Below are 64,860 nucleotides of genomic sequence, written 5' to 3'. Positions count from 1 at the left end.
CTTGATTAGACGTAACTGTCAGAACCAAAAGGCTACGAAAAGTCACGTCGGTTTCAGACCATCACGTCGGTCCTCCTACAAGTCGGCTACGACCCCGAGTAGAGTACTCGAACCCAAATCTTAAAAAGAAAATTAGGCTCAAGTAGGGGCACTGTTCATACCCTGGCCCAACAGTAAAGGCCCAGGTCCAAATAAAAGGCCTAATCCCACGGATTAAGTCTCACCCAATACCAACCTTCGTCCTATGAAGTCGGTTCTCACCACGACTTGCTCTAAAGAAGTCGGGTACGAGGGTTAACTGGCAGATAAACACTCATTCAAATGAGTAACTGCCCCTGGAATCTCTATAAACCACTTCCAAGAGCCATATCTTAACCTCCCTAAGATAATGGGACGGTTAACACCCTAAAAAGGTGGCACTACTCCAACAGTGGTTATTGGTTCACCACTATAAATACGCTGACACCCCTCAGGTATCTCTAAGTTCCAATACATTAAAAAACCTGCTTAATCCTTTACTGACTTAGGCATCGGAGTGTCTTTGCAGGTACCACGCCCCATTCTTTCACACACACAAGTCGGACGGAGGTTCCCGAGTTGCAGATCCACTTGAAGCCTCCTCCTTCATACGTTTGGGCCAACCAACGCCATCCAACCCATTAATCTCCGGTTACCCACCGTAACAAAAGGCTAGTTTAGTTTCTCGCTGTGGCAATTATATACTTGCCACATTGCGTAGATTGCGGATGATGAAGCTTATTTAACAAGGGATTGTCTGAATTTGCATGAATTCTAAATGTTCGAACATATGATATTGTTTCAATTGGTTGCCGTTACGAGAATGACTCTAATCTATACATGTCTAAAAACTAGAATAGATTAAGTATTATTTAAGTAATTTAGTTCTAATATTGGTATTTGATTAAATTAGTTTTAAATTAATTTAAATTTAAATTGTTGTCTCAATTTATATATTATGACTATTCTTCTTTAATATGTTATTTTTAATTTTTTGCATATGAAGTTTCTTTCTTTTTCCGATTTTTAAGTTATTTTTATTTGCTCTCAGTATAACTAAGAAAAAAATAGTTAAGTTAAAAAATTACAAATAATAAATATTATTTTTGATATGACAATTGTTTTAATTAACCATGTAAAATTATTGTAAACAAATAATAAAATAATTAATAATTGGGTATAAATAAATTAATAATAATATTTATTAAAAATTTTACACGTTCTTACTTGTATTTAAATTTTGATAATAAGTTTAATTTATTTATTTTATATAATATAATGAATACATTGGAGATCATATCATTTTTTATAGAATACGAAATTTTTATTCTTTATTATTTAACAATTATTTATTTATTTAGTATTACGTCTTTTTCTCTTCTATAACTATTAGATAAAATATATATTGAGTAAGTATCTCCATTGAATTAATCATAAAGGTTAGGCATTATTTTCACCTAATTGTAGCAAGTATCTCTATTAAAAATATTGCTTAATTATTATCGTGTACAATGAGTGTGTATATATATATACTGAGTAATAGTGAGGTTTTACAATTATTTATCATTTAGAAGATTCATAATTCTGACATAATTCCTCTTCTATTTTTTTTTATTTTTCATACCTAATGGTTACTAGTTTCGATTCTATCAATAGTATTACCTATGACAGATTATGTGATGAAAAAATTTGGAAAATAAAAGCAAGATCAAAATTTGACAAGAGAAAGACGACTTACATAAAAATGGTTCTAATGGATAATAAGGTTAGTTGATTATTTTTCATGATTCTTTTAACTGATGCTAGGTTCAGTTTATAAATATTTTTAATAGCTTTATAAGTACTAATAATTTTTATTTTTAATTTATTTTACAGTGTGATAAAATTTATTGTTCAATCAAGAGTTATTTGATAAAGATGTTTGAGAATGAACTAATCGAGAGGAGGGTCTATGTCTTCTCAAAATATAAAAAAGATTAGTGAACTTTTGCGAGATTTTTATATTGAGTTTCTTTCTATTCTATCTCCCATCTATCTATTACAATTTTTTCTTTAGTTATTCCCTAGAACAATTATGATTCTGAAGTTAATCTGGGTTAGGGTTATGAACTTAGAATCTAGAATCTAATGATCGAGTCGATTCCAAGATTCTAAGTTTATTTCCGGATAAGCTTTGCGACCTGGTGGTCGTTTTAATAGAAGAAATATTTGGCGATAAACCTGGGCTTGTTTGGAGGGATTGTCATAAATTTTTGTGATTGGGAATCAAGTGGAATTTATTTTCCAACTGCACACATATGTAGAATAACTTTTAAGAAAGAGTTACGTATAGTAAATATGGTTGATGATCGTAAAGTTTCTGACCATCATTTCAATTTTCTTGCTCATGCTAATATATTAAAACAAACAAATAAACAGTCTAACTTATTTGGTATATAATTAATTTGTATTAACCTACACAAAATTAGTTTTTATTTAATTTTTACCAAGAAATTATATAATGACATCATTTTATCGATAACATAAATTTTAATATTTAATTTATGCAAATGTTTGAAATTTTATTGTGACTTTTTTTAAAAGTATATCTTTTTTATTAATATATTGTTTGTTTTATCGTTTAATATAAAATAAATTGATAAAATCTCTTTAATTTATAAGTAATCTATTATATTATTCATTTATTTTTTTTAATTTGAGACTTTTAATTCAATTTTTTTTTTCAATTAGATATTATTGGACTCTTGACGAAAAAAAGAGCTTATATCATGGTCAAAAACAAGGAGAAGTTACAATTACATTGTAGTTGATCTTCATGATTTGCAGTATGTGAAATTTTAATATTTCATAATGAGATTTTGTTTTGTAACAATTATCTATTCATATGCAAAACTTTTTATCTTTTTCATGAAATCTTAATTTCCGCGTTTATTTAGAAATGAGAAAAAAATAAGGTACACACTGTGGGATCAATTTATAACCCAATTATTCAATTATCTACGTGATCACCAAGCAACCAAATACATACTTATTCTCCGATCTACAAAACTTAACAAATGCATTGGTAAGTATATTGGTTTAATCTTTTATTTAATATATTTGTTTATGTTATATCTGTAATCATATTATATCTATTTTTACGTATATATCTTTTTAAAAAATACTCTTAGTATTAGTATATGGTGTATTAAATAAATATTTTAAAATTAACTGTAATATATGATAAAAATAAAAATTAAACTAAATAGATATTACAAACACAAACACATGCACAATCCATTTAACCCAACTCCAAACACAATCACAGCAAAAAACTCCCTAACCCACTCATTTAACTACCTTATCTATTTTCATAAATCTACCTAACAATTCTCCTCTTCTCGTGGCCGGGATCATGAAACTCGTCATAATTGAGATATAACTGCTGCTTGTTACAACCAAACCCACAAACAGCCCTAAACCCAAATAAGTGAACAAACCTAGCGGCCACTCAAACGACATAAAAGACAAGCCCGCCGCGCCGTCATGTGCTTGCCATCTCCGCCTACCTGTTGCGCCGTCACGTGCTCGTCATTAGAGTAAATTAATAAAAACATTAATAACTACATTAGAATTGATACACTTAACACCAAATTAAAAAAAACGAACAACACATGACATGTTACTTTTAATTAACCAAATGATTATAATTCAAATTAATTTTAACAAAATAACTTAAAATTATAATTTTAATTTTATCAAGTGAGTTATTACACTTTAATAATTAAAATATAGTGTGAAATTAGCACTTACTGAGTTGGGCCCACAATCTAAGGCCCAAGATGGCAAGATGAAGCTAACAACAATTCAATTCAATTCAATTCAATTCAATTAACCAAGTTGGGTTGGTCTAGTGGTTAGTTCACTAGTCCGCTTAAGCAAGTGTCGAGAGTTCGAATCCTACCTTGTGCATGCAGCAACCCATTGGCTAGCGGCAAACCCTTAAATGGAGCTCATTGGGATTTTGTAGCATATACAATCAAAGGCTGCAACCTGATTATGCATTCCTAAGGTGTCTTGAGCCAGGATGCAAAGGCTTCTCTTTTTCTCCTTTCTCATTTTCAACTCTTAGTTGCAGTTACATTCTTACTGTCAATGAGTCTTTAACTGTTTAAATTTTCAGAATGGAACAAGAAGAGATGAAAAGGGAAATTCTACAATTGATTGAACCATGGATAATGAGGGAGCTACAAGAGAAGGCGATCTTCATGTTGGACCTCTTAGTCCATTCCTACATGATAAAGCCACCATCTTTTGGCATGAGCTAAGCTACTTGACTCTCTTGATTCTAACCAATTTTCAATTGGTAAGAGGGTTGTCACAACATGGAGTGAGTGGACAACACACATTGGTGATGATGCCTTCCCACAACTATGAATTATGATACCAAATCTCTTGGGAGATCTGAACGGTTGCATCGGTACAAGTTGAAACTTGAAAGCTTATTCGTGTTCCTTGTTGGTATTGGTGCATGTTGCAAACTTTCAGTAGCATCCGAACAAGTGTACAACATTTGTATGATAATAATAATACTTTCAAGAATTTAAAAAGAACATGTGTTGCTGATTCACGTCCAATTCAATCCGTTTCCTATGATGTCAAATGTAATCAGTTCAAGGTGTGTTGGTGTAAAAAGACCAGCCTTGTAAATAATATTTATGCACATCGACCTGTATCATCTCTATTAAATGGTAATTTGTGTAGCCAAGCTGATTGAATTGCTTTTTAATTCGATGTGTTAGACAACTTTAAACAGTGACTCAATATAAATCAATAAAACCACTTATGCATGACATTAGACTTTGTAACAAAAACATAAAGGGGAAAGGAGATCAAAATTGGGGCTGGCTCATGCAAGGAACAACAGCATCACCTCATGTTCAAAAATTACAGACAAATGTAATGGGGACATCGTATTCATCTTCCCCTGAAATTGTGAACTACAATCTACAGTCCTCCCTAATTTACCACAAGCTTCTTAGATATTGTGCAGTTGCAAAAAATGTTAAAAAGATGGCAGCTCAACATGATGTTAGAAGCACACATTTAACCCCAGTTCACTAAAACTAGTCTCTTAAACTGACAGATATTAGTGCCTGATTCATCAAAAAACCAGTTCATGGCAAAATTAGCACAAATTATCAAATGAAACCTCAGAAAAGTAGACTGAAATTCAAAAAGGTATCCACAAAGCTCAAGACATCAATTTACTATCCATTACTGGAAGATTCATTTTCTCCCGATACAGCTTCAATAACTCCGGTGCTTGATCCTTACCACGATTCACATACTTCTTAAAGAACATCTCTTCCGAAACAGTATATGCTAACAAATGCTTACCACTGTTAATGGCACCATTGGCCATAAGAATCTTCAAGACAGCAGCCCTGGGAACAAGCCTTTTCTCCAAATTCAGCGAGAGAAGAACCGGATAATTGGTGACATCAACAGGCTTCCAACCGAGTTCTTTGACAAAGAATTCAATGCAGGCCTCAGTTTTCTGCACAGATATCAGCATACAGCAAGAGTGCTTCACAAACGCCTCAAGAATGTTGTCGTCAGTTAATCCAAACCTCTTGAACAACTCAACCTTCTTATCCCACATGGACTTTGGAAGATACGTAGCATACAATGCAGGAACGAAATTAGCCTTGCTGGGATCAACCCCCATTTTAATGACTTCATCTACTATACTCTTAAGGCGAACTTCAGAATTGCATAAAAGCAACCAAGGCCACTGCCGAATTAGCCTTGCCATGCTTATCTTACGGACCCCTAAATCAACCAACATGTTAATATTTCGAAGCGACCTAGAACAAGTTAAAATTTGGCCAGCACGTAAGATAGAAGCAACGGTCCTTTCTTCAGAACGAATGAAATTGTTCAACAAATCGAAAGCGGGGATCAGGTGTTTCTCTAAGCTTCTTTTCAAGATTAGAGGGTTGAGATCGATGATGCGGGCAAGTTGTAATTTTGAAGCACCTTTGGAGATGAGGAACTGGAGCTTGGGCAAGAGGGTCTCTTTGGTTTTGCAGAGGAGAATCCCGGGCGATTTCCGAATGACATTATGAATCTGCAAATCTGAGAAACCGAAGCTCCTGAAGAGTGCGATGACTGAGTCGGGTTTCTCGGGACTCTTAAAAAGGACGTCTTTCGAAGCATGAAGAGCCGAATCTGGGAGGAACCCACAATTGTTGACGAGGTAATTCACCGTAACGGATTGTTTTTCCAGGATTTCTGTGACTGTGGCGTAATTGGGAGCACGGAATATGGAAGATGGTGAAGGGATCAGAAATGAGGGTGATGAGGTTCTTGTGAAGACGGTGTGGTGGTACAAGAACAGGTTTTTCTTATAAGATCCCCTCATCAGTTTAAATTTTTTTTGACAAATCGACGAGTGAGTAAAATGGGAGAAGGGATAAACCCTAGGTTCCGATTCCGGAGGAGAAGAAGAACGAATTATTACGACGAACTTGATCTAATATTTAAAAAAAATGTTAGATTAATCTTAATTTAATAATTCAATAATATATTTTATTTTATATTTTTAAATAGTAGTAACTAACAAATAGTTAAAAACAATATGTTCTAGGTTTTGATGATTTTCTAAGTCTAACATTCTTTTGGTTAAAAATATGTAATTTATATTTAGGAAAAAAAATTAAATGATTTTGATAATAGAAAGCATAAGGAGTCAATATATATAATGTATATTGAGAAGTCATAAAATATATATATATATATATATATATATATATATATATATATATATATATATATATATATATAATTTATATTGAGAGGGACCATGTAGTGGTGATTATTTTTAAAATTAAGATAAATATGGATAAATTTTATTTTTATCTCATATTAAATTAATTAAACAGTCTATTATATACATTGTATATATACTCTATTGGTTATTTAGTGGGACTAAAAGAACTCCACTAAGGATTAAGGAGACTGTTCTTGCTGAGTTTGGCCGGTGTATAGCTCGTCCATCGATGAATGTTTTCAAATTTCTCGTTGGGATGAGTTATACGTCGGTAAGGAGAGAACAAGGGGTGGATACCTGCAAAAGATACTCCGATGCTCAAGTCAGTAAGTGTTTAAGAGGTATAAGAATAATTCTATGAATATAGAATGTAAGACATGAAATAGAAATTATCATGTGTTGTGTGTAATAATTCTATGAATATAGAATGTAAGACATGATATAGAACTTATCATGTTACTCCTTTAGATTAGATATAGAAGATTCCTTTTATAGGCATAGAATTGATGAATGATATTCATGTTATAACCGTTTGGTAATTAAGATTGAAATAATGCTCATTAAATTGGTAATAAAGGTGTCGGTTACAAACAAAGAATGAATGATAATTAACGCCGAGTTATAACTCATAATGCACAGTAAAGACCGAGTTATAAGGTGATGGATCACAACCCCCAAGCTTTGTCTACCAATCATATGATCCAAGCTAAGCTTAGAAAATAAAATGAGTTATAACTCGGTTAAAGGATAAGTGAATAATGATATGGTAAGCCCCAAGCTTAGTCGGGTTATTATGTCGGCACTTATTCAAAAAATAATTAAGTGATAAGAGTCATTCAATCAATATAGTCGTGTGGGGGATACTTTTCCGCTTAAGAATAATTTGCATTTGATTGTATGTGAACTGAAAAGTTCATAAATAGATATCCATTGACGGAATTGATTGTATGATCCGAGGATATAATGGTTAATTGTCTTGAGAATTTTTTCGGCCCACAATAGCTTATTGATGAATTTCTCGCTCAAAGCAATTAGTTATTAAATATTTACAATTTATAGTGAATGTCATATGTCATGAATAAGATAAATTGAGAAAATGACTATATATAAAGTCTCAACATATATTGAATAATATATATTGTAAAAGTAAAAGAGTTCAAAGTAAAAAAATATATCTTGAAAGTTGATAATTGTAGAGAAGAAGACGACATATATGAATGTTATACATGCCAAATGTGAATATCTGAATTTTGTTTTGTAGGACATGCTTTAATTTGATAATAAATCAATAAGATAACAGTTATCGAATTATACATTTAGTATAATGTTTCTAGCCGTCACAGTAAGACGAGGGATATTCCTCGTGCAATAATAGTAAATTGCCTGTTTAATTTTTTACATTAAACAAATAGTAACATAAAATTTAATAGCATAAAGTGAATAGTGTAACAGCTATATACAATTGATATATAATTAACTTTTAATGGAATCTAATTTTAAGATTTGAACTCATCATTACTGTCAATTAATTGTATAAATGAAATCATTAAGTAATAAGAATATAATACATAATAAAATAAAAATGGAATTGACATGGTTGTTATATGTCATTATTGTATAGAACATATATTGAGGTTTGAATATAACTAATAAATCAGTAAATATTAGTACACAAAATATAAATGCAAAAGTATGTTGAATAAAATATATAATTTTACTTGTGTAAATAGAGATCTTTGAAATACTAAGCAAAATTGATAAGTGAGTTTGTGTTCAAATTGATTGAAAGTCGAATTTATTCTCGGATTAATTGAAAGCCGAGTTTGTTCTCGAATTGGTTTATTGATCAATTATGAGATGTGAAATATTATGATATGTAAAAATGAAGCAATTTGAATGTATAAAGTACATACTTTATAAAAAGTTACGATAGATTAAAATTTGATAAGAGGTATTAAATAAAATCTTAAACAAGATTGTTGAGATTGGTTAAAAAATTTGAATGTCATTCAAGTTTTATGAACCTGAGGGGAGTAGAAATTATTTTACTCGTCCCCACAGACAGCGCCAATTGTTCTTGCTGAGTTTGGCCGGTGTATAGCTCGTCCGTCGATGTATGTTTTCAAGCTTCTCATTGGGATGAGTTATACGTCGGTAAGGAGAGAACAAGGGGGTGGGTACCTACAAAAGATACTCCGACGCTCAAGTCAGTAAGTGTTTAAGAGGTATAAGAATAATTCTATGAATATAGAATGTAAGACATGAAATATAAATTATCATGTGTTGTGTGTAATAATTCTATGAATATAGAATGTAAGACATGATATAGAACTTATCATGTTACTCATTTAGATTAGATATAGAAGGTTCCTTTTATAGGCATAGAACTGATAAATGATATTCATGTTATGACAGTTTGTTAATTAAGATTGAAATAATGGTCATTAAATTGGTAATAAAGGTGTCGGTTACAAGCAAAGAATGAATGATAACTAATGTCGAGTTATAACTCATAATGAACAGAGACAATAAAGAATTTTGATAATGTGTACAATAGACTTTGAATTTGGCTCAATAGAAGAAAAAAAACTAAATAATTATTTCAAAAAATTAAACATTCCAACCATAATTTACCAAAAGAATTTACCTAAATACCCTCATCTTTTCCCCCTTCCCAACCGTCTGCTATCCCACTTTCATCAATCATTTCACCCCTCTGGCGTTAGAAGCTCCTTCGCCGGCGATCAAACAACCATCCACGTAGTTATTAAAATAATCATCCTATCCAGCATTTGTTAATTGTATATACTTAATTTGAATCCAACAAAATAACCATCCAATTAAAAATTAAAATAACTATCTACATACTAGTGAATTGAACATCCAGCATTTAAATTCATCTTTTAATATATATACCTAGACGTAAGAGGAGCGAAATCCAAGAAAGCCAAGTTGGTCAGAAACCTCCCCAACACCATGAAACAAAGCACTCGCCTTCTTGATATCTTCAATCAAATGCATCATATCCACCAAAGATAACCCACCGAACTCCAAATCATTGTACACATGGCACCATCCCCACGCCCTGTATGCCACAGATGAAGACGCTAAGATGGTGAAACCCACCGGCTACGGAAGAGGCTGCACGGCCGGTGTGTTAGGGGCTGCGTGAATCACTCTTTGTGCGGGACGTTGTTGCTCGGACATTCGCCATCCGCAGGATGGCGTTGGTCGGTGCTATGGGCAACAGCAGCGGCTAATGTTGCTGGCGGCGCCGCACCAGTGAGAAGGGAAGAGACTGTGCGAAAAACACGTACCCGAAGAAGTCACATCATATGCGGAGAGAAGGATTATACGGTATGCGTAACTGCCGTTGTTGCAAATCCTTTTATTTGAATTTAAAATTAGAAATTATTAAAAATTAATTAATTTAATTATTATCTTATTTTAATTTTTTTATCTCTATTGTACACATTATACACTAAACTCATTTTCTCCCTATACTTTCTCTAAAAAACCTTTTCAGCTCTTAATATTTATTTTTATGAGATTGATTAATCCCTCTGTCAATATTTTCTATTTGTATTAACGAAATAAGTCTACATGATATGTTAAACGGTTGATTTATCCATTAAGATTATAACAAATTCTTTTTTTTGGGAGTCTCATTATCTTTTAAAGGTAATTATCAGAGTCGTTTAGTTTTTATTTTTATTTTTTATTACCTTTTTTAAATACATTAGCTAAATTTATTGTGTAAAACTAAAAAATATTAGTAATTTTTAAATTATTTTTATTTATAAAAATTAAATAAAAGATAAATTAGTGATTAACTGTCATATAAGTATGTTTTAAAAAGAGATCATTGATAAAGGGACTAATCAGTCACACAAAATTAAATATCAAGAGTCAAAAATTATTTTTGGCATCGTACTCCTACAAAAAAATTATCAAGTTAAAAAACATCTTTTCATAGTGATCTTTATTTAAAAAGTGTGACTTATTTATTTAGTCACACTTTAAATAAAAATAATATTTTTATAACATATAAAAATCAAACTCTATAATGTATAATTTATCATTCAATGACGAAAATAAAATATTTTCATGCGATGATAATCAAGTAGCCACCTTTAATTATTATTTTTAGAAGAGGTAATGACCAAATCAGTACCTGAAAGATTCAAACGCTGACATTTTGGTACCTCATTATTATTATTGACAAAATAGTTCTTAAAAGATTTTAAAATTTGACAAGCGTACCCACGAGTTCACCAGAGCACATTTTTGGCAAGCACAGTGCTGACATGGCCACTGTATTTTGATGACATGGCAAATACCCTCCCCCACCCTAATTCTTCTCCTTCTCCTTCCCCCTCCCCAACGCACTCCCCCCTTCCCCCTCCTGAATGCATTCTCCTCCCTCCCCAACCCTAATCCTTCCTTCCCCCTTCTCTAACCCTAATTCTCCATCTCCAACGCACTCCCCCTTTTCCTTTCCTGAACGCATTCTCCCCCCTTCCCAACCCTAATCCTTCCCTCCCCCTCTCTAATTCTAATCCCCCATCTCCAACGTACTTCCCCCATCCTCAGTCCAAAATCTACATTTTTGAACCCTAATCCCCTTCCCTTGCCTCTTTGAATTCTAATCCCCTTCCCAACACACTGTCTCACACTGTCAACTCACCCTCCCCCAAAACAGCAGTAGAGCTCAACCTTCTCAGTTTTAAGAGCCAGTGTCATTGACACCGCACTACCGCCATCTCGTCGTCGGGTCTTCTGCGTCTGTCAGTGTCTCCTACGTGGTATTGCGTTGTCTATACGCCTTTACTGCTTGTATCTGCTTGCTGCTAGCCTCCAGTCGTTGCCATGCCTCCTCTGTCTGGGTTCCATCTTGACTCCATCGTATCGTGTCCCTCTGTGTCTGGTGTTCTTCTTCTATTCTTGTTTTGGTGGTGTTTGTATTAAGTTTTATTTTATTTCATTTTGATTATTGTATATGAATTTGTTTGTTTTCTCTGAGTTTTATTGTGATTAATCTTTTTGAATGATAATTTAACCTAAAAATTTGGGACAATTCATAATTTGGGACAACTATGTTGATGTTGAGGTTGTTGTTGCTGTGAATAGTGGTGTTGAGAGAGGGAGAGAAAAATGTGCGTTGGAAAAGGGGGAGTGGTGGAGAGAGAGGGTGGTGGAATTGAGGGAGGGAGGGGTAGTGTGCGTTGGAGAGAGAGAGAGTGGTGGAGGTTGTTGTTGCTTTTGATGTTAAAGTTGTTGTTGCTATGAATGGTGGTGTTGAGAGAGAAAGGGAAAGTGTACGTTGGGGAGGGGTTTGTGATGCGGCGGGAACTGCGATGGGGGAGAAGTGTGCGTTGGGAATGGGGCTGCGAACAGGGAGGGAGAGGGAAGGGGAGGGAATGTGCGTTGGAAAGGGAATTTTGGGGGTGGTTTGCCAAGTCACCAAAATACGGTGACCATGTTAGCACTGTGTATGCCGGAAATGTGCTCCAGTGAACTCGTGGGTAGGCTTGTCAAATTTTAAAATCTTTTAAGAATTATTTTGTCAATAACAATAATGAGGTACTAAAATGACAGCGTTTGAATCTTTTGAGTACTGATTTGATCATTACCTCTTTTTAGAATAAAATCAAAATTAAGTTTTTTTTATTAAGATTTTTTTTGTCAAGTGGACTAGACAACTCCCAATCCTAAGTATCATAACACCCACACTACACACTTACTCATATAACATTTAAGGGTTAGCATTTAATACTTAGTAGGGGACCGATTCCATACTCCCCTAATGTTTGGAGTTTTAAAACTCTTTTACATTATTAACATTGTAATCTACGTTGGCGTAATATCCTAGGGAATTCCATTAATAAAACTTTTAATGTATATTGACAAAATTATTAATTAATTAATATTTTTTTTGTAAAACTACTAATACATTAATTATAACTTTTAAAATATATTTTTAATAAAATAACAATTATGATTATTACAGAATTTTTTTATTTTGATGACTTACTATTGAAAATTTAATATATTATATTGGTATATAAATTATTAAAATTATTAAATTTGTTTATAAATTCTAATTAATTAATAATTTTTATTTTTATTTATTTTAATTATTTGTTTGATATTATAACTTATCTCATAAAATTTGAATTTTTTTAAATAAATAATTTAATTATTTTAATTACCAAAATAATAATTTGTAACGTACTTACCAATTTACACTATATTTATTTATTTCGTTTACATATGTGTATTTTTTCAATTTTCATATATCTTGTTTACACATAAAAAATTATCTCGTTTATAGTATAAAACGAGATATATGTATTTATAAATAATTAAATATAATTTTTAAAAATAATAAAAAATATTAATAATTTAAATTAGGCCAAATTTTGTAAAAATGGAATGTTTCAAATAATAGAAAAAATAAACCATCCATTTTAAATAATAGAAAATATGGACACGTTAACACGTATAAAAGTACATAAGTACAACGTTAACTGCCCATTGCACAGTTTTTTTTTTTTTCTAATTACCCACTAGTAAAACTATTCTTTGTTCCATTCACCCACTTCCATCTACTTATGTTTTTTTATTAGAATTTACACTAAAATAATTCAAATAATATTTCAAATTTTTAATTGACAAAATTTATAAATTTTGTATGTACTCTTTTGAATATTAATTTTTTAATTTAAATTATATATATTTTAAATTCCGTTCGTCACATGAGATGAGAGTGTATAAAAGTTTGAAATATAATTTAAATATAGGTAATTTATTTGATGACACAGTTAATGAAGATCACGACTCTATTGGCATAGAATATAAAATTTTTTCTATTTAAGTTGGTTGTACAAAATTTGTTACAAAGTTTAGTCCAATTTAAATTATTAATATTTTTTATTATTTTTAAAATTATATTTAATTATTTATAAATACATATATCTCGTTTATACTATAAATGAGATAATTTTTTATGTATAAACAAGTGATATAAAAAATTGACAAAAATATACATATGTAAACGAAATAAATAAACATAGTGTAAATTGGTAAGTACGCTACAAATTATTTATTTTGGTAATTAAAATAATTAAATTATTTATTTAAAAAATTTCAAATTTTATGAAATAAAAATATCAAATAAATAATTAAAATAAATAAAAACAAAAATTATTAATTAATTAAAATTTATAAATGAATTTAATAATTTTAATAACTTATATACCAATAGAATATATTAAATTTTCAATAGTAAATCATCAAAATAAAAAATTATGTAATAATCATAATTGCTATTTTATTAAAAATATATTTTAAAAATTATAATTAATGTATTAGTAGTTTTACAAAAAAAAATATTAATTAATTAATAATTTTATCAATATACATTAAAAGCTTCGTTAATGAAATTTCCTAGAATATTGCGCCAACGTACATTACAATGTTAATAATTTAAAGGAGTTTCAAAACTCCAAACCTTATGGGAGTATTGTAATCTATGAAGTACGGACACTTCGTTAAGTTATCGTGTCCGCGTGTCGAACACATTTCGGACACGACACTCACCGACACTCGTCCGACACGCGTCAACCGTGTCTTAATAGAAAATAAAAAATTTTTCTCTGGACACGCTTGGACACACCTAAATACCATTACATTTTCGCGTTTACAGTCTTATTCTTAACATATATTCTTAAAATAAATTTAGATATAATATATATTATTATTTATTAAAACAAAAAATATTTTAAATACTTAATATAATTAAAATAAGACATTAAAAATAATTAAAATTTTTAATTTATATTTTAATATCAATAAAATATCAAAATATTATTACAATTTATCTAAAAAAACTTTATATTTTATATATATACGTGTCTCCATATCATGTAAAATTTTAAAATTCGCGTGTCGATGTATTCCGTGTCGTATCGTGTTCCGTGTCAGTGTCAGTGTCCCTGCATCATAGATTGTAACATCCACCTAGTTAGTATATTCACAAAAATTTAAACTCAGATACTACATATTAAGAGACATATGATTTAACCAGTTGAACTAGGTCTCAGCTGAAGGTGTGGGCTAAAGCCCAAGACGAGGCCTGTATATCTTCTTCTGTGAGCTGTGCAAGCAACGTGTACGGTGATGGAACGGAATCGTTCCCTCCGGCGAAAGACACACAAAGAGAAGGAGGTGGTGGTCAATAAGGTAATTTGGGCAGCTATCGAGGGGCATTCTTGTCCAATATGTTTGACCGATCTGGAATCTCGGTTCAGAGAAGCTGCGGTTCTGTCCCCCTGCTACCACGCTTACTGCACCGACTGCATCCGCCGTTGGAGTCACGTGCGCAGAGCGTGCCCTCTCTGTAATTCCGGTTTCGCCTTCTGGTTCTCCATCCTCAGCCTCTCTTCCAGAACCTTCCGGAAGCACTTCTTACCCTTCCACTCTCATTCTGATGCAAACCAACCGCCACGACTTCCCTCTACCAGGTCAATTGCTCTCTTCAATCTTACCATTGGAGAATTTTGAGAATAAGGATTTAGGGTTTCTTATTTGTTTGGTAGGGCGAGGGTAGCGGTGACTAATGGACAAAGGAGGGCATTGCCCCGGAGAAGATCGTTTGGACGTGCTGGACTTGTGAGTGCAGATGTTATTGCTCAGAGGAAGCTTCAATGGCGTGCTAGGTATGTAAACAACAATTCAATTGAGTATATTTGAAGATTGGTTGATATGATTTGGGAATTTGGGTTTTGTAGCATATACAATCAAAGGTTGCAACCTGATTATGCAACCCTAAGGTGTCTTGAGCGAGGATGCAAAGGCTGCGGTCCATGCAACTTGTTCCTTTCCATGGGGGTATACTTGTCTTTTTCTCCTTTCTCATTTTCAATTCTTAGTTGCAACAATGTTCTGTCTTTCACTCTGTAAATTCTCAGAATGGAACAAGAAATGCTATTAAAAGGGACATTCTACAACGGATTGAGCCATGGATAATGAGGGAGCTACAAGCTCTCTTAGGGGACCCAGATCCAACTGTCATTGTTCATGTTGCCACCTCACAGTTCATCACTTGGCTAGAAGAGAAGGCGAAATCGCCATCTCGCCACCTTCATGTGGGAGATACCTTCATTTCACCTCTTCGTCCATTCCTGCATGATAAAGCGACCATCTTTTGGCATGAGCTAAGGTACTTGAGTCTCTTAATTCTCTTGGGAAGAATGAGAAATATTTTTCCTTTGTTGCCCCTTTTCGTGACCAATTTTCAATTGTATTGCCCACTAGTTGTTTCGCTGAGGGTTGTCACAACATGGATACCTACGATGAAGTCGTCGAATATAAACAACAGGAGTGGGTGGACGACACACATTAGATGTTACTGTTGCCTCTTATCATCCCTTAAATCTGGTGATGATGCCTTCCCCACAACTATGAATTATGATACCAAATCTCTTGGGAGATCTTAACGGTTGCTTGGGTACAAGTTGAAAGCTGATCCCTGTTCCTTGTTGGTGTTGGTGCATCCAGACAAGAACCATGTGTTGCTGATTCGCGTCCATTTCAGTCCGTTTCCAACGTTGTCAAACGTAATTAGTTTAAGGTGTAAAAAGACCAGCCTGTAAATAATATTTATCCACATCTATCATCTCTATTAAATGGTAATTTGGGTAGCCAAGTTGATTGAATTGCTTTTAAATTCGATGTCTAACACAACTTTAAACCGTGACTAATATCAATCAACAAAAACACTTATTCAAGAATAAAATTACACTAGACTTTGTACCAAAAAACATAAAGGGGAAAGAAGATCAACATTGGGGCTCATTGCTGATGCAAGGATCAACGGCATCACATCATGTTCCAAAATTACAGACAAATGTGGAGAGGATTATATTCATCTTCCCCTGAAAAATAACGAAAGATAAAATTGTGAACTACAATCTACAGTCCTCCCTAATCAGTAATCACCACAAGGTTCTTAGACATTGTGCAGTTGCAAAAAATATTAAAAAGATGGCAGCTCAGCACGCTGGATTAGAAGCATTCCCACTGAAAGCATCACATGTCACACACATTGAACCCCAGATCACTAAAACTAACTACTAAGCCTCTTATGCTGACAGATATTACTGCCTAATTCATGGCAAAATTAATGCAAATTATCAAATGAAACCTCAGAAAACTAGACTGAAATTCAAAAAGGTATCCACAAAGCTCAAGACATCAATTTACTATCCATTACTGGAAGATTCATTTTCTCCCGATACAGCTTCAATAACTCCGGTGCTTGATCCTTATCACGATTCACATAATTCTTAAAGAACATCTCTTCCGAAACAGTATATGCTAACAAATGCCTACAACTCTTAATGACACCATTGGCCATAAGAATCTTCAAGACAGCAGCCCTGGGAACAAGCCTTTTCTCCAAATTCAGCGAGAGAAGAACCGGATAATTGGTGACATCAACAGGCTTCCAACCGAGTTCTTTGACAAAGAATTCAATGCAGGCCTCAATTTTCTGCACAGATTTGAGCATACAGAAAGGGTGCTTCACAAAAGCCTCACGAATGTTGTCATCAGTTAATCCAAACCTCTTGTACAACTCAACTTTCCTATCCCACATGGACTTTGGAAGCAGCTTAGCATACAATGCAGGAACAAAATTAGCCTTGCTGGGATCAACCCCCATTTTAATGACTTCATCTACCATACTCTTAAGGTCTTTAGAATTGAACAGAAGCAACCAAGGCCAGTGGCAAAGTAGCCTTGCCAAGCTTCTCTCACGGACACCTAAATCAACCAGCAAGTTAATATTCCGATGCGACGTTGCAGAAGTTAAAATTTGGACAGAGTGTAAAATAGAAGCAATGGTCCTTTCTTCAGAACGAATGAAATTGTTCAACAAATCGAAAGTGGGGATTAGGTGTTTCTCTAAGCTTCTTTGCAAGATTTGAGGGTTGAGATCGATGAGGCGGGCAAGTTGTGATTTTGAAACACCTTTGGAGGTGAGGAACTCGAGCTTGGGCAAGATGGTCTCTTTGGGTTTGCTGACGAGAATCCGGGGCTTTTTCCGAATGACATTGTGAATTTGCAAATCTGAGAAACCGAAGCTCCTGAAGAGTGCGATGACTGAGTCGGGTTTCTCTGGAGTCTTAAAAAGTACGTATTTTGAAGCATGAAGAGCCGAATCTGGGAGGAATCCACAATTGTTGACGAGGTAATTCACCGTAAAGGATTGATTTTCCAGGGTTTCTGTGACTGTGGCGTAATTGGGAGCACGGAATATGGAAGATGGTGAAGGGATCAGAAATGAGGGTGATGAGGTTCTTGTGATGACAGTGAGGTGGTACAAGAACAGGTTTTTGTTATAAGATCCCCTCATCAGTTTTCAATTTTTTGACAGATGGACGAGTGAGTAAAATGGGAGAAGGGATAAACCCTAAGTTTCGGATTCAGGATGAGAAGAAAAACGAATTATTATGACGAACTCCTCCTAATAGTTAAAAAAGAAATGTTAGATTAATCCTAATTTAATAATCCAAAAGCGTATTTTATTTTATATTTTTAAATATTAATAATTAAGTGATAATTAAAATCAATCCCTTTTCACACACAAATTGCTGTTTTTTTTTTGAATTTCTACTCATTTGGGACTGACGGGTTTGAACCCGTAGCTTTCGCCTTGACAGGGCGGTCTAACCAATTGAATTACAATCTTAAAAAAAAATCATATGGTATAGAAATTATTTTAAGGAATAAATGATCATTTATACTCATAAAAAATATAAATATTGACAAATATACTCATAAAAAAAGAAAATTTATGTTGTAATCATAGAAGATAATCTCCATGTGTTAAAAATATTTTGACGTTGGTTACAAATTCGATTCGTTAATATCCGAACCTACGTGGTAACAAAACCGTTCCCAACTTATTGACGTGCAACATATATTTCTACAAAAGTTGAAACTCTAATATGCCTTTCTTCTTCCTTTTTTTTCAATTGTTTACACTAACCCAGAAATTAAAACCATTTCATTTTCGTTTCTTTCTCAAATACGAACACTGACAAAAAACCTCCTCTAACCCATGGCCATATCTCTGCGCATATTTAACTCTGTAAGTTGCAGCAATGCTTCGAATTCGAAGAAGAAGGAAAGGAAGTTTGATGGGAAATGCTTATGTGCATTGGAGGTTGCGTTAATAGAATCTAGCACGGTAACAAAGCCAAATAGATGGTTTATTTGATGTCCTTTCTGAAAAATAATAGCTTAGCATTTTTTTTCTCTTTTTTTGTGTGAAGGTTCCTTTTTTTTTTTAATTTTCGTTGACAGTTAGATGGGTATAGGTATTTTGATTTTTCAGACAAGAGACTGCAAATATTTTATGTGGATGGATGAGATCGAAGAAGATTAAGAATGTCTTGAAAGATCGTTATCTAAAAGAAATAATATGGGTTGACAATCACTGTGGTTAAAAGGGAGAGTCATGAAAGCTTTTCCATGATTACAAGAAAAATAAAAAAAACTCAGAGATAAAGTTAGAACAAGTAGAGTGTTGCCTGTAACTATAGCATTGGTGGTTGTGTTTTGTTTAGCTTGTAATTTGTATTTAGTAATGAAAATATAAGAATTTAGGGTTTCTTATTTGTTTGGTAGGGCGAGGGTAGCGGTGACTAATAGACAAAGGAGGGCATTACTCCGGAGAAGATTGTTTGGGCGTGCTGGACTTGTGAGTACAGATGTTGTTGCTCAGAGAAAGCTTCAATGGTGTGTTAGGTATGTAAACAATAATTCAATTGAGTGTATTAGAAGATTGGTTGATATGATTTGGGAATTTGGATTTTTTAGCATATACAATCAAAGGTTGCAACCTAATTATGCAACCCTAAGGTGTCTTGAGCGAGGATGCAAAGGCTGCGGTCCATGTAACTTATTCCTTTTCATGGGGATATATTTATCTTTTTTTCCTTTCTCATTTTCAATTCTTAGTTGCAACAATGATATGTAACCAATCATCCTATTTCTACTTAAACCCTCAACATGAGTCTTTCAATCTGTAAATTTTTAGAATGAAACAAGAAATGCAGAAGGGACATTCTACAACGGATTGAGCCATGGATAAATGAGGGAGCTACAAGCTCTCTTAGAGGACTCAGATCCAACTGTCATTGTTCATGTGACCACCTCACAATTCATCACTTGGCTAGAAGAGAAGGCGAAATATCGCCATCTTGGCACCTTCATGTGGGAGATACCTTCATTTCACCTCTTCGTCCCTTCCTACAAGATAAAGCGACCATCTTTTGGCATGAGCTAAGGTACTTGACTCTCTTAATTCTCTTGGGAAGAATGAGAATTTTTTTTTTTCTTTTTTGTCCCTTTTTCTAACCAATTTTTAATTGTTGTAGGGTAAGACCACGCGATGCGCAGGGTGGTAAATTAATAAAAATATAAAATATATTTTAATAAATATTATATTATTTAAATATTAATTAAAATATACACAAATTGATATTAAATTTTATATTTTTTAATGAAATATTTTATAATACATAGTTGTTCTACAAAAGTTTTTTGTATTTATTTTAATTAATAGACTTAGTTTTTTTTATATGGTATTTATCCTCTTTTTTCATTTTCTAGTTATTATTAAAGTTTTTTCTTTTTTCTTTCTATCATATGTTCTTGTTAAGACATGTTTTTTTTTCAATTGTTGACATATATGCATTTTTTATTGTCTTTTTTTGTTTATCTTTTTCTTGGATTCGTTTATTTTTTCTTTAATCTTTTGATTGGTATATCATTTAGGTGTCATGATATTAGTGTTGGTGAACCAATCTCGTTAAAAAAACGTGACTTCCACATGCCCCATACAAACAAAATGACTACTTCATTCACGCTTCATTATGAAAAAACGTTCCTTCTTCTTCAACACACAAGAAACCGCTTCGTCTCTTCGAATCTCTCTCAAAATCACTCAAACTTCAGTCACGTTCTTTGCGAAAAGCACTACTGCAACAGAATCACGGGAAAATTTAGCAAAGAACAATAAAAAAGAACGAAAACAGCATCACATACTACAAAAGGTATGAGAAAAACTACTGTTCATCTGAAATCTTGCAATGTTGCATTTTTCCTAGTTGTATTTTAGGTTTATTGAAGTTATTTTCTTCGTTTAGTATATCAAACTATTATGCATGCATTTCTACAGTATAACTAGGGTTTGGAATGAAATTTATTGTTGTTTTCATTCAGTTCAGTAGACAGTGTAACTAGCGCTTTGAAATTGGTTGTTACACTGTTCAGTACTTCTTTTGCATGAAAAAATACTATTCTTGATGATTAAAAGTTGAAAATAATTTATTCTTGACATTAACATTGTTCGGTTTGGTGGCATTCTTGAAATACTGTGATTGAATTTTTACAGTAGTATAACTAGGGCTTTGAAATAAATTTTGTGGATATTTTTAAATTTGACCAAATGAATTTTATTTGGTTCGGTGGCTTTCTTTTGCTTTGTTCGGTGGCTTTTAATTGACTTGATTAAGATATATATGCTTGTGCTTATTAGTGTATTGAGTGAAGTATTGACCAAACTTTTTTCTTACAGCAAAACAGAACAAGACAATGGCAACAATGAGGGAGAAGCCGCACTATAACGTAAGCACATTAAATATATTTATCCGCTTTCATTTGAATAATATCTATTTTCTATTATAAATATATCCTCACATTCTGTTTTAAAACTTGCAGAGAACTCATTATTGAAGATGTCAAACAAAGACAATGGCAACAGTGTACATGGATATGACTCAAGAAAAAAAAGGTATAGTAGAAGAAATGGGATTTGGTGTCCTGGCACATGTCCCAGAAATGAATGTCTCTCATGCCCTGTTGAGAGAATTGATTGACCACTTTGATAAAGAGAAAGGATGCTTGAAAACTCTCCAGAGCAGAATATACATAACTCATCAAAAAGTAGCAGTTGCCCTGGGTATAACCAACGGAGGTAATACACTTTTCACTTACTGCTTATTTTCAGTTCATTGGTTTACAGAAAATTAAACTGGGCTTTTTTACTGATTTATACTACTAAAATATTGTAGGGAAACGTTTTGATGATAAGGCTGATTATAACAACCTGAATCCAGAAGACAAGGAAATATTTGACAGCGTCAAAAATATTTTCTTGGCGACTTTGACAAGGAATGTGCTGGATATGAGCGTAGAAAGGGAGGAGAACCGGAAAAAAAATTCAAGAGAACTTTTGTTGTCTTCATACAAAAGTGCTTCTTTCTGCCCACAACAGTAAGTGTGGCCTCCCCAATCTATAAGCCACCAATCTTTCACGTCGACAACATTCGGGAATGGGATTAGGCAAAGCATATGCTCAACTTCTTGATGAAAGGAGTTGAAAACAAGAGAAAGGGGAGAAAACAGTCTGTTGATGGCTGTATTTTTGTATTGATGTTGATATACTTTCACGAAACCAAGTTCCCTCACCCGTTGGCACCTGATGCTCCCCCAGTACCTTGGGTGGCTCATTGGACAAAGCAAATGATGCTTGAACGGATTTCTAAAGAAGCAACAAAACCATTGGTAAACACTCTACTAGAATTCCTCCTAAATTTGGTTTCAAATGCTTTTAAAATACTATACTAACTAAATAAACTTCTGTTTTAGGTTATAATTAATTTATTTTTCATACTAATAATTGTTCACCATATGAACCTTTTTCGGTTCGGTGGGCTCGCATTTTGCTTCACCTGATTGTTACAGTATTCAATTGAGTCCTTGTGCATGTAAAAATGTTTCTTTGATCATTAAATAATTATCATGTTATATGGCTTTTTATTCAGCACATTAGTATCATTCGGTAAACTAGGTTGCTCATGTTGAATAAATAGTTCTTATTGTATTTTTCATTAAATAATTGAGTCCTTGTTTCTATTTTAGGGACTTCTATACAAAAAAGAAATGAAGAATGAAAAAACAGAAACAATAAATTTGGATAAAAAAGAAAAAGGAAAGAAAATAAAAAGGAAAATTGTCGATCTGGATTCTTCTTGGGAAGAAGAAAGATTTTTCAAATCTGAATCTGAATCTCAATCTTACAAAAGATCACCGTCAAAGAGAGCAAGACAAAAGAAGGTGCTTGTTGAGAAGGATTCACAATCAACAAGTGAAACTGAAAGCATTCCCATGGATTCAAAAAGCAAAAGTGAATCCGAAAACCAGTAAGTTTAATTTTCATATTGATTTCATTTAACTTGTAGCTTAAATTTGTTCTTATACACTTGTTCTTATGTATTGAAGAGAAGAAGAAATCGAAAAAACCGGAACAAAGAAAAGAAAACAACCACCGAAGGTGGTTAAAAAACAAACCAAAAAAAGGAAGCCTGTGCCAACAGATTCAGAGAGCACAAGCAAATCTGAAGGCCAGTAGGTATTGTTCAGCAAATGAATTCCTTTCGGTTCGGTGGTCTTCTAATTTTTGGTTCTGCCTTTTAATTGTTTTCGGTTCGGTGGTGTTTGTCAGTTTAGTTGAATTGATTGTTATTTCTTGCTTATATTTTTCTCGGTTATAAATTCGATGTGTTTGTCTGTCTTGCAGAGAAAAAGAAATTGAGGAAACACCCATAATAAAAAGAAAACAACCGCAAAGGGTGGCAAAAAACAAACCCAATCCGACAAGAAGTAAGTTTCTCGAATCAGATTTTCTTTTATTGATACTTTCATTTTAGGTGTATTAATACTTATTTTATGAATTTTCAGAAATGAACAAGCAAAAGACAACACTGCAGAAAGAAGAAGGCAAGCGTTGGAGACGATAAGAGAAAAGAGATAAAAAAAAAAGAAATGATTGAGCTCAGTCAACACACATTGCTCCGAATCAGTTTGCCTCAACAGAGGCACGAAATGAATCCTCTGAGACGTAAGATTCAATTTCTTATACCAAGTTCTTCTCCTTTCTTTGCTTACTTTTGCTAGAACCTTTTGTAATTCCTCTAGATTCAATTAATAATATTTATTTATCTTGGTTAGACTGCCAATTGTAAATCTGGGAAGTGAACCACTCTTGCAGACTCAGGGAAGCTGCGCACCATCTGTAAATGCCCAAGACAATACCAGGTTTGTTGCACTCTTTACTTTCGGTTTGGTGCTTAACAAAATGAATTTGATGTGTTTTTAGACCTCTAATTTTAATCTTGGTTTCTAATTTTAATTTGTATCTTTTTTTTAGGAAAAATACCCCAGAATCCACGGTAAAATATTTTAGAAAAAAGAAAATCCATCCAAGAAAACTCTAAAAAGTCCACCAGTGTAAGTTAAAAATATTTATGTTACTCTATCAGATTTAGGTAATTAAATTTTGTTTAATTAATCTCACAGAAAACGTGTTTAAATGTCAATAGCGCTACACCCAATTCTGATCTACAAATCATTCAGGTTCAACAAGAAACTCATTCTGAATCATTGAAAATGTGAGCTTTTCAATGTCCAGATTCCCATTTCTTAGAACAAATTCTAATTATTCAATATTAACTTTTTCTTTATTTACATTCCTTAGAAATCTTCTTGCATTGTCTTTTCCAAGTTCTCTTCAGGAAGAGTTGATCAAAGATGACTTTATCTATGTCTCTCCAAAGAGTCAAATACAACAAACCTCTGATAAAGAGTAAATTTATAAATATTTGTTCATCACATGAATCTTGTTCGGTTCTGTAGATTTGGTAATTTTAAATCATTACTGAAATATTTGCTATTTAATGTAGCAGCCCTACAAAACAACAACAACAACAACAACAACAACAACAACAACAACAACAACAACAACAACCTGAATTGTAAGTTTTACCATTATTCACCACATTGCTTAATTTAGGTTCAGTAGATTTGGTTGTTTTAAATCACTTGATAGATAGTGTGTTCATGATTTAAGGTTATTTTAAATCACTTCAACATCTATTAATGTAGCAGCCCTCTGGAACCACAACACCAGCCCAGAAAAAAAGCAACAGTGCAGCAATCGGAAGAAGAAGTAGATGTTAACGTGTAAATTTCAATGCTTATACAAATCCTAATAATTTTACTTCACTACATGTTTTAATTGTAAGTTTTATATCTTCTGTTTCTTATAGCTGATGCGTGAACATCTTTCCTATCTTTTCCTAGTGAATTTGCATTTAATTTGTTGAGTTTAATCAATAATTAATTATCTTTTAGCCACTATGGATGCTACTTTGAATCTTGTGCAATTCTGTTTATTTTAGGTAGCATTCGGCTGGATTTGATGGAGTTTCTACAAAAGAAGAACACAAGAATTGAAGGGGATAACCAGCGAGGAGCAACGCGTGCGCGTACCTGACGCGTGCGCATGATTTGGAGATTTGTACAGCGGCGCGTGCGCGTACCTGACGCGTACGCGTGACACGCGAAGAAGACCATCGACGCGTACGCGTGACTGACGCGTACGCGTGACATGCACCACGTGCAGAAAATGCAGAAAATGCTGGGGGCGATTTCTGGGCCCTATTTTGGCAATCAAGTAAGGCGCAGCTATTCACCAAGTTAGGCATGGATCCTACGAAGCAAGTGGTCCCCATCCATCAATTGAAGACTTGCTGATTACTATAATTAATTATGATTTAAATTTAAATTTGATTTTAAAATAGAAAAAGATATTATTTTAATTTTAGAAATTAGATTTTAAATTAATTTTAGATATAAAAGAAAAAAAGAAACTTCTCTTCTGATTATTCCATTCCACTTTTCATTCCATCTCATTCTGTAAATTACAGTTTACCTGAATCCTAGTTTTTCTCTCTGAACCATGAGCAACTAAACCTCCACTGTTAAGGTTAGGAGCTCTGTCTATTGTATGGATTGATCCTGTTCCTTGTTTTTTCTATTTTAATTTATGTACTGATTTATACTTCAAGAATTGTTTTCGTTCTTTATTTTATAAATTTGGGTGGAACGGAAGTATGACCCTCTTTCTAATTGAGTTCTTGTATAACTTGAAAAATCTCTTTACTTAAACAACAGCTTGAAAATAATTTCTCCTAAATTCTAATTATCTGGACTTAACGGGATACGTGACATATAATCCTCTTATATTTGGATAATTAGAATTTTTGTGGCATAATAACTAGAATTAAACTTCACCCCCTAATTGGAATCAATTGACCAAGGAATTGGCGGTTGATGAAAGTTAGAAGAGACTAGAAAAGTCTAAGGAATTAGGGTATAGTCACATATGGTTTGTCATGAATTAAATCTTGCATGATTAAAATAGTTAGCAAGAAAAGTTAATCCGGAAAATAGATAACTCTGAAGCCTTAACGGCCTTCTCCATATTATTTTCTCAACTTATTTATTGCCTATCTTCTGATATTCTGAAGTTCCTATTTAATGCTTTTTGAACTCTCAAACACCATTTTCTGCTTGTCTAACTAAGTAAATTAATCAACCATTGTTGTTTAGTCCATCAATCCTCATGGGATTGACCCTCACTCACCTGAGGTATTACTTGGTACGACCCGATGCACTTGCCGGTTAGTTTGTGGGTTGAAAATTCCGCACCAATGATGCGTGAGCATCTTATCTATCTTTTCATAGTAAATTTGCATCTAATTTGTTGAGTTTAATTAAGAATTAATTATATTTTAGCCACTATGGATGCTATTTTGAGTTTTGTGCAATTCTATTTATTTTAGGTAGCATTTGGAGGGATTTGATGAAGTTTCTGCAGAGAAAAAGAAGAAACCAAAGAGATGATCAGCGAAGACCGACGCGGACGCATGGCTCACGCGACCGCGCGGAATGGAGAAATCGCAATGACGCGATCGCGTGCCTGACGCGAACGCGTGGACTGGAATCTGCACAAATGACGCGAGCGCGTGGACGACGCGGACGCGTCACATACGCGATCTGCAATAATACAGAAAACGCTGGGGATGATTTCTGGGCTGTTTTGACCCACTTTCCAGCCCAGAAAACACAGATTAGAAGCTGCAGAATGGACAAAGCAAGTGGTCCCCACCCATCAACTGAAATCTGTTAATTAATTCGAATTTAAATTCAAATCTTATCTTTTAGGAAAAGATATTATTTTTAGTTTTAGATAATTAGATTTTAGATTTATTAGGATTAGTTATAAATAGAAACTCTGTATATTTAGACAGGTACCAGATTGTTACCAGAACCCTTATTTTTCTTCTCTGAACCATGAGCAACTAATCCTTCATTGTTAAGGTTAGGAGCTCTGTCTATTTGTATGGATTTATTCGTTTGATCTTTCTAATTTAATTCATGTCTTGATTTATATTTCAATAATTGTTTTCGCTCTTTACTTTATGAATATGGGTGGAACGGAAGTATGACCCATGTTCTAATTGAGTTCTTGTAAAACTTGGAAAAGCTCTTTACTTGACAATAGCTTGAAAACATATTATACTGAATTTCTAATTGTTTGTATTTAACGGGATACGTGACATATAATCCCTTTATTTTTGGATAATTAGAATTCTTTTGGCATATAAACTAGAAATTGATCATCACCCTCTAATTGGGATTAATTGACCAAGGAATTGGCAATTAATGAATTTTAGAGGAGACTAGGAAGGTCTAAGGAATTAGGGCCTAGTCACGTATAGTTTGCCATGAAATTAAATCTTGCATAATTAAATTAGTTAGTGATAAAAATAAATCTGGAAAATAGATAACTCTGAAACCTTAACTGCTTTCTCAACATTTTATTTCCAACTCATTTATTTGTCTATCCTTTTGATATTCTAAGTTCAAACTTAAACCTTTTAAACATCTCAAAACCAATTTTTGCTTGCCTAACTAAGCTTATCACTCAATAACTATTGCTTGATCCACCAATCCTCGTGGGATCGACCCTTACTCACGTAACGTATTACTTAGTACGATCCGGTGCACTTGCCGGTTAGTAGTGTGGGTTGTAAAATACCGCACCAAGTTTTTGGCGTCGTTGCCGGAGATTGACTGTGATTAACAACTATTAGTTGTTTGATTGCTTAGATTAAGCGTTTTAGTTTTAATTTTATTTATAAAAAAATAACAATTCCTTTCTTCCGTTTTTTTCTTTCGTTTCCTGTTTCCTCTTTTTATTTTACTCCTTTTTAATTTTTTTTCTTCTTTCCTAAAAAAAAATTTCCTTGTTTCGCGTTAACAATCCCCCTCCCTTGTTTCGTTTTCTTTAAATTTTTTTCTCTTTTTTCTTTTATTATTTAAAATAATAATAAAAAATTAATTAAAAAAATTCGAAAAAGATTTTTTAGCACCAATATTTTTCTTAATTTCTGAAATTAAGTTTGGTGTTTCCTAGTTAGTTTTATTTTAATTTTTAGAATTCTATTCTTTCTTCTTTGCTTTTCTATTTACCACATGGTGCGTTTAATCCTTTTTGGTGTTTTGTGCTAAGAAAAAATAATGGAGAGAGATCACATGAGTTACTACTCACATCCGAGTAGTGATTCATATTATGGTGGATGGAAGAACTATCAAAATTTTGGTTGGCAAAGTCAAAATCAAAGAAACTTCAATGCTCCATATTCATATCAAGAACCACCGTCTTCATATCCATACTAAGAATTAGGGGTGGCAAAGCGGGCCGGCCCGCCCCAACCCGCCCCGCCCCGCATAGGCCCGCCTCATAAACGGGGTGGGCCGGCCCGCCCCGCCAACTAAAATGGGTTCAAAATGCTAGCCCGCCCCGTTTTATGGCGGATTGGCGGGTTGGCGGGCTAGCCCGCTTAACTCTTTTTTTTTGAAAAAAAAATTTATTGGAATTAACCAAAAAAGAATAATTAAAAAATAAAATACAAATAAAAAATAGTCAAATTATAATATAATTTTTTACTATTTTTTTTAATTTTTAACTTCAATAAAATTGTTCAAAATAATATTTGTCAAAAAAAAACATCTTTATTTTAAAAAATAAGTCACATAATTTGAGCATATATACGAAATTGTAAAATAAAATAAATAAAGTTAATAACTAAAAGAAGAATAAAAACAAAAAATAAAAAAAAGTGTTTAAAAATTCTATAATTATTAATTTTATAATAGCAACCACTCTTTTATTTAATAAAAAAAAAGAAAAATAAAAAGCTTCGACCCGGCGGACCGGCCCGCCCCGCCCCGCCAAAACCCGCCAATTTGGCGGTGCGGATTTGGTGGGTTTTTTAATTTGACGGGCTCAAAATCCTATCCCGACCCGCCTTTTTAACGGGTTTAGCGAATCGGCCCGGCGGGCTCGACCCGTTTTGCCACCCCTACCAAGAATTATAATCTTTCTACCCATGTCAAGAGCCACCATCAGATATTGAAACTTCTCAGAAGGAGAGTGTTATGGAAGTAGAAATTCTTAATGCTATTCTTGCCCAGAACAAGCTTATGACTCAGCAATTAAGTCTACTTACTCAACAGATGAGTGGCATGCAAGTACCAACTATCAACACCCAACACCCAAATTTTGAGTGGGGAGAGCAACCTCAGAGACCACAAAATTTTAATCATAGTTCTCAGGGTATTCTTCAGCAGAATAATTCTAATAACCACTAGTTTCAGTCTTCTCAGCCTCAACAGAACAATGATTTGGAAGCAATCTTAGCAAGTTTTATGCCGGAAACCAGAGCCTCAATAAGAAACTTAGAAGTGCAAATGAGCCAAATAAGCAAGCAATTAGAAGAAGAGGAAGATGCACAACCTCCAATGCTCTTGGTAAGTAATGAAGAAGAGATTGCATTAGAAGAAAGCTACCAAGAGGAAGAGGTTGAAATTGAGGAAGCTTGCAAAGAGGTAGAAGAATTCAAGGAAGAACACAAGGAAGTGAAACTTGCAAGACCTCTCCCAAAGCCATTACCATCCAATACAACATTCAAGTGGGTAAAATTCCTATCCTTAATCCTTACCTTCCCACTTGAATATGGGCTACTAGAGACGGATGGTCAACTTAGAGCTCTTTGTGGCATTAAGAGTAAGAGGAAGATGGTTAATGGTAAGAGTTATCAAGCAAGGTTCAATATGGTTGCATGCTCCAAATTAAAGTGCAAGGATTGGTGTAGAGCTAATTTGAATGGGTCTAGAAGGTTATTTGGATGTCTCTGTGAGAATTCAGATTGCTTGCCACCAGGTGAAAATAATGGTGATCCACAAGAAGACGGACGTAAAAGCAAGATTTGGGACCCTGGAATTCATTCCCATAATCAACTCCCTTGGGGCCTTGTCACTTGCTTCAATTTGATCAAAGGCGTTATACGCCTGGTTTGGAATCCCGGTAGCCATTGGAATTACAAATATTGGTGGAGATTCCTAGATCAGTACAAGCATAAGCCACCATGACAAGGAGCTCACCACATGTCCAACCTAAGGACTTTAACTAAAAGTGCTTGGTGGGAGACAACCCACCGTGGTATGATCATTTTTTTTCATTCTTAGTTGTTTTTCATAGTAGTAATTTTCTTATTTGATTTTTTATTGAGTTCTTACTAATTTTCTGATCATGCAGCTATGTTTTTCCAGGAACCGAACACCTCAAGCTAAAAAAAATGCCACGCGACGCGACCGCATCAGCGACGCGTCCGTGTCGCAAGGAGAGGGGAGAAAATAAAAACGAACAGAGAGTCACGCTTGAGCGTGGCTGGAGGCATGCTAGTGGCACAAATCGCCCCACGCGACCGCGTGACCGACGCGACCGCTTCAACCAACTAAAACGCAATCACGCGAACGCGTGCCCCACGCGTTCGCGTCGCTTGCGCCACACTAGTTCGTCGCCCAGTTTTCTTTCTCTCTCTCTCTCCCAATCCTAATTCTCTCTTATTCTTTTATCCTTTTATTTTTCTCTCCTCATAATCTTCGTCTCTTCTATTTTCAGTTTTTTTTTGCTTGAGGACAAGCAAACCTTTAAGTTTGGTGTTGACGCTGCGCTTATTGGTTTTTTTCTGGCACAAAAGGGAGGCGAATCATCTTTACTGAGGAACACAACCTAAAGAATAAAGCTACCGCTAGGATAACTAAGGTGGTTGAGTTCCTTTCATTTTTATTCCTCCCCTTTTTTTCTCTCTATGTTATGTACTGGCTTTCTGCTATTTTGCTTTGTTTGTTGCATGATCTTTTATTAGTTAGAATTCTAGGACTAATTTTTTTTAATTTCTTTAATGCTGAAAAGATGTTTCATATACCACTCACTGAACTTGAATCCAAAAAGAAAAGAAAAAGAAGTGATGTATTGCATGAGAAATTGAATTTAATTCTAAGAATAGTCTTATTTACTTAAATGTGGTGGTATTTTCTATAATTTTTGAATGCATGATATGAACAGTGCATATTTGAATCTGAATCAAGGGATGTTGATGTATAAGGAACAGGAATTTAGAGAATTATTATGCCTTCTCTGAAATAAATAAAAATTTAATCCTTGAAGCAAAAGAAACAGCGAAAAAAATAAAATAATAAAAGCAAGGTCCAAGGCTCTGAGCATCAATGACTAGGGAGGTCAGACATGATTAAAAGCTCAAAGAGTTGTTTCCCTAGTCATATGCTTGTGGTGTGACTGTGTCAAGTAATCCTTGAGACAGAACACTTAGAGTCGAGACCAAGTGCGTTTAACAGAGTATGCCAAAGGCTTTGAGCACCACTGTCTGGGAGTAACTGAAAGAAAAATCAGAACTCAAAGGGAGTTCCCCAGTTAAGTGTTTGTGGTGTTTTTATGTCAAGTAACTCTTGAGACAAAGCATTTAAAGTCACGGCTAGGCTCAAGGTGCAAAGCACCAAAGAAAAATAAATTAAAGTAAATGTTGCTGTGTTCAAGGATTAAACTGAAATGTAAAGATCAGAGAATTCATAATATTATCCGGATTCTAAATCCGAACGACAATAACATTCTTGATTCAAAGGAGAGTGAGATGCCAAAACTATTCAGGATTACAGTTATAAACCCCACTATAAAAAGAGACATGAGCTTAATCGAACTCTCATTCTCATGCAAATTCACATCCTAAGCCTATATTAGTTTTGGTTGCTTGAGGACAAGCAACAGTTTAAGTTTGGTGTTGTGATGCGTGAGCATCTTATCTATCTTTTCCTAGTGAATTTGCATCTAATTTGTTGAGTTTAATTAAGAATTAATTATATTTTAGCCACTATGGATGCTATTTTGAGTTTTGTGCAATTCTATTTATTTTAGGTAGCATTCGGAGGGATTTGATGAAGTTTCTGCAGAGAAAAAGAAGAAACCAAAGAGATGACCAGCAAAGACCGACGCGGACGCAAGGCTCACGCGACCGCGCGGAATGGAGAAATCGCAATGACGCGATCGCGTGCCTGACGCGAACGCGTGGACTGGAATCTGCACAAATGACGCGAACGCGTGGACAACGCGGACGCGTCACATACGCGATCTGCAATAATACAAAAAATGCTGGGGGTGATTTCTGGGCTGTTTTGACCCACTTTCCAGCCCAGAAAACACAGATTAGAAGCTGCAGAATGGACAAAGCAAGTGGTCCCCACCCATCAACTGAAAATCTGTTAATTAATTCGAATTTAAATTCAAATCTTATCTTTTAGGAAAAGATATTATTTTTAGTTTTAGATAATTAGATTTTAGATTTATTAGGATTAGTTATAAATAGAAACTCTGTATATTTAGACAGGTACCAGATTGTTACCAGAACCCTTATTTTTCTTCTCTGAACCATGAGCAACTAATCCTTCATTGTTAAGGTTAGGAGCTCTGTCTATTTGTATGGATTTATTCGTTTGATCTTTTTAATTTAATTCATGTCTTGATTTATATTTCAATAATTATTTTCGCTCTTTAATTTATGAATATGGGTGGAACGGAAGTATGACCCATGTTCTAATTGAGTTCTTGTAAAACTTAGAAAAGCTCTTTACTTGAACAACAACTTGAAAACATATTATACTGAATTTCTAATTGTTTGTATTTAACGGGATATGTGACATATAATCCCTTTATTTTTGGATAATTAGAATTCTTTTGGCATATAAACTAGAAATTGATCATCACCCTCTAATTGGGATTAATTGACCAAGGAATTGGCAATTGATGAATTTTAGAGGAGACTAGGAAGGTCTAAGGAATTAGGGCCTAGTCACGTATAGTTTGCCATGAAATTAAATCTTGCATAATTAAATTAGTTAGTGATAAAAATAAATTTGGAAAATAGATAACCCTGAAACCTTAACTGCTTTCTCAACATTTTATTTCCAACTCATTTATTTGTCTATCCTTTTGATATTCTAAGTTCAAACTTAAACCTTTTGAACATCTCAAAACCAATTTTTGCTTGCCTAACTAAGCTTATCACTCAATAACTGTTGCTTGATCCACCAATCCTCATGGGATCGACCCTTACTCACGTAAGGTATTACTTGGTACGACCTGGTGTACTTGCCGGTTAGTAGTGTGGGTTATAAAATACCGCACCAACCAACAGCTGCCCTCCAAAACCTAAACAGCAGGCTATCGAGATATCTTCACTGAGGAAAACAGAGCCAAAACCTGCATTGTCTCTTACAAGTTCTGTTATTGAAGAATTATTGAAAGATGACTATTTCTATAAAATTTCTGATGATGAGTAATTTGCACATAAAAGTTATTTTTATTAATTTAAATGAGTTGTTTTTGAATTATTATCTATTTAATGTAGCAGCCCTCTCGAAGAAGAACAGCAACCTAGCCAAAGGAAAGATGATATGCCTTCCTTAACCTTGGGATAAGTTTACCAGCATCTCAACCAATTGATCCCTCTGAGCCGTTTGTTTGACAGCTTGAAGTCCTGGCAGAGGCAGCAGTAGATGCTGGAGTGCCGACAGTATTAAAGTTTGCTGAAGCAACAACTTCTGAGCCACCCTTGCCAGCCGTTGCAATTTTAAAAACTCCGGAAAAAAAATCTCAAAGGAGTTGATCGAAAAGTGTTATCATTGGATGACACATGTAAAAAAGACAAAAGATAGTAGCAACGAATATGATGCAATATTCATCTTGAAACATGAGGCACTTTATGAGGGGATAAGAGAATATTTCATGTCTCTAATGCCCGGAAGACAAGTGCATGCCTCGGTAAATTCTTTCCCAATTACTTTAACAATAATATTTTTTTTAAACACTCTTATACAGTATATCTCATAACTTTTCTTCGTGTAGGTTGTCAATATACATAGCATGATTCTCAACCAAATCAAAGTTCGGTGGTATTAGGAACAAATATACATTGTGCTGCTAGATATTATGGTAAGCTAAATTTCTTATTCACTGCTGATTCCTGTTTGGTTCAGTCATAATGTTAATATTGGTTCACCTGATTCTTATGTGTTTTGTTGAGTTCTTTTGCATGAAGAAAACTTTTTTCTTCATGAATGAATATTTTTCATGTCATATTCAGCATATGAATTGTGTTCGGTTCGGTGGAAATTTGATTTAACTGATCTTTGTTTTGCAGAATTTTATGTTGGAAAGACATGGCGTGGAGTACATTGATAAAACGATAAACAAGGCATACTAATTTGATATTGAGCAGTATACCCACCACCGCCAGTTTCTTGACAAAAGAAAACTTGTTTCGCATCCATTTGTAAGTTGTAATTTCTAAAAATTCTTCAATAATTCTCTCATCTGTTATTTATTTCCACTGAAATATTCTATCATTTACCCACAATTCATCTATTTGTGCCAATTTGTAACAGAGCTCATTGGTAGTTGTGGATTGCTGATGTCAAGAAAAAAAAATTCTATGTGCTTGACCCTATCCAAAAGCCGAAAAAAACATATACCTGAATCAAGAGTGATACTGAACAAATTTGTTGTAAGTTATTTTTCTTGTAAATTATTCAAATAATTTAGTACATGAAATGAGTTTGATTCACTGTTATGCTTTTTTTTTTTAATTTTTGTGTCCCTTTCAAGGATTAATAATTTCTCATATGAGGGTTTACGCTGGGGCGGAACCCTTAATTGAAGATGGGCTGGGAAAAAGAGCAGAGTATATCCAACTGAATGGTCAACGTACAGAATAAGAATCTTTCTCTTCTATAATGCTATATTTAATGTATTTTATTTTGTATACTATTAATCGTATTATACTCAATTCTTGCTTTGTTATGATTGTGGAATATACGTCATTAAATGGCTCGAAACAATCGATCCACGAAAGATCAAGAGCAGGAAGAGATATAAATATAGAGCTTGGACACAAGTAAGTACTTTCTAAATTAATAAACTTCTTTCTTTTCTTATTTCAATTGAGTTCATTTGTTATGTAACTAATTCCTTTCAATTGAAATGTAGGAAGAGATTGATGACTTCAGGTACCAATATGGTCCAAATCTTCTGTTGCATGAAATGAACAAAATCAGAGAGCAAGTGATTTGGGAATCTGAAGCAATAAGACTGCCAAAGTCATCTGCTGCCCACTCCAACCCTTATTGTAAATTTACATATGGGAATTTAGATAGTAAATAGGATATACTGTGAATCACTTGTTGTATTTGACAATATTTTGTTTAACTTGTTTAAAAAAGCAAACAATGCTTCTTTCAATGTATATATGTGAATATTAATGTAAATGCTAATCTATATATCTAATCTTAATATCACTAATTTTTTCAATGTATTCAATGTACTCATCTGAGATGTTAATTTATAAATCTTTTGGAACTGTCTGGCTGCTGTTTTATTCCAGGTTCTCAGTGATTGCAATTAGTGTATTTACAAATACATTAGTAACACCAAAAAACACAGTGAACCGAAATTACTACACTAGCCGAACCGAAAGTTTCAAACACACTGAATCCTGAACCCTAAACACCTAAATCTTAAACCCCTAAACCTCTAAAACCCTAAAACCTTAAAGCCTAACACTAAACCCTAAACCCTAAAACCCTAAACCCTAAACCCTAATCCCTAGTCCATAAACCCTAAAGCCTAACACTAAACCCTAAATCCCTGAACCCTAAACACTGAACCCCGAACCCTAAACCCTAAACCCTAAATCCTAAACCCTAAATCCTGATTCCCGTTTCTCAAAACAAATTCTAATTATTCAACTTAGAAATTAATACAATCGAAAAACTGCATATATCAATATATAATTTCACAAAAAAGTGACTATTCATTAAACACTAACAACAGTCAAAAATTATCCCTGCTATAACCATGGTGAACCGAAATTTGTTCATGGGTAAACAAAAATTTACATTAATAAAAACTAAAACTTGTACAATCTCCTCTTGGATAATTCATATCTAGTGTATTGTAAAGAGTGGAGCTTGACTGAATCGATGATGAGGAGTTTAAAAGGTTCAACTATAAAAGACATAATGAGGAGTTTAAATTTTATAATTTATCATTTTTATTCTACTTAAACTTTTATCATCAAACTAACAACAATAACTATTTAAATGTAAAATTAAAATTAATATCAAAAACCAATAGTAAAGTGTACAATCAATTAAAAAAATACTTAAACATCTCATAAAAAATGGATAGAATTATTACTATTATTATTTTATTATTATTATTATTAAATATTATAGAGACTGCTGAATGGGAGTTAAATCCCAAAATGATTCTTAAGATTGGCGTCGTGCACTAAAATCGTCCTGAGATTCCAATTACACCAATTACGTCCCTAAGATTGAAAAAAGTGCACCATATTAGTCCCTGACCTATTTTCCATTAACGACGTGATGACATGGCATGATGACATGGACTATAAGTGACATGTGTCACTTCATGATTTGACCACGTATAATGGTATGATGATATAGTGACCAGTGACACGTGGCATGCTGATGTGGATGGTTGTGCCACGTGTCACAATGTTATTTGGCCACGTGTCATCCATTATGTCATCGTTGTATATGCACCAAATTAGTCTCTCACTTTGCATTAAGTGACTCATTTTAGTCCCTAAAATTGAATGTCGTGCACTAAATTTTTTCTCATTTTTTTTTAAATTTAAAATTTTTAGTATCTTAGATACACTAATTTCAATTCTATTTTTTTATATATCGTTTAAATACAAGTGCTTTTATAAAAATTTTTAAGAGTTTAGTTTTAATTATATAATTTTTTTAATAATTTAACATTGATAAATTTTGTAATATATAAGTATGTTATTATAAAAAAATAATTATATGATTGATTAGACACATTTTTTTCATAAAAGAACATGTGTTTTTAACAAGAAATTAATAATTAAAATAAACAATTTTTTTCTTATGAAATACACGTTTTTGTTATGTGTAAATGAGCTTGATTGAAGACACTTCAAACACTTTCACTACCATCTCTGACCTCTACAGTTTAGACGAAAGAGGTCAGAAATGGTAATGAGGGAAGTTTGAAATGTCTTCACGTCAACTCCAAGATGACGGTTAAAGGTATCTGCAAGAAAAAAAATATTTTATAAAAGCACTGAAAGAGGTCGGAGATAGTAGTGAAGGTGCTTGAAATGCGTTCATGTCAACTCCAAGTTGGCGGTTAGGGTATTCGCAAGAGAAAAAATATTTTGTAAGAACATTTCTATTTGAAAAACATGTGAAAAAATATAATTGAAATTAACGCATTCAAAAATATTGAGAATTTTGAATTTATAAAAAAAATGAGAAAAAACTGGTAAAGGGACTAGTTTGGTGCACGATATTCAATTTCAGGGACTAAAGTGAGTCACTTAATGCAAAGTGAGGGACTAATTTAGTGCATCTACAACGATGACATAATAGATGACACGTGGACGAATATTGTTACGACACGTGGCACAAACGGATACGTGGCCAAATAATATTGTGACACGTGGCACAACCATCTATGTCAGCGTACCACGTGTTACTGGTCACCACATCATCATACCATTACACATGGCCAAATCATGAAGTGACACGTGTCACTTACAATCCACGTCATCATGCATGTCATCAGGTTGTTTATGAAAAATGAGTTAGGGACTAATATGGTACATTTTTTTCAATCTCAGAGACGTAATTGATGCAATTGAAATCCTAGGGACGATTTTTGTGCACGATTCCAATCTCAGGGACCATTTTGGGATTTAACTCGCTGAATGGTAATGTTTATTTTTACGTAAATATGAGATAAAGATTAAAGATTTATTTGAATTTTACTATCTCAAATCTACATAGATAATGGAATACATGTTCAAATAATTAAAACTAGTTTAAACGGTGACTAAATATCAATCAATAAAATCACTTATGCAAGAATAAAATTACATTAGACTTTGTACCAGATACATAAAGGGGAAAGAAGATCAACATTTGGGGCTCATTGCTGATGCAAGGATCAACGGCATCACATCATGTTCCAAAATTACAGACAAATGTGGAGAGAATTATATTCATCTTCCCCTGAAAAATAATGAAAGATAAAATTGTGAACTACAATCTACAGTCCTCCCTAATCACCACAAGGTTCTTAGACATTGTGCAGTTGCAAAAAATATTAAAAAGATGGCAGCTCAGCATGCTGGATTTAGAAGCATTCCCAGAGAATACCCTGAAAGCATCACATCTCACACACATTTAACCCCAGTTCACTAAAACTAACTACTAAGCCTCTTATGCTGACAGATATTACTGCCTGATTCATGGCAAAATTAATGCAAATTATCAAATGAAACCTCAGAAGACTAGACTGAAATTCAAAAAGGTATCCACAAAGCTCAAGACATCAATTTACTATCCATTACTGGAAGATTCATTTTCTCCCGATACAGCTTCAATAACTCCGGTGCTTGATCCTTACCACGATTCACATAATTCTTAAAGAACATCTCTTCCGAAACAGTATATGCTAACAAATGCCGACAACTCTTAATGACACCATTGGCCATAAGAATCTTCAAGACAGCAGCCCTGGGAACAAGCCTTTTCTCCAAATTCAGCGAGAGAAGAACCGGATAATTGGTGACATCAACAGGCTTCCAACCGAGTTCTTTGACAAAGAATTCAATGCAGGCCTCAATTTTCTGCACAGATTTGAGCATACAGAAAGGGTGCTTCACAAAAGCCTCACGAATGTTGTCATCAGTTAATCCAAACCTCTTGTACAACTCAACTTTCCTATCCCACATGGACTTTGGAAGCAGCTTAGCATACAACGCAGGAACAAAATTAGCCTTGGCGGGATCAACCCCCATTTTAATGACTTCATCTACCATACTCTTAAGGCCTGCAGAATTGAATCGAAGCAACCAAGGCCATTGGTGAAGTAGCCTTGCCATGCTTCTCTCACTGACCCCTAAATCAACCAGCAAATTAAGATTTCGATGCGACGTTGAAGAAGTTAAAATTTGGACAGAATGTAAAATAGAAGCAACGGTCCTTTCTTCAGAACGAAGGAAATTGTTCAACAAATCGAAAGTGGGGATTAGGTGTTTCTTTAAGCTTCTTTGCAAGATTACAGGGTTGAGCTCGATGATGCGGGCAAGTTGTGATTTTGAAGCGCCTTTGGAGATGAGGAACTGGAGCTTGGGCAAGATGGTCTCTTTGGGCTTGCTGAGGAGAACCCTGGGCGATTTCTGAATGACATTGTGAATCTGCAAATCTGAGAAACCGAAGCTCCTGAAGAGTGCGATGACTGAGTCGGGTTTCTCGGGACTCTTAAAAAGGACGTACTTCGAAGCACGAAGAGCGGAATCTGGGAGGAACCCGCACTTGTTGACGAGGTAATTCACCGAAAAGGATTGTATTTCCGGGGTTTTTGTGAGTGTGCTGTAATTGGGAGCACGGACAGGGGAAGGGGATGAAGGGATCAGAAAGGAGGGTGATGGGGTTCTTGTGATGACAGTGAGGTGGTACAAGAACAGGTTTTTGTTATAACATCCCCGCATGAGTTCTAATTTTTCTGACAGATCGACGACTATGAATCAGTGAAATGAGCGAAGGTTGAATTTTGCAGGGGACGGGAGCAAAAACCCCCCGGAAAACCCTAAATTCGGATTTAGGAGGGGAGCAAAAACGATTGATTGTGACGCGGAGAATAGTGTTACGTTTGTCGCATCTCTATGTGTGATACGACGCCGTCACGTGATTCAGTCACTTTTTTTATTTCTCATATTGGAAAGAAGATGGAGTATCACATGAGTATGAGAGTACATGGTATTTTACGCAAGTGTGATGGTTTGGAAATTGTTGGGTCCGATTTTATGACTTGTAAAGAAATCGCTTGGTCCGATTTCTTTGAACCCAAAAAAATTTGAATGTAAAGCATGAAATCGGTGGGTCCGATTTCCATGCACTGCCTTCCATAAACCACAAATCGGACGGTCCGATTTGTGTTCCCTTTCAACTGCAATAAATCGGACCGTCCGATTTCTTCCTTTCACCTGAACGCCGTCACAATAATGTAAAACTCCCCCAAATTCCATAACCCAGCATTACACCAAACTTAGTCTCATACCAAAAAAAATTAGCCTCTGCCAGTGATATGACGTCATAATATCCAACAAGGGAGAACTAAGAAGTAAATATTTAAACAACAATGCTAGGGCCAACAACATTTGTGATTGGTAGCCATCAACTATTTATCAATGATGATTTGATGGTGTGAAATTATTGTGAGATTTTATCTAATGACTCACATTTCTCTGCTGGTTACATGCTGGCGCCAAAATGCAATAAAATTGCTGGCCCCTAGACTTTTCTATATTGAAAATAGAGCAATGCTAGGAGTAGCAACTTTGGTATTTTGTAACCATCAATTGACCATCAATAGTATTTTTAATGGTGTGAGATTACATCTAATGATGAGAAATTACTCACTTTTTTTTTATGGTTAAGTGCTGACCAGAAAACACAAAAGTTGCTAACCCCTAGACTTTTCCTTTAAAATAACATGAAAATTCAGGTGCAATCGACTTCACATGGAGTTAATAACTGAAAACTGTTAGATGATTTGACTAAATTTTCAATTAACGACTCTCAGTTATCAACTTCACATGAAGTCGACTGCCTGAATTTCCACCTTTAAAATAATTAATTTATTAAAAAAATTCACTTGTTCTTATTTATCTAATTATCTTACATAGTTTTGTAAAGTAAATGTTTAAAATAATTTACATATCTAATAAATTAGGATATAGTTAGTTGAAGCTGTTGTAACTTGTTTCAACTAATTATCATTGTTAAAATCGACAAAATTTTGCAAGTTTAAACCAACCTATCTGAGAATTTCTATTTCTTTTGTAGATTCATAAATTTTTGGTATCTTTTCAATTCGGTCTGGTTTATTAATTGTCAATTGTATTCGAATGGTGGTTAGTTGTGCCTTTATCTTCATAAGATTGCGCACTTAAATAACACTTTAACAAAGATACTCCTTCCATTCACACAGAATTAGTTTATACTTTCTTTTTCCTATGAGAAAAGATACTCCAATAACTTCTAATCATGCGGGCCCATTATTAACATATAATCATATCAAGCATTTAGCTAAAGGAAAAGTTCGAACTACACGCGGCTAGATACACTACTTTTAACGTTTTACAGATAACACAACATGCAGATGAAGCAAAACTAATACACATCTAATGACTCAAAACACGAGCATTGGTTACATCCTGTGAGAATTCTAAGTTGAATGGGCATTAAGACGAGCAATATTCTGTTAGCAAGTGCCATGATGAACAATGGGTTATTCCTCCTCTGGCTCTTCTTCTTCCTGAAGTAGATTTTCTCTGTTGTCGTGAGCCCAGAAACCGCGCACATCGATGAGCATGCTGGCCACGGTTCCGCCCTGTTTGCAGGCCAGTAGATCAGCCAATGTAATCTTAAGGGGATCTGCCGGCTTAACCATATCCCACACTTCATCCCTCACATCTTCGATGCAAAGTTCGTAGTTGCCACCCTCAATCCATTTATGGTGCACATCCCTGTTTATAAATAAAAAGGGCCCTTTAGTAGGCAAAAACTGTCTCTAATAATGCCGGATCTCTTTAGGATCCTTCTACTAACTAACTTGTTACTGTCTATTTGAAACTTGTAGGATCATCTCAAGTGCTACAAGCAGGAAACAACAGTAGTTTAATGTAGGAAGATTGTATCAGGCAACATCTCCCCATGTGGATGCTCCCCTTCTATTCTTCCAATATTAACATTACATACCATTATCTTGTAGATATTAGAAGTTTGAAAAACTTTGTATAAAGAAAACATTGCAAGCCAAAGTAGGACCAAAGAGTATAAGGAAAATGGCAAAAGATATATTGGTAAATGCTAAATAGACAGTATACCAACAGAATGACAGTTTACCTGAAAAGGGAGTGAATATCAGCTGTAGTTAGGTATCCCCTTCCTTGAAGATCAAGACACCGGAATAAGTATGTCAACCCCTCTGGAGTGTCTTTGTTTTCTAAAGCCAGAACAAAGTCCAAGAAACTCTCAAAACTCATCTCCCGAGCATTTCCACTACCACCCTTTCCTCGGCGAACATGTTCATCGAATACTGTAGGACAAGAATTTAAACATAAAAGTATGAGACAAAACATCAACAGAGAGTCCAAAAGGCGTTGCTATCTAACAGTGAAATCATCAAAATGGGGGAAACAAAAGGATGCACTGTAGCATGGAGAACAGATAAGGGAGCGGAGCAAGAAGTGTCTTATTACCAATAGGAAATTTAAGTAAACGAGCAATTTAACATTACATGCAATAGTCAATAGATGTCAACCTACGAGGTAAATACCCCCAAAAAATTTACACCATAACAATTGCCAAATTGGAAACAATTTCTTACCTCTCTCGATAAAAATCTCTGTCAGAGTCCCATCTGCATATTCTCGAAGCTCCTGCTTGCTCAATGACCCACTTGCATCTTTATCAAGGGCAAGAAACATGTCTGCATATACAGATTTTTTTTCCAAAACGGGGAGAAAAAAAGTTGAAATAATGTCAACCTTAAATTATATTCTTCACAGCTCTAAGTTATCAGGAAATTCAACCCTTAGATAGGGCCATAATATTTCAAATTTGAAAGACTACGCATGCAAATATCACGAAAGGCCACGTAGGTGAATAATGGAGCACGATGCGAGTCAGAACTAAGCTACACAAGAAACCCACCACAAATACGTTGAGCAGAAGTCAAAGAGAACCAGTTTTCAGCTTGTTCTGTGTCTGTGACTTCTTCTTCACTTTCCTGAAATAGATAAAAGCATAGTCAAAGCTTCGAATCAAGGCCTATCAGAATTGACCAAATTACAGCTCAGAAATGTTATTATAAGGGTGAACCAATCATGAGGGTGAACGTATAAAAGATGTGCACCAGATGGTACAGTGAAAATGAAACAGCAAGATAGAGAAAGAAAGAACATGAAATGAACATTAAGTGGTTTGGCTCTAACAGAGATGGAAACTAAGAACTTCTCATGCAATCTACCTGGTGAAGCTCCATTAGTTCTTGGAGACAATTACTAAGCAACACTTTCTTGATGCAAGCTTTTCCTGTTTAAGGGAAACACATTATATAAGAGCTCTAAAATACTACTGGGTAAGAAAGTTAGCAATTAGTTGAAAATACATCAGGCAAATGTCAGTCAGACATGCAAACCTCGTCTATGAGGATCACAAAAGAAGAAAAACTTGTGTGCAGCAATACGACAATACATTTGAACAAAGGCTTCTGGCATATCACGTAATTGTGCCAAGTTGGGGATAAGACCTCGTATATATGCCTCCATTTCCTGTGGAGAATAGTAAATGACATTCAAGGTTAACCTAATCATCTTATATAAGAAACTGTTCAAGCTCATTGCTTCTCATGTTCATGTTAAGCACATGAAGAGCACACTAAATAGGAAACCCAATAACAATAAGAATCCATACATGTGGCTGAAGGAAACCATCAGAGTCCTCATCGAGTTCACTCATATCTATTCTTGCCTGTGTAAGTGAAACCTGAATAGCCATAGCAATTAGGTAGCAAACATTAGACATCAGATAGATTCAAGGTACAAGCAAACAAAAGAAAAACAAATGTTAAGAAAGAAAGAAAAACCCAAGCCACATCTATTTAAAAATGCCAATGAAATAATATAAGTTGACTGGTGACGTACTGTACGCATCACATAAAGGTAAAAGGGTAAAATGGCAATTCTTCCTTGTTCATCCTTCTCAAACTTCATGAAGTTTGAAGGGCTAAAAAAGCGTCGGCATTTTGGACCAATTTGTTCTGTACATACAGAGGCTATGTGGCAAAAGTCTTCATAATTCATCTATCAAACAAATTGAAATATTCATCAAGATTGCTGTAAAAACACAGTACAAAGACAAAGAACTCAAAAAACCATTCAAGGAAAGGCATCATCCATGAAAAGTAAAGTCCAAGTTTGAGCTTAACAATAAGTGTCAACAAGTGTTATATGGCAAATGTAACAAGAAAAGTATGTTGACATTGTTTTTATGAAACAGGCAAAAAACATATTAATGTCAAGTAATATTTGTACAGATGTTAAGAGTTTATCATTAATCTTTTTTATATAACCACGGAGGGAGGGATCAGTTAAACCCATCCTACTCTAAAAGAAATAGTGGTGGCTCTAAGGATTTATCGTACTGCCCTATTCCCAGAGGATAAACCTAGGTGTAAATATAATAATATTTAAGAAATGGGGAAGCAAAGGCAGATGGGAAAGTGGTGCACCTTCTCAGCACCAGTAGCATCGTCTATTACACAATTTTCTCTTAAGCAAACCCACATTGCATCCAAATCATCAGCATTCAGTAAAAGATCTGATTGTTTCTGCTCAGTAAACAGGGAGAATGTCACCAACTGAGAAAAGTATCACAAGTTTAAGCAGATACAACCAATGAATAGGTTAACCAGAAAATTATACCTTCAGAAACCTGTACTTTGCCAATCGCTGTACTCTATGACTGATTGATCCTTCTTCGGGTTTCTGCATGAAGGCACATAAATTTTCAAGAATCATATTGAGGCTTTAAACAAATGCCAAGTTAATCAAACTCCAGAGTTGAAACAAGAATGCCTATCCAGCTATCCTATATAATCTGTTAACGAAGATAAAATTACCTATGACTCTATGATGAGATACAACATGTAAGAGCTACTCTACATACCAGGGTACGAGTATTATGTACAAAATTTTAACTCAACAACAAAAAATATTATTATACTAGAATGAAGTAAGAAAAAGTAACGATTTCACATGCCTTCTTGTAGAAACTTGGAATCGTACCAGCTTCCGCGCTTTTCTTCTGCTTTTCTTTGAAAATGTCGAGCAAAATCCTCTTCGTTTCAAGCTCTGAAAAAGAGCAAGTTAGGGTTACAGATTAAGTGAAACCATAGTTCCAAATTCCAATACAATTCGAATTAATTGCTGAATCGAACAAAGAGATTGAGATAACAGAATGAAATTCTTCACTGAAAAGCTTAATGGAAAAAAAAATAAAGGAATGCGAACCCATCAAGGCTTCGGATCCGAGGCCGGCACCGGATCCGATGAAACGGCGAAGGTTACGGACCCATAACATGGAGGAAGCGGGAGGGATTTTCCTCTGAGGGGGATCATGGGCTTCGCCGTCGCTGGAGCCGCTGTACATGGCGGAGGGACACTCTGCTCCGATCTGATCTGACCTGATCTAAACTCAACCACCGACGTTACAAGTTTTACCACAAAAGCCCTCTTATTAGTTATTCCTTCGGTTCCTTTTCAGCTACATAAACATAATCAGCATCACCGTATTAATTTGATTGATTATCCTCGTAAACCAGTTTTGACGTCAATTAAAAACTTTTTAAACCCTTTTCTAAACCGAGCTTTTTCTTCAACAGACCATGCAATATTGAGGTTTTTTTACTAAAACTAGTTTATGATGTCATTATTACGAACAGAATAAAACACTGACGCTCTTTTTGGGCCATGGTTTATTGGGCTCAGAAGCATATATGGCCCAAGTTTCCTTCAAACAGTTAACGGTGTTTATTGGACCACTGGAATGCCATGGCCCATGAGTATGTCTTTAGAGCCATTTCTCGTTGACTCTTTTGTAATTTCAAATTGGTTACTTTGCAAAAACATAGTTGCTTCGGTTTTAATGTGGGTTGAGTCGTCAGCTCAGAATATTCAAATTTCGCCAAATAAATACAATAATTTATTGGCCGGTAACAATTTTTAAATGGACCTCAGATTTATGGTAGTTTAGTTTTTGACCAGTCAACCAAAACAAGAAAACAATTTATTCTCTGTAAAAAATTTTAAAATTACTCTCTTTTGATAGATTAATTTTTTTCATTCCCTTTCTTTTAATTAAATTTTTAATATAAGTATTAGAAAAATAAATTTTTAAAAAATATTATAAGATAAACTAATTTCTTTAAAAAAACAAAGAGATTAATCTGGATTCTAATTTTTTAAAAATAATTTTTTTAATCTAATTTAAAGTCTTTTTGAAGATCAATTTAAATATTTATTCTTGTTATTTAGATCAATATTGGATGGAGAATAAATTCTCTCCGGCTGATTTTTTTTTTATATTGGAACAAATTGTGTGATGTGCCCCAATATTTTAATGTATGTGAGTTTTACTCTTGTATGGGATAATTTTTTATGTTTTAAAAGATACAAAACGTTGATAACGTTTTGTATGTAAAAATAATTTTTTTACAAAATGGCAGAACCTTTTTGCATGGGGAAATTTTTTTTAAATGGGAAATAGAAAAACGTCATTAACGTTTTGATCTTTTTTATTTTTTTAATTAAAAAAAATTGAAAATGATAGTGACGTTTTGTATATTCTCACAATGACATACAATTTTTTAAACATTTTGATGGATTACATCAACTCAAATCCAATATTAAACAAAAAAAAGTGTCCTCTCTCCTATCTATGTTACATTTTACAACATCAATTTACAGAAAAAAAAAAATTAAAAGAATAGTCATTCTCATCTTGAATCTGCATGGCTGCTACCAAAAGGGTAGACAATAGAACTAGTGTGAATCTCCACTTGAAGATTACAGTCTTATTAATTATCAAAAATATTATTCTTATACTAAAATTAATCAATAATGTATTTATGTATAAATATATGTGTAATTTAATTTATTTTTAATATATATTTAAATTTTAGTATATATTTTATATTGGTAACTGATTTTGATATACACTTAGCATAACCGATTTATTATACACCAAATAATTATTGACTGTACAGCACTGAATTTGTAAGAAGATATAGAGAATGGTGTACGACAGTACGACTAACATGCATGCATTGTTGTATCTGATCTGAATCGGTAATGAAGATTCGGTTTCACTGTTTGCCATCATGATCATCATTTCATATTCGATCTTGATCCTGCAGATTAAACTACTGCACTGTACCAATCAGATTGCGCGCCGGATATTCATCTTCCTTACTACCACGCACGTCCGTACCCTACACATCAAATGAAAATAAATAATTAAACGCTGAAATTAAAACTCATGCATTTGTATTTTTACCTCAAGTTATTAGTTAAAAATTGTAAAAAATTTGATATATTTAATTTATTATTTAATAATTTTTAACTACTAACTTCACAATGAATATAACTGTATATGAAATTATGAATATCCACGTATATATATTATCAATACACGCATTTCACCTTGAGTTAGCATGCAGTGGTAACACAAAGAAACAAAGACTAACCTTGAATATATATATATATATATATATATATATATATATATAGGAAAAGTATAGGTACCAATATATTATTCGCCAATTTCTGCCAACTCTTATTTATATTTGTGTTTTATGAAAGTGTGTTCGTAGATGTGTCTAGTAATTAATATATTTTAAATACATATATAAAGAGACACATCCAGAAAATATATCTATAAAGATACTTCTATTAAATACAGTTATAAAAAAAATATTTTTATTAGACACATCCACGAACACACTTTCATGAAACACAATTATAAATAAGAGTTGGCAGAAGTTGGCAGATATGTTATTGGTAACATAGCAAAACCGATATATATATAACCATAAAATTACACATTCAATTATATATAATTATTTTCTTTTTATTTTATTGTTTTATTAATTTTTTTATTTTAAAAGATATTTTCTTATTTATAAGAAAGGATTGAGATGTTATTAATTATTAATATCTGATAAATGGTAAAAATACTATTTACATACTAAAATTAGTTACTAATATAAAATTGTTATTTATTATACAAAATATATATATAATTTAATTTATTTTTAACATATATTTTGTATTTTAATATATATTTTATATTAATTATTAATTTTAATAACTGATTTTAGTGTACAACTAATATAATTTGATAAATTATTAAAGTATTTAAAATTTGACTATATTACGTGTATATCAAAATCAATCACTAATATAAAATATATATTAATATAAATATATATTAAAAATAAATTAAATTACATATATTTATATATAAATACATTAATAGCTTTTTTATTGAAAGATAAATGTTCTCACTAATTTAGAGTTATATCAGGCAAGTAATTAGTAGAAAGTCAAATGGACTATGTATTTATTTAATACTTTGCTTAATTCAAAAACATACTTCTTCTCATATCATTGTTTCCTTGTACAAGGACAATGTCATATCAAAGTATTATTGACCCGTTGAGACCAGTTGTAAATGGATATTAATTTAGTAATCATGAAAATGATTCCAAAAATTATAACTAATCAATAATGTTCATATATTCATTATTATACTCATACAGTTAATAAAATGGTATTGCTATAACTTTGTAATGCTATTTGTACATTCAAATAACCTACTAAAATCAGTTATCAATATATTTGTATATAAATACATATGTAATTTAATTTATTTTCAATATATATTTATATTTTAGTATGTATTTTATACTGATGACTGATTTTGGTATACATATAGCATAACTCTTAATTAATTAACGAGAAAATTTTACTTTTTTTCTCTAAGAGATCGATGTTAAAATAATATTTTCTTCCCTTCTATTTGTAAAATGTACATTTTCTTCTCTTATAATTTTTAAAAAATCTATTTTTTAATCCATTTTAAATTTTTTGTATTAATTAATAATATTAATTTTATCTATTTTTCAAAAATAAATAAATTATTTTTTACAAAAATATTCTTTAACAAAAATTTTATTTTTTGTCATTAAATTTTACTTATTAAAATATCCTTTAATAAATTATTTTTATTGATTAAATTGTATTTACCAAAATATTTTTTTTAAATTTAATAATTAAATTATTTTTTTAAGATATCCTTCAATAATCTTTTAATTATTAAATTATACTTTTACCAAAATTTTTGTTAACAATTATTTTTATATTTTACTATGAATTTTTCGATATCAATATATATTATTTTAATATTAAATAAAAAAATCTTAGTAAGATTATTTTTCGATATCAATATATATTAATTTTTATACATATTAAAAGTGGTGAGATTTTTTTATTTAATATTAAAATAATATATATTGATATCAAAAAATTAATAATAAAATATAAAAATAATTATTGACAAAATTTTTGGTAAAATCACAATTTAATAATTAAAAAATTATTGAAGGGTATTTTAAAAAAATAATGTAAATAGTAAATTTTTCAAAAAATATTTTGGTAAAAATATAATTTAATTAATAAAAAAATAAATTATTAAAAAATATTTTAATAAGCAAAATTTAATGACCAGAAAATAAATTTTTTGTTAAAGAATATTTTTTGTAAAAAATAATTTATTTTTTCTTGAAAAATTGAGAAAGTTAACATTAGTTAACATAAAAAATTTAAAATGAATTAAAAGAGAGATTTTTTTAAAGTTATAAAAAATATATATATATATATATATATTTAACAAATAGAAAGAAGAAAAATGTCATTTTAAAATCTCGAAGAGGAGTAAAATTTTTTCTTAATTAATTAATTTGTGTTCATCCCTATTCCACATGTGTTGAAGAAAATGCAAGGCTATATATAGTTATGTTGAGTGAAATTTTTTATGAATCTAGATCCAATAAAATCGATCTTCTACTGTATATACACCCTGCATGCTTTTGAGTACATGTGCCTAAACCTAAAGTTTCTTTATATTTGCTTTTTTCCTACTATAGGTAGCTGATATTTTTTGTTTTCTTGTCAATATACACTAAAATATTAGGTCACATCACACAATTTGTTCCAATATAAAAAAAATCAGCCACAAATTATTGTTCTAATAAACTCTATATATATATTCTTATGTATAAAATATGTTTTGCAAACTCAATTATTATTATTGAATACAAATTAAGAGCTTATTTTTATCGAAGAAATTCAATTCGAGCGTTTATTGCCATTTTCTATCTTTATTTTTTTATAATTTTTTTTCGGTCTAATAAGATTTAAAAAATGTTAGTTTTAATCTCTATGATTAGTTTGTTCTGTTAAAAATAACAGGTTAAATTATGTTGTGATAAACTGAAACACTAATTTAACAAAACATATTATGTCAATATTTAATTTATCAATCAGTACTTAAAATAAATTATTTTAATTTTACTAAATCAAAATTAAAAGCAAAATTTTATAAAAAAAAAAAGTATTTCAAAAGGACAAAAAATTTGTATATTATTTATTTTTATTGAAAAAAAAAAAGTTGTCTATATTTGTGACTAATCACATGGCTCTTATCATACCACTTTGACCAAAGCAATAATAATTCATGAATCATAATAATATAATGTCACTGCCAGGTACCATTGTGATGGTCACGAACGCAGACACAGCAAACTTTAGAAAAGAAGATAGTATTAATTAAATACTAATAATAATTAATTAATTAATTAAAACAAAAAACATCATCTTGTTTTGTGAACCTTTGATTGCGACGGAAGGACAAAACTAAGGTGATATATATACGATTTATTTACTATATGTATATTAAAATTATTAATTAAAAAATTATAGAATTTATGTAGAACTTAAAATTTTAATATATTTATTGAAATAAAACATTTAAAATTTTTTTATTAGTGATAATTTATTGTATACTCGTAAAATATATAATATAAGGTTAAGCAAAAAAGGCAACATGGGACGATCTAGCATGAAGTTAATTAACTAATTAATAAAGTGCTTACCAAAAAACATTAGTCACACAAACACTTTGATTATAATTAAGTGTCTAATTTCCGTCAAAATCCCCTCCTAAAAAACATGCTTATCTTTTCTCCCTAAATCCCGGACGACCTTTAACAACAGCTAAAAAGTGTGTGCCAGTTTTGGAGAATGTGCAAAATTCCATTCTGATCATAAAAGTTACATGCTAAAAACCAACTTAGATAAAATAAAATAAAAAGGATTTATCTATTACGTCAAGATTATAAAATAATTTTTTTAATTGAAAATTTAAATTTTTAATGTATTTATTTTATATTTATTAAATAAAAATACTTAAAATTTTTTACTAGGGTTAAATTTATCATATATCCTTAAATCCAAATAAAAATAAGGTTTAATTACCCTATTAGTTCTTATAGTTTCGTGAAATTTTTAATTAGGTCCTTATATTTTTATTTTTTTAATTGGGTCCATGCACTAAATTTTTTTAATTAAGTCCTTTTTAGTAGTAATTGTCTTAATTTTATAAGGACCCAACTAAAAAAAATTGGTATAGGGACCTAAATAAAAGGAAAAAAAAGTGTAGGGACCCAATTAAAAAAAAAATTGGCGCAAGGACTCAATTAAAAGGAAAAAAAAATATAGAAACCTAATTGAAAATTTCGCAAAACTATAGGGACCAACAGAGTAATTAAACCTAAAAATAATTATTCATACTACAACATACATTAACATAACTTAGACTTAATAATCAGTTAAACTAATAAAATTATTCATCTGCTTAAGTAAGTGTTGATGTTAGAATCCTATCTTACGTATATAGCAACATATTGATCAATAATAAACTATTAAATAAAATTTAAATTCATGATAAATTAATCTTTAATCTGTAAAGTTAAAAGATACAATGAACCATAAAAAAAAACATAACTGGGACTTGAGAAAGAGTAAGATGAGAGAAGGGCAAATATGATAACTCATAAGAGCTATCTTGATTTCTTTGTGGTGTTGTCTGGCCATTATGGAAGAAACACATCTACTTTTAGGGATATATCTAATTTGCCTTGTCAAAATCTACTACTTTGCCAACCCAACTTCAAAGTCACATCTTTTGAGATGTGTCTTTGACTAACCTTTCTTACTTCTAAATGCTGATATAAATTCCGAAACATTCCATATATAAAAAATAAAATAAAATAATACATCCTATTTGTAATTAAAAAATATTAAGAGACTACTATTTTTAGTGTAAAAAACCAAAAAAAAAATTGTATTGGTTTAAATGTATGGTAAAAAAGAAATATATTGATTTCTTGATATATATTTTTCTTTTTTAATTGACCATAATTATTTGTATGACAATATATATCTGTCTAATTTTTCCAATACTCACATCACAACTAAAAATTTCATTTCTCCTTGCATTGACCTATCAAAGGAATATTACATTATTTTATGTAACGTAATTAAAGGATTTAATTTTTATATACTAACAATACTAAAATTTTGTACAATCGTCAATAAAATTTGTGTTTATTAGATAATTTTTTAAATAATAAATTTAAAAATTAATTATTGATATTAATATGGTAACTTAATTTGATAGTAGTAACACAATTAAGAATAAAGTAGTCATTTTTAGTGTGTATAAATAACAATTTTAAATTACAATTGAATTACTTACTTTCCTCCAAATTAAAAATCAAAATGAAAAGAAAGAGGGAAAAAAAACTCACATTATGCTCATTTTTTTTAATTTGTTGTTTTCATTTTTGTTGTTATTTATGATATTTTTTTATTTGATAGGTCAATAGCTAATTCGTCGCGAAATTAAGTTTTATTTAAAGATTTGTCGTTGACCAATAAATTATTATATATATAAAGTTAAATTTAAATTTTTAACACTTATTTAAATGAACAAATGAACTGATCACTTGACCGATCGAAATTAGTTGTTTAATTTGTTGTTAATGATATCGTTCTTGGCATCTTATATTTAACCCATTGAAAATGGGGCCCAAATGGAGCTAACATAGTGACTTTCTGCTGCTTGAAATCTTGAGTGGAAGAGTCAAAGTTCTTGGATTCAAAACCAATCAATACTTAGGAGAAAACAAATGATTAATTCTAAACAAATGCGTGCAATTTTTGTTTTTGGTTCATAGAACAAATGCAGTTTCTATATTATGCATGCCACATCTCTCATTCGAATGCTTTTCACCTGCATTTTTTATGGAGTTTGGTGGGACCAAGACTCTCTCTCCCAGAACAAAAAAAAGGTTTTAGTCGGTGAAAATATTATATTAAATTTACTATATACCTGTTAAATTAAATTATTCAAGCATAGTATATATATATACTAGAAATTAATTATTTATATAAAATATATGTTGAAAATAAATTAAATATATACCTGTTAAATTAAATTATTCAAGCATAATATATATATATACTAAAAATTAGTTATTAAATTAATTATTTATATAAAATATATATTAAAATATATATATAATAATTAATTTAATGATTAAATTTAGTTTAATAATTTATCATTCTTTCTATATTCAAAATTTTAATATATCTAATATAGAAACTATATTTTGATGTATTTACTTTATATGCATTAAAATCTTTAAAATAACAAATAATCACTACTCAATTATAATTAAATATAGTCTCTCAAATAGTATTGTTAGAAGTCAGATTTTCACTGAAACAATATATTTATATATGCCATGTTTATGTGTGTGCTTGTTTTTTATTTCTTATTTTTAAATATGATTTTACAACTTGATTTGTTTATATAATTAAAAGCACGAAAATTGATATCAAAAAATTATTATGTTAGCAACGAAAAAATTGAAAACTGTTTTTTTTATTTAAAATATATTTTATTTTAAAATTCTATAACTAAATATATATCTTAAACATACATGTTAAAATTATTATTAATAAAAAATATTAAATCTTTACAAACTATTAATTTATAATTAGCTAAATTCTTATTTTAAAAAGTTAAAACAAAAACACCCAATATCTAGTCAAAATTACTTGTGTGGCACTAGGAAATATGCTTACAAACAACAAAACGGCTTGACTAATTATGATTAGTGTTTTTTGCTATTTCCAAAGCTACATTATAGGCATGTGATTTCAGACCAATCAAAGGGACCAAAATTATATATATACTTTCCTTAAAAATAATCCCCATTATGCATTCTATTTGCAAAGGTTCCTTTATTTAAACTTTTCGTCCATTGCCCTTTTGACTAGAGCCTTTTTCTGATGGCTTTTGGAAAATGACCCCTCTCATTATCATATTTTTTTTGGAATTTGCTCAAAGGTGATTTACCTCAAAGTCAATTTTACTCGGAGCATGAACATGTATGTACTTTCATATATGTAGAATTTTGTGTCATTATTAGGCGCCATTTTTTCAACTAGGAGTTAACATTCATAATAAGGCTATTTATTTAGACTTAATTTGATAAAAAAATTTATACAATATTTGTATTTTTTTAAAATATAAATATCATATTTTATATTCGGTAAATTAAAAAATCACATTTTTGTATTCATAATTTTGAAAGCCTAAGAATATTATTAAAAGCATATAAAGATATATTTTTTAAAATTAATTTGTACTTATTAAAATTAAAAAAAATCTAATATAATTCATGTATATTAATAAATATTCATATTTATCTTTAATTAATTAATTAAGTATTGATATCAAATTTTATTTACGGTCAAAATTTGTCTTCTATTTATATTTATTATGATCATTTTAAATTTTAAAAATTATTTTATTAAATATAATTATTATTATTTTTATTTATTAAAATTTAATTTTAATTTAATTTACCAAACATAAGTGTTATTATTTAAAAAAAAGATTTAACTATCTTATGCACTAAACACACGTTTTAAGAGTATAATAATAAAAAAATTGAATTTTTTATGTATTTAATATACCAGAAACGTAAAAAATATATAATTTTAATAACTTTTAACAAAAAAATTTTTTATAATATTCTTAAGATGTATTTTTAAGACATGAATTAACAAAATTATTAAGAAAACCATATTTTAAAAGTCAATTTTAATAAGGTATTTATATAAATTAGAGATTATTAACATATAATTCAGCAAAACACAAACTTATTATGTATTATACATATAGAAAAATTATGTCATTTAAAATATAGTTCACTGGCATTGCGTACTTCATATTTGCTAAAAAATAATTAAATATTTAGTCAATTTTATAGTGTTTTTTGTTTGGTCTCTAATTTTTACTTAAATTATTTTTTATACTAACTTTAAAATATTTAAAATTTTTTAATTTTTAGACTTTTAAATTTAAAATTAATTATTTAACTTATTTTAATAATTAGACAGCAATATTTTTAGACACCATAACCAACAGCTAAATATTTTTACTGTAATATATATAAGATAAAGAGTAGAATCATGTTTTGATTTGTCATTGTCGTTCCTTATTATCTTGGTCTTCCTTCCAACACAAACCACTGCAAATAGTTGACATGTCCAAACTTCAAAGCACAACCAAAATAGCATATTTATTTTAGTCTCAGTAGTGTGCTTCCTTATAATAATGCAATTTCAGAACTCAGTAACCAAAATTAGAATTCTTTGTATTAAATGTTTACATACATAAGGTCCACACTCAGTTTTCACTGTATAGATTAACCAACTATATTTCTAGACACACACAATAAAATAAAATGTTATTCTAATTTATATGTGTTTTTGGCATGGGGGACCGCATTATATTAACACATGGCGTCATCAATAATATTTAAAAAGCAATAAAACATCAATCAAAACTGTTTAAATTTATTTTATTTAGTATTTATTAATTAATTTAATATTTATTAATAATTAATAAATATTAAATAAAATAAATTTAAGTTTAATAATGTTGCCTTGCACGCTTATTGCCTGAACCTGCAGATATATAATCATAACAACCCACTTTAATTAGCATACTAATCAGCTATGACCATGGTCAACTGCCATGATCATTTTGACACAAATCAAATTTAGGATCATGTATACTAAAATTAATTAGGGGGAGTGGATGATGATGATTATTATAGAGGATATAATGATATCATATTGAATTTAAGGATACCTTTTAAATGTGGTCGAAATTATATACCCACCGTAACTATAATAAGTATGTGCCAGTTAATAATTATGCAATTGATTGGCTTAATTTTAGTTAATGAGATGTACGTAGTAATTTAAGAGTATTAGTAAATTTTTTTTTTACGATATTTTTTTATTCAAACCAATGACTAATTTATTATGAATTAAGTTTATTTAGAATTTGTTTAAAAATTTATAAATTAAAAAAAGTTGTTTTTGGAACAAATAAAAGAAAATGACTTAAATTTTTTTGAGAATTTTAATTTTATTTTATTTTTCGTTTACAAATTAGACAAAAAAAATCTAATTTTAAAATTATTTCTCACACCAAACAAACTCAATACGTCAAATATAAAAAATATTTCTATTTATATATTTTAAAAATAAATAAATGTTTAATAAAATAATTTTTTAAGGACAAAATTATAAAAGAAATTTTTTTAACTCATAAAAATTATTATAAACTAAAGAATTAAATTTCATTCTATTAATACAATAAAGTCATTCTAAATCATGGAATTGAATCTTAAATAAAAATGATTCTATTTTTAAAAGAAAAAAATCTTTTCTCATATTTAAATAGTCACTACAAGAAAAATGTTGAATACCGTCGGATTTAGCGTCGCATATTATCGTCGGCTTTATCAACGAATTTATGGATAGTTTTGATATGAAATTCATTTGGTCAAATTGTTAAGGGTGAATTCCCGTTTTCGACAGTAAATTCGCCGGAAATACTTGGAAAGAAAATAGGCACGAAATTTAGCGTGAGATTTACCGACAAAAAATTCATTTTAGTAAAACATTACATTTGGTGACCCACAATGAGTTACTGTCGGATTTATCCGCCGATAAATCTAACGATAACGAACCCTAAAATTCAAAGCGCGAACCCTCTCCCCTTTCATTTCAAAATTTTCTCTCTTTCTCTCCACTACAATAATTTCGACAGATAGCGGCGGAAATTTTGCGACGGCTTTATAAAATCGCCGCAAAACGGCAACCTGCGGCACATATAGCGGTGCTATATTTCAATCAGGCTTGCATTTAGCGGTGTCTTTTCGAAAACCGCTGCTATATGTATTGTCAGATGAGTTATTGTTTTACATTTTGCGGCGGTTTTGTTTAAACCGCCGCAAAATGCATATTATCATATATTGCAATGTTTTATTTAGTAATAACTATCTGGTATAATTTAGTTAAGTAAACACTACTATCTTAAGTTACATATGTTCAAATCATTATTACTTAAACTTGTAATATATTTTCTACATTCGTTTTACGTAAAAAAAAAATTCACAAGTTAAATAAGTTATATATGTTAACTCATGTGAACAAATTTACCAATAAAATTTTCTTGTTTACTTTATTGGCATTTAAATTTGCCTTCAAACATGGATGTAAAAGAAGAAAATAAAATCATACTCTGAACTAATTAAAAATCAAATATTTTCTAAAAATAATAATTATAAATATTTTCTATAAAATATTAAAAATAATAATTAAAAATATTTTCTACAGGTCATTAAAAATTCAAAACGTTATAAATTTACCAAAATTATAATTTCAAATTATAATTTTTTTTATTTTAATGATTTGTTGAGCATTTATTAAAATAAAAAATTTAAATTTTTTAATAACAATCTTAACTTATATTCTTAGATATAAGAATTCATAATAACTAAATTCAAATTAATTAATGTTTTATCAAAATTAAATACTAAATAGAATAAAAATATTTTTATATAAAAACCAATTAATTATTCGCATATTAGTGTCGGTTTGTCTAATTTGAATCAGACTAATTCGAATTACATAAGAATGTGCTTTTGAAAGATTCTGGTAATGTTTTTTAATTTGGTAGAATTGTGTAATTTGATCCTCCCTTTAATTTAATTGTGTATTTTACCCAATATATAAGGTGCCTATAATAACTATGATTAGATATATAAAGTTTACAACAAAAATCTGTGTGGCAATCAAATGTGTTCATATGATATATATAATTATTAGCGCTATATACATCGAAGAGATATTTGGCTTGGTGGTAACATGACATTGTTAAAGCTTTTCCTTCTTCCAAGTTCTTTAACGATTGAATCGGTTGGACCACCGGACGATCCGGTCCAATTCTAATAACTATGAATGGAAATACTAAAATTTGGCGGCAGTTTAGAACCGCCACAAAACAAATGTTGTTTTCGTTTATTTGCTATTTAGCACAACCGCCGCAAAATTGATAGGCGTTTAGCGGCGGTCATTCCAACAGTTAACTAAAACCGCCGCTATCTGTTTAGCCGCGTCCTATCTTGCAGCGCTTCAATAAACCGCCGCGAAATATTTTGGGGCGGTTCAAAACCGCCGCTACATGGCTCCAGCAACCGCCACTAAGTGCCACTTTTGTTGTAGTGTCTCTAACCTCTCTTACTCCTTTCTCTTTCTAATCGCCTCCTTTCCCCGCTGCCTACCTCTCCTGTCGCCGCCTCCTCTCCCCTCCGTTAGCCGCGACTCCCTCTTTCTCTCTATTTGTTTGCTGCCATCGCCATCCAATACCGTCGCCGTTGCTATCCAACACTGACGTGATTCCCACTTTCTCTCTGTTCTTCTTTCTCTGTTCGCCCCTCAGGTTCCATGATTTCTCTTTTTCCTTGTTTAAGTTAATTTAGGATTTAGTTATATGTTAATTTATGATTTAGGATTTGATTATTATATGCTAATTTAGAGTTTAGGGTTACTTTAGGATTTAGTTATCAAATGCTAATTTAAGATTTAGGATGAAGTTAACTTAGGATTTACGAATTAGTTATATGTTAATATAGAATTTAGAATTTAATTATTATATGCTAATTTAGAGTTTAGGGTTAAAGTTAATTTAAGATTTAGGATTTGGTTATCATCTACTAATTTAGAATTTAGGATGAAGTTAATTTAAGAATTAGGAATTAGTTATACGTTAATTTAAGTTTAGAAAAAAGTGCAAAATGTTTGAATTTTGAAGTAGAAAATGTACTAAAAAAATATTACAAACCTTACGTTGATATAATATAGTTAGTTATAAATGCAGTGTTTAATAGTAATAATAGTTAACTCTAAAACTTGTAAAATTTGTAAGTTGAGTCTCTTTTTTACTTCTTATTCAATCTCAAGAATTAATTAATCTTGCTAACTAGATAGTTTTATTTTTTTTAGGTAAGTTTATGTAAATATGTTTTTATGTGTATAGTATAATAATGTCTACTATTTATTCTTAAAATATAGGCTTATTTCTTAAAGGTTAATTAGTTTGAAAATATTTATATTTAAACCTAATTTTTTAGTTAGATTTTTATTATTTAAAATTTTTCAATTAAACTCTTTAATTGAATTGAATAAATTGTTGTGTTTGACATTGTAATATTATATGTACAACATTATATATAGTATGAATTCAAGAATGAAAATAAGTTAATATATTCTGCTAGAAATATTGTGAATTAATTGTGTTTTGACTGATGCTGTGGATTGAGATTAGTTGAATTTGTGGGAATTGTAAAGGTAGATATATGTCCTATTTTAAGGGAGGTTATGTCAAATTTTTTTTTTAAAATAATCTAAATGTTGAATGATTTGTGTAGTATATATGCTGATTAGTGTTAATAATATATTTCTTTGCAGACATGATGACAAGTAGCAAAGGTAGATGAGTGGGTCTCGTGGTCGTGGTAGAGGGAGGGTTTCTACCAAATCTCCAGGACCACTCAGTCATCGCCCTCTACCCCGACTATCTTATTGACCCCTGTGACGTCGCAGGTGGGTCCAGCGGACTAGCAATTCATCATGATCCCGAATTCGAACTATGTGTCTTCTTCTGCTACGCCCCCTACAGATCCAGCAGCAACAAAACCTGCGGTGGGTGATTCCTCTAATACGTCCGTCATCCGGTTGAGGATTTGACCTAATGACACACAGGAATGAGTACATACTATTTTAATATCTTTTATCTGCAATATATTTTGAATTTATTAAGGTTTATGTATTTCTATATATTTGTTAATCTTAAGTTTTTTCATTGATAGGTTTATACAAAACAACAGTGTATGTACACAAGAGATCTTCGAAGTGATTAAGTCAATGTACGATCACCCATAGCCGAGTTACATGAAGATTCCTACTGAGACCAGAGAGCGATGGTTTTAGAAGTGGGCGGTAAGAACCCAACATTGTTGAATTAACTGTATTTGAATTGTAATTATTTTGAATAACTAATGTTGTTGAATCACTTTGTGCAGTTGAAATTCATATGGGATACGGAACATAATCTCATAATCTATAAGATCTACGGCCACTAGGCAGCTAATCGACTTCAGCAGATGATGAGCGACGTTCGTCAAGGCGCAACCACCTAACGACCTAGATCCGTCCATCTATCAAGAAGGAACTGGAGACCCATCTTAAAAATAATGAGGGGTTCAAGCGTCGCAGTCTGACAAACATCTAACAGGGCTTCGTCGAGGTTGTCGAAATATACGGGTGGGTCGGCGATCTTCATGAAAGCGAAGAGCAAACTGGTAAGTAGTCTGGTAATGTTTGTTAAAAGTTACTTGAATCAGTTATTTGTTGATTTATTTTAGTGGTTAATTTGAATTGTGTAGTCTAAGTCGTTGGATCATAAGACGATATTGGCGGAGACCTTCAAGTATACACATACTTTGAAGGCCAATAAGGAGAGATTTGATGACGAGTGGTATACGGCCCATTATGTGAGTTTCAATTAATTATAAGTTTCAAATTTATTTAGTTTAAAGTCAATTAACTATTATTCTAACCACAACCTATGCGACATAGGAGGATTATATGCAGAGATATGAGGCCGCGACTCAGCAATCTCAGCTGTCTAATGGAAACAACGAAGCCGGAAACATAACCTCAGTGGTAGATCTTGATAGAGTTTGGCGCGAGACCGCCTCTGAACCCCACAAGAATCGCTGATTTGGGTTGAGAACGTTCTTTGCCAGTGGCCTTCGCTCTTCTATATTGGCTGCTTCCTCTGCATCTGTCACCAGCCCTGTCGATTCCCAAGAAGTTGTCGACTTGAGGGAGGAGGTGCAGAAATTAATACAGGAACTTCATCAACAAGTGGAGCAGTCTGAGTAGAGGTACAATGACCTTCTTGTAATTTTGTTAACAATAATTTTTTGTGGCTTAACTGTGCTAAAAAAATAGGATTTATCGACAGATAAAGTTATCGTTGATATAATTCAACGGTTATTAGCAATTCAGTCTCGACAAATTTATTTAAAAAATTAATAAAAAAATTGTCAATAATTAACATCGAACGAGATAATTCGTCAATAAACAATTTTTAACGTCATTTATACCGTCAATTCAAGACCACGATAAATTCGACGGTAGGTACTCAACTTATTGCTCGTAGTGAATTTCTAAACAAGCTCTTAAGAATTTGTCATTGTAAGTTACTGTACAAGAAAAAAAATTCAAATTTCGAGATAGTCACTCCTGAGTTGGTTTAATAATTTTTGTAAACTAACAAAAAAAAATCAGAAATGATATGTTAAGTGTTGGCACTTGGCAGAAGAAATAAAATTAGAAAACAAAAAGAGTAGTGGAGCCTTCAAAAGGAAACTTTTCAATTTTATAGTCCAAGGTGGGGTTGTTTGCATGACACGAGACACGGAAGCCTCAAATAATAATCTAAAGTTGGTTGGATGATTTTGTGTGTAGTTAGAGATAATTTTAACTGCTCCCTTTGAAAATCATGAAGAAAACAAGAGCTTCCCATGTAATTACTTTGATTATTATGCATAAAACGCGGATTCATCACATGTCTATGTATTATTAATATTAACACTAATTAATAGCTAATACATGCATGCATATAGTTAGTGGATGACATTGCTAAGAGATTATTACTATTATGTATTATCTACCAACACAACCACCAAATTCAAAAATGGTATTTAGTCTCTCTAGGAATATGCAGACAAAACCACGCAGTTGTTTTTAATTTTTTTTTTCCTGGTTTTGACTGTGATTGATGATTCCAGAATAATAAGATTGCATTTGTGCCAATCATTCACTCATCTTGGGAACATCTCAAAAAATGTTACTATATGTTAACATTGTTTTACCAAAGATGTATACTCATTAATTATTAGGTCAAATACCTACTATTATTATCCCTAGCTAGAGCAAAAAATAAATGTATATATAAATTATAGATACCTCTCACTTATTTTCGTTTCTCATTGTTATTTTTCAGAATGAAAATCTTCTAACGTAAAAAAAAATTATTTATTTTTAAATTAAGATAATAAAATATATATTTTATCCGAATTATAAATTTAATAATAATAATTTTTTTATTTTATTAATTTTTTCATTTCAGACACTTAGATAAAATTATTTTTATACAAAGTTGATAGTTGAGAATCGATATATAATTTAATAAATTTGACTAAATTATTATCTAACCAGAGGCGGAGCCTGTCATAAACCTCCTAAATTTTAACTTTTTCTTATAAATTATGTGTAAATTTTAGTTTAGCCCCCTTAAAATTTTAATTTTAGTTTCTTCATAGTAAAAAATTAAACTTTGGCCCCTCTCTAAATTTTATCCTAGCTCCATTCCTGCATCTAACGACTCTCAACTATCAATTTTATATGAAGTTAACTGCATCCGAATTTTTATCTTTATATAAATATTAATATTTATTATTTGTTACATTAATTAAGATGAGCAATAAAAAATAAAAGAGTACTAAGAGAAATATGTATACATAAATAAAAAATTATAGGGTTCACTTTTCTTTGTTGGTAACATAAGCATGTGTTGTTTTCTTAGTATTGGAGAGAGGTGGTCAATTCCAGGTAGTTAATTGATTAGCTTGGCCTTTACACGTGAACTGATTTGCATATACATTTAACTTTAATTTGTCATTATCCCTATCAAATCCCAATAACCTTGCATGGCATTAGTCTGATGTAATAATTAGCTCACTAATTACACTAATGTATTTTAATTACATCTTACTTATTATTAGCTTAATTTTAACCCACTATACAAAATAAAACATTTTACATGATTGTTTAATCATATCCAATTTTAATATAGACAATTATGCTATCAATATTAAAAATAGTTTTTTTTTTGTTGATATAGCATTATGTACATAAAAAAAATTATTTTATATTAAAAAATGTATCAAAATTTAATTCTATTATTATTATTATTTGCAATTTTTGTGGTTATTAGTATTACTAAGTTGCATATAGAAGACATTTATTTTTGTGTATGTGTCATTGGAACTAGGGAGAAAGTGACTGTTGCAAAGAAATAAAAACTAAAAAGTGCAGTGTGTAGAGCACCATTTAGAGTACTTTGACAAGTGAAGGGGAATCTTTATTTTCACTGTTTGGTTCCAACTCTAAAAGTGAATTGGATGAAGAACTACCAAGATTTAATAGAAACAAGAAAAAGAAACATTTTTTAAAAGTAGGTGAGGAAAAAGGGTAGAGATCAGAAATCAGAAATCAGATGCATGATGGATACTCATAGTCTTCCAAACATTGACATTGTTCAAACAAAAATTTCCCCTTTTTATTTTCCTTTAGTTAATATTGATGACTAATTATTTAAAAAAATATATCAGACAAAAGGGTTGTCCAAAAAAAGGTTTAAAAGAGTTCTCTCCCACTCATAATCATAACAGTTTGTGTATTTCAATTCCCTTGAGTTTTGCACTATTTAACTTGACTTTGGTCCCTCACATTTTCTCATCACCTCATTCATTCAAAGTTGAAACTTAACCCCACATTTTCTGAAGCCATGTCAAACTCTAGAACCTCATCAGATACACTACACACTCCCTCCTTCATGAAGGGATATGAAGAAGCAAACAACAACAATCAAAACCAGAACCAAATATGCTTGTCTACACTTCTCCAAAGAAACACATCAACATCATCATCATCATGTGGTGAAAAAAGAGGGAGAAGGAAACAAGCAGAGCCAGGTAGGTTTCTTGGTGTGAGAAGAAGACCTTGGGGAAGATATGCTGCTGAGATCAGAGACCCTACAACCAAAGAAAGACATTGGCTTGGTACCTTTGACACTGCTCAAGAAGCTGCTCTTGCTTATGACAGAGCTGCTTTGTCCATGAAAGGAAACCAAGCTAGAACTAACTTCATCTATTCTGATAACATCAACTTCCATGCTCTTCTCACACCAATGGATCTTCAAGCTCTCTTGCCACCACCACCTCCTCCTCCTCCCCCACCATCTTCTTACACTAAACAACTTGCACCTTCCAATCAGAATAAGATTAAGAACAGTAATAGTAATACTAATGTTGTTGCTGCTGCATATGGTTGTTCAGTTCAGGATAATGATAACTTGTTCTTTTCAACAACTGATCATCATAGTAATAACAACAACTCTGGATATCTTGAATGCATAGTTCCTGATAAATGTTTCAGGCCTACTGCTACTACTACTACTGCTGATTCAAGTTCCAACAGTAGTTGTTCAAACAACAACAACTACTCATCAAGAAAGAGCAATGTCAGTGAAAACTCATCATCATTCTCTTGTGATAATAACTTTCCATCAGATTACTTCTGTTATCCAACAAGTGA

At 31.8% G+C, this 64,860-nt stretch overlaps 5 protein-coding genes and 1 non-coding gene across 7 annotated transcripts; 1 reads left to right on the top strand and 5 right to left on the bottom strand.

Annotated features, from left to right (window-relative positions):
* Positions 1 to 5,251: 5,251 nt before the first annotated feature.
* Positions 5,252 to 6,424, bottom strand: LOC112760562 (transcription termination factor MTERF15, mitochondrial). Its single transcript, XM_025808130.1, has one exon. The coding sequence runs from the start codon at positions 6,422 to 6,424 to the stop codon at positions 5,252 to 5,254; it is 1,173 nt and encodes a 390-aa protein (XP_025663915.1).
* Positions 6,425 to 14,872: 8,448 nt separating this feature from the next.
* LOC112704557 (uncharacterized) lies at positions 14,873 to 16,541 on the top strand. Its single transcript, XM_025755728.2, has 5 exons — positions 14,873 to 15,357; positions 15,433 to 15,552; positions 15,625 to 15,724; positions 15,805 to 16,055; positions 16,151 to 16,541. Exons 1-5 carry the CDS (start codon positions 15,014 to 15,016, stop codon positions 16,236 to 16,238), a joined length of 903 nt encoding a protein of 300 aa, XP_025611513.1. The 5' UTR covers positions 14,873 to 15,013; the 3' UTR covers positions 16,239 to 16,541.
* A 540-nt stretch (positions 16,542 to 17,081) lies between these two features.
* LOC112760404 (transcription termination factor MTERF15, mitochondrial-like) lies at positions 17,082 to 18,251 on the bottom strand. Its single transcript, XM_025808117.1, has one exon. The coding sequence runs from the start codon at positions 18,249 to 18,251 to the stop codon at positions 17,082 to 17,084; it is 1,170 nt and encodes a 389-aa protein (XP_025663902.1).
* A 19,873-nt stretch (positions 18,252 to 38,124) lies between these two features.
* On the bottom strand, positions 38,125 to 39,982 carry LOC112704541 (transcription termination factor MTERF15, mitochondrial-like). The gene has a single exon (XM_072201208.1). It carries the CDS (start codon positions 39,778 to 39,780, stop codon positions 38,611 to 38,613), a length of 1,170 nt encoding a protein of 389 aa, XP_072057309.1. The 5' UTR covers positions 39,781 to 39,982; the 3' UTR covers positions 38,125 to 38,610.
* A 1,344-nt stretch (positions 39,983 to 41,326) lies between these two features.
* On the bottom strand, positions 41,327 to 45,747 carry LOC112704514 (probable serine/threonine-protein phosphatase 2A regulatory subunit B'' subunit TON2). Of its 2 annotated transcripts, XM_025755725.2 has the most exons (12): positions 45,370 to 45,747; positions 45,119 to 45,210; positions 44,782 to 44,844; positions 44,589 to 44,687; positions 44,002 to 44,160; positions 43,772 to 43,843; positions 43,497 to 43,629; positions 43,326 to 43,390; positions 43,010 to 43,085; positions 42,684 to 42,785; positions 42,200 to 42,392; positions 41,327 to 41,820 (listed from the first exon to the last, which is right to left on the bottom strand). In XM_025755725.2, the coding sequence occupies exons 1-12, from the start codon at positions 45,506 to 45,508 to the stop codon at positions 41,583 to 41,585; spliced, it is 1,431 nt and encodes a 476-aa protein (XP_025611510.1). In that variant the 5' UTR covers positions 45,509 to 45,747; the 3' UTR covers positions 41,327 to 41,582. The 2 variants fall into 2 exon arrangements, with proteins under 2 accessions (XP_025611510.1, XP_025611511.1); XM_025755726.2 differs by lacking the exon at positions 44,002 to 44,160.
* Positions 41,905 to 42,022, bottom strand: LOC112714744 (small nucleolar RNA snoR104). Its single transcript, XR_003159344.1, has one exon. It is a non-coding gene; the product is annotated as a small nucleolar RNA snoR104 (small nucleolar RNA).
* Positions 45,748 to 64,860: the final 19,113 nt, after the last annotated feature.

This window comes from Arachis hypogaea, chromosome 1, assembly GCF_003086295.3.
Source record: "Arachis hypogaea cultivar Tifrunner chromosome 1, arahy.Tifrunner.gnm2.J5K5, whole genome shotgun sequence".
Lineage (NCBI taxonomy): Eukaryota > Viridiplantae > Streptophyta > Magnoliopsida > Fabales > Fabaceae > Arachis > Arachis hypogaea.
This window is presented reverse-complemented; position numbering and strand designations above follow the sequence as displayed.

Bases quoted from the DNA above. Each gene is read 5' to 3' on its own strand.
- LOC112760562 (XM_025808130.1), bottom strand. From the start codon at position 6,424: ATGAGGGGATCTTATAAGAAAAACCTGTTCTTGTACCACCACACCGTC.
- LOC112704557 (XM_025755728.2), top strand. From the start codon at position 15,014: ATGGAACGGAATCGTTCCCTCCGGCGAAAGACACACAAAGAGAAGGAG. The intron at 15,553-15,624 runs GTATGTAAACAA...TGGGTTTTGTAG, and splicing joins AAGCTTCAATGGCGTGCTAG to CATATACAATCAAAGGTTGC. The intron at 15,725-15,804 runs GTATACTTGTCT...GTAAATTCTCAG, and splicing joins ACTTGTTCCTTTCCATGGGG to AATGGAACAAGAAATGCTAT.
- LOC112760404 (XM_025808117.1), bottom strand. From the start codon at position 18,251: ATGAGGGGATCTTATAACAAAAACCTGTTCTTGTACCACCTCACTGTC.
- LOC112704541 (XM_072201208.1), bottom strand. From the start codon at position 39,780: ATGCGGGGATGTTATAACAAAAACCTGTTCTTGTACCACCTCACTGTC.
- LOC112704514 (XM_025755725.2), bottom strand. From the start codon at position 45,508: ATGTACAGCGGCTCCAGCGACGGCGAAGCCCATGATCCCCCTCAGAGG. The intron at 43,630-43,771 runs GTATGGATTCTT...TATTCTCCACAG, and splicing joins ATGGTTTCCTTCAGCCACAT to GAAATGGAGGCATATATACG. The intron at 42,393-42,683 runs GTAAGAAATTGT...CTTGTCCTACAG, and splicing joins AGAGATTTTTATCGAGAGAG to TATTCGATGAACATGTTCGC.